At 34.8% G+C, this 72,089-nt stretch overlaps 3 protein-coding genes and 1 long non-coding RNA gene across 6 annotated transcripts; 3 read left to right on the top strand and 1 right to left on the bottom strand.

Moving 5' to 3' along the window:
- Positions 1 to 5,404: 5,404 nt before the first annotated feature.
- LOC140850762 (endochitinase-like) lies at positions 5,405 to 6,764 on the top strand. Its single transcript, XM_010943099.4, has 3 exons — positions 5,405 to 5,882; positions 5,987 to 6,140; positions 6,353 to 6,764. The coding sequence occupies exons 1-3, from the start codon at positions 5,453 to 5,455 to the stop codon at positions 6,747 to 6,749; spliced, it is 981 nt and encodes a 326-aa protein (XP_010941401.1). The 5' UTR covers positions 5,405 to 5,452; the 3' UTR covers positions 6,750 to 6,764.
- Positions 6,765 to 31,056: 24,292 nt separating this feature from the next.
- On the top strand, positions 31,057 to 32,537 carry LOC105059691 (endochitinase). The gene is made up of 3 exons (XM_010943102.4): positions 31,057 to 31,502; positions 31,607 to 31,760; positions 31,980 to 32,537. The coding sequence occupies exons 1-3, from the start codon at positions 31,103 to 31,105 to the stop codon at positions 32,350 to 32,352; spliced, it is 927 nt and encodes a 308-aa protein (XP_010941404.1). The 5' UTR covers positions 31,057 to 31,102; the 3' UTR covers positions 32,353 to 32,537.
- Positions 32,538 to 40,715: 8,178 nt separating this feature from the next.
- LOC140854349 (uncharacterized) lies at positions 40,716 to 42,532 on the top strand. 3 transcript variants are annotated; one of them, XR_012137560.1, is made up of 6 exons: positions 40,716 to 40,963; positions 41,055 to 41,269; positions 41,384 to 41,590; positions 41,672 to 41,762; positions 41,847 to 42,320; positions 42,406 to 42,532. It is a non-coding gene; the product is annotated as an uncharacterized lncRNA (long non-coding RNA). The 3 variants fall into 3 exon arrangements; XR_012137559.1 differs by having other exon boundaries at positions 41,847 to 41,948; positions 42,087 to 42,506; XR_012137558.1 differs by having other exon boundaries at positions 41,847 to 42,507.
- A 10,340-nt stretch (positions 42,533 to 52,872) lies between these two features.
- LOC105059692 (NAC domain-containing protein 22) lies at positions 52,873 to 55,283 on the bottom strand. The gene is made up of 3 exons (XM_010943103.3): positions 55,044 to 55,283; positions 53,625 to 53,893; positions 52,873 to 53,517 (listed from the first exon to the last, which is right to left on the bottom strand). Exons 1-3 carry the CDS (start codon positions 55,207 to 55,209, stop codon positions 53,155 to 53,157), a joined length of 798 nt encoding a protein of 265 aa, XP_010941405.1. The 5' UTR covers positions 55,210 to 55,283; the 3' UTR covers positions 52,873 to 53,154.
- Between the last annotated feature and the right edge of the window lie 16,806 nt (positions 55,284 to 72,089).

A 72,089-nucleotide genomic window follows, 5' to 3' on the forward strand; every position in this document is an offset into this window, starting at 1 on the left:
TATCATCATCATCTCGCTCAGGCATGCTTTGATATGGTTAGATGTTGTTATGATTCCCTCTACCTGCATATACGGATCACTGCCAATGGTTGTCATGAATCTTGAGGCCACAATTTGGAAGCACTCTATTTACACTATTCATTTTTAATGAGAATACAACTAAATTGTTCTAGATCTTGCTTGATAGAGAATCAAAACCAGAACATTCATGCACGAGCTAAAGAGTGAAAAGATTATATTAGCCATCAATCCCCCGTTTCATCCTGACCACATCCAGCTATGAGGCCCCTAGCATATCTGATGAGATAAATGTTTGTAAATATGTTGGGTCTTTTGGTGGCTCATCATCATGAACAATGCATATTGGAGTGAAAATGAACTGAATAATATCTGTTAGGATTACTTTTTATATCTCAATCTATTTGTAGTTGGATGCAAATCTTAGCATCTAGAGTAATCTATATCTATATTTATATTTTAAAAAAATAGATATAAATATAGGTAAACAACTTTCTTGATTATATCCAGGATACTAGATTTTATTTGCAATCTTATTTAGTTTTATATAGATCTCATAATTCAATGGACAACATTAGCACATCTGAATTTAAATTGCCTTCCTCATAATGACCATAAAATAATTTCTTTGATTTGGCAGCTCATTAAGACTGAAATTGAATCAGATATAGATCGAATATTAATATATTCATATCCATATTTATTTTGTTTGATGAGTATGGATACAAATATAAATCAAATAAAAAAATTATATTCATATTTGTTTTAAATAGATACAGATATAAATCGGATACTAGAAGCATGAATATAACTAAATATGGATATAAATCAGATAATTAAACTTTATAATCATAGAATCAAAGATATTACTAAGTGGATGGTAAACTAAACTGATAATATATTATTTATATTTCTATAAAAAATTTATTAGTAATATATAAAATTAAATATGATTACAAGTAGAATTGGATATTTAGATATAAATTGGGTGGTTGTATATCGATATCAATATCTATTTTTCTTTGATGGATATGATATAGATACAGATATATATATATTAATCAAGTGCATTAATCAAGTGCTCATATTTCTATCCATATCTGAATAAATTGAAATATAAAAATAGATTCGGATAGATAATATCCTATCTATTGGAAGAAATCTTAAATAGAAAACTCAATTTTTTTTTTAAATTCAAAATTTTCCTCAACCCTTATTGAGATTCTTTAGTTCCATATTAGAAAAAAAAGAATCTTTATTAAAGCCGTATATATGTGAAATGGTTTGTCTAAAACCATGGGTGTTGAGGTTTTGAATTTTTTTTTAAATATACATATGCGAACCAAACTTTTATTCTTTTATTTTTTTATTTTTTAAATATCTATATTGCTATTAATAGTTTTATTACCGTTTATGAATGTTGGGCTTGTAATTAAAAATTTAATTGGATGGAATGTTGGGTTCTTAATTAAATCCTTAATAGATGAATGTTGGATCTCTAGTTATAGGTTTAATGGGCCTAAACGGTCAGATTCAGATGGTTATAAAAAGACTATATTTAGACCTAATCTATAGGCTCAATTTTTTTTTCAAAAATATTTTTTATTTTTTCTTTCTTAATTAAATCCTTAATAGATGAACGTTGGATCTCTAGTTATAGGTTTAATGGGCCTAAACGGTCAGATTCAGATGGTTATAAAAAGACTATTTTTAGACCTAATCTATAGGCTCAATTCTTTTTTCAAAAATATTCTTTCTTTTTGCTTTCTTTCCAAGTTTCTGCTTTAATTCCTTCTCATTTTGCTAGATGTTGAAAGTATCTCTATCAATCTTTTTCATGATCGTACTTGCATGTAGAGAATCTCGATCATATCTTGAGATAATTTTTTTTGATTTTCTAGCACGAGGGAATGGAATATATCTTAAGATAGTATTGCACATGCTTCTAGATTTGTTAGTTTTATTTTTTAAATATTTATTGTGATCATCAGTATTTCTTCTATAATTTTATAATAAGAGGATTAAAAATATCATTAGTTTTCTTAATCTATATTTGAAATCTTATAAGCATTGTTCGAACCTGATCCACTTTCATCCATTCAGCTCATGAATTTAATGATTCCAATTATATCTATATGGGCATAATGATTCTATTTATATCTATATGGGCAATGTTATCATTGTATTATCTAGTTTGCATCGACATACAAGTTATTCACTTAATATCTGTATTTAAATTTATATTTATGGATTAAAAGTTGAATGTGGATATATTGATACCCAATTGATCCACATTGATACCCAATTGAGTTTCCGGTGCATTTTTAGATTATTAAGTTCACAACAATCTCTTTTATTATATATATATATATATATATATATATATATATATATATATATATATATTGGTCAAAACACTTTAAAAGTTATATTTTCAACCAATGGAACGAACGTGTGAAACAAGAACGAGAGAGAAACTGAGTCAAGAGAGCAATCCAAAGAAAATCCCACGCGGCGAGTACTGACGTGCCGCGTTGCTCACGTTACCTTGCGGCAGGCCAACACGGTGCCACACGACTGAAATGCCACGGTTTCCTCCAATCCGTTTTCTGCTCTCTGGTACAAGTCCAGGATAAAACCAAAGAATACGGAATCGACTTGATGCCAAGTCGTCCGTTCTCCTGTAGCTTTCCGCAGTAATTACGGAAGGAAAGAGCCTGTAGAAAAAGAAAGAAAAGAAGCGGTACTTAAAAAGTACGGTAGATATAATACATGCTTTGCAGATGTCCATAAAAAAAATAAAAAATAAAAAATAATCATACATATTTTAATCTAACAGTTTTGATAAATATCATATAATTATTTTTTTATAGATATCTCAATATATATATAATATTTTATAATATTTTTTGAGTATCGTAAAAATTTTATTTTTAAAAAAATTAATAATTATGAAAAAAAATTTATAAAAAAAAAAATTTGAAAAGAACCAACTGCAATTGCCGACGTTCAAGGAGAAAGAGATAGGAAGATGACTGAAGGCGGCACAGAAGTCTTCGTAAAACGACTGGAAACGACACGGAGAAAAAACTACGAAAACAAATGGATGTGAGTCTTTTTTTTTTTTTAATTATTGATTAGATCAAATTTACAAGATGGGTGCTTATGTCGGCCGATACAGGTGCATAGAGAGAGTGGTGCTAAGATTTTTTTTTTCTTTTATTATAAATCTTATCTTAAACTATTAAAATTTTATAAAAATAATTTAGACATATATTACGATGGAGGTAAACATATATTACACCATCCATCATGTCAAAAAATTATAAATTAATTTTTGAAAGCATATGGAAAATATAAACGTAAATAGTAAACAAGATTAATTATGAGCTCATACAAAGTAAAATTATTAAACCATATCTGCTAAAACATGAATGATAAATTAACAATGCCTATATCCTCACGTCCACAAATTTTTCTTTTTTTTTTTTGAAAAAAAAAGACCTAACAGACAAATTAAAAATCTAAAAGTTCAAAATCAAGAAAATATAAAAAAAAAAATACGAGGACCTGCGAGACAGTGGTGCAACTAGCAGTCGCAAATGATCAGTCTAGAATGAAGAGGTATTGTGGTTTACCTAATCTCAATCACTAAGTAAAATTTCGTGGCAGGATTGGAGCCTCAATGGCATCCAACCAGCATGAGCAGAGGACAAGGATGAAGAAGACCAATGGTGACATAGAGACAAAAATTTTGATAGGAGAAAGCAAACTAAAAAATAAAAATTTTGGTAAGGGAAGGAAATTGAAATTGGGCATCATTCATTGATGCTGTGGTGGACTCCAATTTTAGGTTTCCAAACTCCGTACTCCATGTAATTTGCTTAGGATTTTTTTTTTTTTTGCTTTTGAAATGGAAAAGCTGATGCATTACTCTAAGAGGATGTTTGGTTCGCAATCGAAATCAAAATGAGAATGGGAATCGGAATGACTTGGAATCGGAGGGATATTTGATTGGAAAAAGTGAGAGTTTGAAATCGAAATCAAAATGGGTGACTTTCATTCCAACCATTTGGTTGGGAGGAGTTCCATTCCGATTCTGATTCCAAGATGAAATGGGAATGGTTCAATCTATATAGAACTCGGGGGGCGTTTGGTTCGTAACCAGAATCAGAATGGAAATGAAAATCAAAATGGCTTGGAATCGAAATTGGAATGGCCAAATCTCCCGAAGTGTTTGGTTCATGATCGGAATCGAAATCGGAATCAAAATTGGAATAAAAAATTGAATCCATAGAAAAGAGTAGGGATTGAGTTCTATATAGATTGGCCCATTTTCATTCCACTCCGGAATCGAAATCGGAATGGAACTCTTCCCAATCAAATGGTTGGAATGTGAGTTACCCATTCTGATTTCGATTCCAGACTCCCACTCTTTTTAACCAAACACCTCCTCAATCTCTACTCTCATCTATGGATTCAAATTTTCATTCCAATTTCGATTTCGATTCCGATTTCGGTTATGAACCAAATGATTTGAAGGATTTGACCATTCCGATTTCGATTTCGATTCCGATTCCAAACCATTTCTATTTTCATTTTCATTTTAATTTCGGTTACAAATCAAACACCCCCCAAAATCGGAATGGCCAAATCTCCCGGAGCATTTGGTTCATGACTGAAATCGAAATCGAAATCGAAATTGGAATGAAAAATTGAATCTATAGAGGAGAGTAGGGATTGTGTTTTATATAAATTGAGCCATTCCCATTCTACTATGGAATTGGAATCGGAATGGGATTCCTCTCAACCAAATGGTTGGAATATGAGTTACTCGTTCCGATTTCGATTTCAAACCTCCACTCCTCCCAATCAAATATTCTCTAAATATAGTTTATGTAAATGTCAATTATTTAAAAAGATTAGAAGGAAGCAAGTCGGCAAGATTCTTAAAGATTCTTAAAGTTGGCAAGTTGGCGTACCCATCCAGTCGGGATGATTTTGCTATCCCTATATAGACGAGTCATTCACAGTTATAAGGGTGGCAGCTAGCATTGCATCGCCGCCCGTATTGCTTGTGATGTAGCCTCTTTGGTGCGAAATAAATGATAAAATTGCAACAATAAATCGGAACATGTACCACCAACCCACCTTGCCATGGTGACCACGAAATCCACGTCAAGAGCTCACGACGCTGCGTCCCATTGACTAGTCATCAGCAAAGAAATTTCAATAAAAGCTTCAAAGCAATCCATCTCGATGTCTTCATTTCTTGACCAAAACCAAGATGAGAGATATTAAAGATAAGGTTTAGTTACTCTTCCATTCTCTATACAAGCACTCCCTCCCTTCCCACCCGCCCCTCAAAAAACCAAAAATTCCCTCCTCCCCCTCAAAAAACCAAAAATAAGTGAGTTTAAAGAATATTATAGAAATGAAGCTCTGGTTCTTGGCAATACTTAGCTTGGCCTCCATACTTGGCAGCCTCGCACAGCAGTGCGGTAGCCAAGCCGGGGGAAAGACATGCCCCAATGGGTTATGCTGCAGCCAATTTGGCTCCTGTGGTTCCACCTCGGCTTACTGCGGCAATGGCTGCCAGAGCCAGTGCAGCGGCGGTGGTGGTTCAACTCCCAGCCCAACACCTAGTGGTGGCTCGGGGGTCGCCTCTCTCATCAGCTCATCACTGTTCGACCAAATGCTCAAGCACCGCAACGACGCGGACTGCCCGGCTAAAGGATTCTACACCTACAACGCTTTCATTTATGCGGCGAATTCCTTCAGTGGCTTTGGGACAACTGGGGACGATACCACTCGCAAGAGGGAGATCGCTGCTTTCTTGGCACAGACGTCCCATGAAACAACTGGTAATTAGTTCTACTTCGCTGTAAAATTAATTCTGGACTTCCTTTGTGTGTGCTCCTCCTTGCATCCTGTCGAGTGATGGTGGTGGTGTTTTGTTTGGTTATAGGTGGGTGGGCGACTGCACCTGATGGCCCTTATGCCTGGGGCTACTGTTTTAAACAGGAGCAAGGCAATCCCCCGGATTATTGCGTCCAAAGTTCACAGTGGCCTTGTGCTCCAGGAAAGAAGTACTACGGCCGAGGACCGATACAAATCTCCTAGTAAGTAGTTTATGACACCTTGGCACATTTCTTTCATTAGATAAAAAACATCCTAGTGTATGTTTATCCTAGCTAGATTGGTATAAGGGACTGGAAATCACATAAGAACTATTTTTTGGATATATATTTAACTAGCTTAGCTTGCAACAAACTAGATTGGATTAAGATATAAAGAATTAATTCTAATTGTGGTTTGAATTGAATTATTGCAGCAACTACAACTATGGACCAGCTGGTGAAGCCATCGGCCTAGATCTGCTCAACAAACCGGACTTGGTCGCCACCGACCCTGTCGTCTCCTTCCAAACGGCGTTATGGTTCTGGATGACCCCACAATCCCCAAAACCTTCATGTCATGATGTCATCACCGGGCGGTGGACGCCATCGGCTGCCGATCGAGCGGCGGGACGTGTTCCGGGATACGGTGTCATCACCAACATCATCAACGGTGGGATCGAGTGTGGCAAGGGGCGGGACAGTAGCGTGGCAGACCGGATTGGGTTCTACAAGAGATACTGTGACATTCTGGGAGTGAGCCATGGGGACAACTTGGACTGCGAGAGTAAACCGAACTTATCCCTGTTTATTTACGTTTCCGTGGTTTCTTGATCAAATTAACCATGATGAGAAATATCTAGCTATCTAAAGTCTTTCTGATCTTAAAATATAATTAGACTACGTTACTACAATAAAATAGATTATTAACGATAAAAATTTTTCATCATAAATTATTTTTTTTCATCGCTAATAACCATTAGCGATGAAATTTTCGTTACTAATATTTGATCATAAATAATCGCATCGTTAAAAATATTTTACGAAGAAAAAAATATTTCACCGCTAATGATAATTATTTGCGACGAATAATTTTCATCGTTAAAAAATTTTATTTTTTCAAAAATAATTTTTGACGAAAAATTTTAGTCGTTAAAAAAAAATATTTGCGACAAAATATAACGTCGCTAATAAATAAAAAAATTAATAGCGATAAAAATATTTTTATCATTATTAATTTAATTAAATTTTTTTTGAAAATAAAATTTTTAAAAATTTTTAGCGACGAAAAATTTTCGTCGCAAATAACTTTTTTGCAATGAAAATATTTTCGTCACTATTAATTAAAATATTCATGATGAAAATTTTTTCGTCGCAAATAGGATTATTAGCTACGAAAATATTTTCGTCACTATTAATTTAATAATAATTTTTTTAAAAATTAAATTTAAATAATATTAGCGACGTAAAGCTTACGTCGTAAATACAATAATTTCTGATAAAAATTTTCATCGTTAATAATTTCATTGCTATTAGTTTTATATAAAATTTTAATAATTTTAAATTTATTAAAAATTTTATTTACGATCAATTTTTTATCGTACTAAAATATTTTTGGTGACCAATATTTCGTCAGAAATAATTCCGTCACTAATAATTTACACATATTTTTTTAAAAAAATAATTTATGAATATATATTTTTAATTTATATTTATAATATTTTTATAAATTAAAAATAAAAAATAAAAATAAAAAGTTCACACAATAAATTTAAATAAATTTTATTTATCATATTAAATTAAAATTACAAGAGATTTGAAATAAAAATAAAAAACTACATGAAGAGACCGTCAAGTGTCGGCATCTGGAGAACAAGTTGGGGAAGGAGAGCGCTTGAAAGAGCTCAGACCAGTCTGCTATTACCTCATCAGCTATATCATCTACTCCATCTGTGCCATCTGCTCCATCATCTGGATCTGAAGCTGTTGATACTAGTCGATTTGTGCAGCCAACTTATGAGCTTGCTGTTCAGTCTGCTGTCGATCCTCGGTAGCCTGTCTCTACATCTTCATCAGTTGAGTCTCGCAGGCAGAATAGATGTCAGCCCTAAATGAGCGTGAGGATGAGGGAGCAGTGATCCCATACCTTAGACCCCTAACATAACATGATCTCGTACCAAGCATCTGATCAAAGATCTCATCATCTGTGGGTGCGGTCGAGCCCTCAGGAGTAGGTTGGGATCTCATATCTGTTATACGGTCCTAAAAATTAAAATTATAGCTATTTTAATTTTGTAATAAAAATCAGACTGTGAATGAAAAAATAATTAAAAAAACTTACAAAAAGCTTCTAGCTCCCCGTCGTCCACTCCCCTGACCATCGCTGGTGGGTCCACTGGTAGATATCGATCCTATCAGGAAGCTTGCCACTCTCAGCATCTCTCTGTAATTTGAGAATAATTAATTAAATTTTTTTTAAATAACTAGAGAATTATATGCTAATTAAAAATTAAAAATTACTTACCATCTGCTCCATATGACGAGCGAACGATCTCGAACCCCCACAATACAGTATGGTCTATCTCGTCTGATTCGTGGTATTCTGGACACATCTTCACAGTACAGTTACCAGTCAAATTAGTAAATAATAAATTTAATTTAAGAATAAATGATTCAATCATTAAATTCTAAAAAAAAAGAAGTTTGGATGTGTAATCTGATATGTCGGATCCTCGTAATGTCGGCATATGACAGTCCCATCATCTATAGTGATGCTGTCATAGGGTTGCTACCACGCTACCTCCTCCCCATAATCCTGCACCACTGATACCAATACTGATGCATGTGATGACGATAATCCTGAAAATGCAAAGACAAATGAGTGTCCACGGCTCGTCGCACGCGATCCTCCTCAAAATCAATGATGTTGAATACACTCTGCCAATAACAAATATTAAAAAAATATCATGTAAATTAAATATTCATAATATAATTTATTTTACTTATAAGTGGGTGTAGAAAACCTCTCTCTGAGCCGATAGAACGTGACGCCAATCGAAAAATGTCATAGGGGCATAGCTGTGGCATATGATGCCCAGCTCGATTTGCCACGGCTCGCACCATCTCTAAATGGGCCTGGTGTAGTTGGGTGGTATCTCGATACAGAGACGCTGTCCCAAGTGCTCCATCTCCAATATTCTAGAGCAAGGTTCTTCGATGGACCTCGTCCTCGCCTCACTATCGATGAAGACTAGCCTGAAATAACAATAAATAAATCATTAGTATGATAGCTATTCAAATAAAAAAATTAAATTTTATTATATAAAAAGTATAATAATACCACTCGAATCTGTCTCACTCGAACCTGCCTCACTGGGACCTGCCAGTGCAGGACCCTCTGGCAATGGAGCCAGTGCGTCAATGGAGATCGGTGAAAGTGCCTCAGCCTCTGGGGTAGACTGTGAATGCGAACGTCATTGTCTGTCTTCTGATGCCATATCTATAATTTTTGACATATAAATGAATATAATATTGAATAATAATAATAATAAATAAATTATTTTTTAATGAATAAAATTATATCGCATACTATTATTGCAAGAGAAGATTGAATAAAGAATATAGATCTACTCATTAATATTCGTATCTACCTCGATGTATAGATCTTCCTCCGAATCACAATAATTGATATATGTGTCGTCTTCTATCTCATCATTATTTATGAACTGATCGTCGCCCTCCGACTCATCAAGATTAAATACAAAATCTGCTTCAACATTATTGGATGGTAGATCAGCCCTATTCAAAGGTGTCGTTGCAAGTTCTTCATCAACAAAAAGCTTGACTAATATTTATTCTTCCTGCTGAAAAGTTTTCTCTTCATGTAATCCAAATTTTCATCCATCTCTAATCGGGTTGGTATGTCATATATGCCTTTAGATGTTATTTTTTGTATGACATGCCAATTACCTCGATACTTTAGAGCCTTCAAATATATTACTTGTTTCGCTTGAGTTGCTAATATATACGGCTCATTCTGATACCATGTTCATGCAAAATTTATACTGATAAAGTATGGATCGATATGAATATCGATCTTTTTATTACTAATATCCCATCATTCACATTGAAACAAGAATACAGAATTATTGGATCCATACTTCAATTCTATGATATCTACTAGTACATCATAATATTTAATCTCTTCTTCTCGTTCATATCCTATTGTAGCAATCCCACTATTCTGGGTTCGTCATTGCATTTCAAGCTTTCTTGTGTGAAATCTCATTCTTTTAATGATACAGGATGCATAGTGATTAACCCTCCGATCAGGACCACATGCTAAATCGTATAACTCATCGGTCACACCCACTTCTTTATTGAAATACTTATGTTTCATCTACACCATAACATAAAAAATTATGTTGGTTCAAATAATATTATTTATAATTAAATAAATAACGTATTACTAATGCAACTTACAAGATCATCAAATTATTTTATAAATTCTCTCTTATATCGATCATCAGCATCCGTATTATTCTTTCTACATAGTATACTCTTGTGCTCACTGTAATAAGTTATGATTTTTAATTTTATATCGATATAAAAAAATTACTTAGAACATTAAACAGTATGTTAAGATGGTACTCACTCAATAAAATTTTTAATTTTTTCATAATTATTTAGAACGTAAAAGTGTGCCTTGGATAGCTCATTCACATCCATAAATTCATATATCTTTGCACCAATAGGTCGAACTGTTTGTTTAAATATAGATAATATCGGTTCATTGTCACTCTATTCACAGTCTGCATTACGATCTGTACGATTGAATCTTGTTTCGATATCATTAAGATATATCAAGCAGAATATAACACACTGTGTAGCTACATATGCTTCCGTTATAGACCCTTCAGACCATACTTTATTGCACACATACTTTTTTAAGGTACACAAGAATCTGTAAATAAAAATAAATTTAAATTTTATAAATAAATTTATATTTTATAATTGATATGATAAAGTATGTATAATTTTTTTATCTTTCAATAGGATACATCGATCGATAATGTATCGATCCAGTCAAAAGAGCTTCTTTTGAAAAATGAACAGCCAAATGCACTATAATATCAAAAAATGATAGTGAAATTTTTTTTTTTAATTTACAAAGAATGAGTATGATATCCTTCTCAAATCTCTCAAGTAAATTAATTTTTAATTTTTAGCAATATAGTTCTCGAAAGAATGCTTTCAATTCAATCAACGTAGTTTGAACATCACTACCCAAATAGCCACGCATGACCACAGAAAGCAAATGTTGCATCATCACATGGGAGTCATGACTTTTCATACCAGAAATATTATCATTGTTGTTTCCAACATACCGCGATACGTTTGAAGCATATGCATCATAAAACTTTATGATTTTGAATCATCCACAAAATTTTTTTTTCTCACCAAATAGCGAATAATATACAGGTGGCATAAAAAATCTATCATCTCGACGAACTAAATACAACTCCTACTAGATTTTCATTTTCTATAAATCAAGATGAGCTTTTGTACCATCTTTTATTTTTTCTAAAATGTTCAGTACAGTACCGATGATATTATCATAAATATTCTTCTCAATGTGCATTACATCCAGATTATGATGAAGTAGTAGCTGCTTTCAATATGGTAGTTCGAAAAAGATGCTTCGCTTCGTCCAATTCAACTCAGCTTCAGTGCGCTTCCGCTTGCGAGTATCCGATATTTTTTCAAATTGAACATTTTCAATGACTTCAAGTTGTTCTAAAATTTTTGCTCCACTTAACTCCTTAGGTGGCAGACACCAGTCGGACTTACCATCAAAATATTGGTTATAACGGATCCTCCAAGAATGATTACCAGGGAGAAACCGTCGATGACCCATGAAGCATATTTTTCATCCATACTTTAAATGTAAGGAGAATGCATTCTTATTGTATATTGGACATGCCAGATATCCTTTGGTGCTCTATCCAGTTAAGTTTCCATATGTAGAAAAATTATTTATGATCCATAGAATCGAAGCATGTAACTTAAAATTACTTCGACTCACAAGATCACATGTCTATACCCCATTTTCCCATAGCTCTTTTAGATCATCAATTAAAGGTCATAGATATACATCATTTTCATTACCTGATACTTTCGGATCTGGAATCAAAAGTGACGTAAAAATAAATGATTCTTTCATGCACTTCCAAAGTGACATATTATATACAACTAGCATCACAGACCACATGCTGTAAGAGGTACTCAGATTGCCAAAGAGATTAAATCTATCTGTTGCTAGACCAAGCAGGATATTGCGCGGGTCACGCACAATGTGGATGCTTTGCATCAAAGTCTTTTCACACTAAAGAGTCGGCGGGGTGGCTAAGTATATTCTCCTCTAGAACCCGCTACTTATAATGCCATTTTATTTCTTCAGCTGTCTTTATGGACATATACAACTTTTGAATTCTTGAAATCAATGAAAAAATATCTCAAAATCTTTTAAGGTATCTTCTTTGCTTTTCTATTATCGATTTTGTATCTAGGCTCACCGTATTTTGGACATTCAGTTGCTTGTTCGTTATCCTTATAAAATAATATACAGTCATTTTTGCAGGCATGTATAGGAATATAGCTAAGTCATAATTTTTTCATATATATTTTTACTTCAGAATATGATTTTGGAAGTCTCTCTCTATTGAGAAGAGCTGCTTTAATCAATATCAAATTTTGATCAAATGACTTCTGCTCCATCAGTTCACGATTTTAATATGAAGCAATTTTATCAAAAACTCTAACTTGGAGAATTTTGCATAATTTGGATAGAGTGGCTCTCGTGCATTCCTTACAAGTTTTGCAAATTATTCAGAAGTTTCTTCTACCTCAAGTCGGATATTGTGTTTATGATCAGAATTGCTTTCAGATGCAGTAGTACTCATGCGTACATTTGAACAAGCATCCTGATGTAAATTATCTAATAGTTCTCCTATACCACTATGTTCGACAGGTCCAGCAGCATCACTATTATCTTCAGTATCGTCATCGTCACACACCACTTCATTTAGATCACCCTCCCCATGCCATATCCAACAAGTATACTTATTATCCATACAATAATGTAGCAGATACTCCTCAACAAGTGTTATGTGACGATATACTACATTGACACATCTCTTGCATGGATACTTTATCCGACTAGCACTGTCAGTCTTATGCCATGCAAACTCAATAAATCTTGAACTCTTTTTCGATATTCAGGCAAAAAAAATACCTCTAGTATTCATCCAACTTTTGTTGATATCCATCTAACAATAAATAAAAAATCATTAATAACAAAAAAAAGTTCAGTGGTATTCATCCGAATTGGATCCCGATCCAAATTTTGGATTGAATCGTAATCCAAATTCCGACCAAAATTTTGATTTGGATCCGGACATGGATCATTTTATACAAAACAACACATATTAAAAAACACAGACTGAGCAGTAATACAAAAAATCTCCTTCCACCAATTTAATGAAGCAAAAATACATGATCCTATCTATTTCAAATCATTACTAACAGGTATGGTCCTATCTCTTTCAGAAAAGTAATAATCTTATTATTGTTATTAGTGAATATTTCATCTCATTATTGTGAAAATTTTGACAGCATCTCTCCATAGTTTTTCAAGTATACAATGTGAATATAGTGCCTACGCACCCTATCCACCATATACCTGGAGAACAGTGGACAGATAACTACTGAATACGACATAATAAAATAAAATCTCAACTATTAACAACATAAGATTATTATTTTTTTAAAAAATTTGAATACGGGACATCCAAGAGTTGATCTCAATGAAGATCGACTCTTGAACGAAAATCTATGGCTCAATGCAATTTAACTACCATCTTTAAATATACATTCGAAGATAAATTTCTAATTTATCAAAAAAAATAACTCTGTATTGAAATTTTTTCATCAAAAATTTTAATATAAATTTTTTTAAAATAAAAATACTTTTTATATTTAATTATAATAAATAAAAGTATACAAAATAATACATAAAATAATTAAATTATAATAAGTAACAGTAATATGCATTATGTTAGTGAAATAAAAAATAATTAATCAAATAATTAAATAATTTCAACAGTAATACTAAAAAATTTATGCAACAAATATAATTAATCAAATAGTTAAATAATTTTATTAATCAAATAATTTTTTTCTTTCTTTTTTCTTTTCTTTTTTTCTTTTTCCACCCTCCTTTCTCTCTTCCCTTCCTCCCTCCTCGACCCCGTCTCCATCGGTCGACACCTTCCCAAGCCCCATCTCCCCCGACCGTTGGCTGCCCCCTCTCCGACCCCGTCTCCACTGGCCAACACCCTCTCTGGCCCCGTCTCCCCCGACTGCCGGTCGCCCCTCTCCCCGACCCCATCTTCGCTAGCCGACATCCTCCCCAGCTCCGTCTCTCCCGACCGCCGGCCGCCCCCTCCCCGGCACCATCTCCGCCAGCCGACACCCTCCCCGGCCCCGTCTCCCCCAACCGCCGACCGCCCCCTCCCCAACCCCGTCTCCGCTAGGCCGACACCCTCCCCATCCCCATCCTGTCGCTGCCGGCCGCCCCCTCCCCGGCCCCGTCTTCTCTTTTTTTTTCTTTTTTCTCTTTTTTTTTCTTTATTTTTTTCTTTTTTTTTCCTTTTCTTTTTCCCCCCTCTTTTCTCTCTTCCCTTCCTCTCTCCCCGCCGCTGCTCCCTCCCTGCCGCTGCCCCCTCCTTGGCCCTGTCTCCCCCGACCACCAGCCGCCCCCTCCTCGACCCCATCTCTATCGGCCGACACCCTCCCCAGCCCCATCTCCATTGCCGCCGGCCGCCCCTTCCTCGGCACCATCCCCCACCGGCCACATCCCGCCCCTCACCCCATCCTCCCCATCTCCGGCCCCAGACCCCCTCCTCGTCGGTCCCATCTCCATCACTGCTTGCCCCATCTCCTCTGCCGCCAGCCATCCCCTCTTTGGCCCCTCGGTGGCTCGATGAACACCAAAAAAAAAGGGATGGTTGAAATCCTTACCTCCGACAGACAGCGGACGACGGGCGGTGCGGACAGTAGACGACGATGGTGGAGAGCTGCTCGCCAGTGGGAAGCAATGGAGGAGAGAGAGAGAGATCGGGAAAACAGAGAGGGGGAGGGTAGGGGAAAAAAAGTGAATTTCCCATGAAATGGGAGGGGGGAGAAGAAGGGTTTCACGCAAAGGGACGTGGATGTGACGTGAACTATTAGTGATAAAAATTTTCGTCGCTAATAACGTTATTAGCGACGGAAAATAAATTTTCATCGCTAATAATTTAGAAAAAAAAATTCTTCAATAAAAAATTTTTTCAACAAAAAAATTATTTGCAATGAAAATTTTTTTTATTGTTAATAAAATTATTAACGATGAAAATTATTTTTCATCGCTAATAATTTTTGTCAAAAAAATCCCCATTTTTTTGCTAAAAAAAATTTCACCAAAAAAAATTATTTGCGACAAAAATAGTTTTGTCGTTAATCAAGTTATTAGCGATGTAAAAAAGATTTTCATCACTAATAATTTTCATGACAAAAAAATTACCTCAATTTTTAAAAAATTTACTTTAAAAATAAAAATATTTCATCATTAATTATCTTATTAGCAATGAAAAATAATTTTCATCGCTAATTATTTGTCATGAAAAAAATTTATCATCAATAATACTATTTACAACGAAAACTAAAATTTCATTGCCAATAATTCTACCAAAACAATAAAAAATTTTCGACTAAAAAAATTTTTTTTCTTAAAAAATTTCATAAAAAAAAATTATTTGTGATAAAAATTAAATTTTATTTTAGATTTTTCTTACTAAAAAAATTTTCTATCCAAAAAATTTTACAAAAAAATTGACATTAAAAAAATATTCATGATGAAAAATAAAATATTAATAAAAAAATTATATAAATAGTTAATTTATGATTTTTTAAAAAAAAATTATGTACATAAAAAAATTATATATGTAAAAAAAATTTTAAATCATGTACCATCAGATGAGAATCATTTTTCTGCTGATACATTACAGATGTTAACTAACAATCAAACATAATTTATAATTAAAAAATTCAACTAATTAGATTTACTTTTTTGATGACAACACTGTCATAAGTTGATTGAAAGATTTGAATGGATATCCGAACTCAAATTTAATCTGCGAGCAGCTAAGATTCTTGAGATCCGACGTAAAAAAAGCATAATAGAAAGGATAATACCTGCTTAAGAGTATGTCAATCTTAAGATAAATCTTGAACTGGATAGCAATAATAAGAGTTCAGCTAGTTAGAGAGTATCTGTGACAAACAGTCATTGCATACCAATTAAGACCATGAATGCACTCTTGAAAAATAATACTGAAGGACTCAGTAAAGACCTTTCGCATACAGTTTAGAAGTAAATGACATAATTTAGTCCATCGAACAGTTGATAAAGTTTTGTTCTTTATACAATTAGAAGTTGATATTTTTTCTGAATCAATTTTTTTGCGTTTAATTTTTTAAGATGGTTTGCTCCTGAATTTTATAGATGGTTGATTCAATTATGGATGAAAAATTTTCAAATATTAGCGATGAAAATTTTTTCGTAAATAATTGAGATCCAGTATCATGTTTTAACGTATAAAGATCAAGTACAATGTGAATAACCTTTTTGTGGATCATGTTTTAACATATAAATAACCTAATAATCTATGATTTTTGAATTTTTTATTTTATTTCATATATTAGTAGCGAAAAATTTTCATCATAAATAATTAAGTATTTACGACGAAAATTCATACTCAATTATTTACGATATAATATTTTCATCATAAATAATCTATAATTTTTAAGTTTTTAATTTTTTTAATTTTTTTTAAATATTAGTGATAAAAATTTTTCATCATAAATAGTAGAGTATTGACGATGGAAAGTAGCTTTTCATCACAAATACTCCACTATTTATGACGAAAAATTTTTATCACTAATAATCTACAGTTTTTTAATTTTTAATTTTTTTCATATTTTAGTGACAAAAATTTTTTATCATAAATAATTAAGTATTTATAATGAAAATTTACTTTCCATCGTAAATACTCAATTATTTATGATGTAATATTTTTGTCACAAATAATCGATAATTTTTAAATTTTTTATTTTTTTAAATATTAGTGAGAAAATTTTTTATTATAAATAATGATTATTTGTGATAAAAAATTATTTTTTATCATCAATAATCAAGTACTTATGACATAATATTTTCATCGTAAGTAATCTATAAATTTTAAAATTTTTATTTTTTTCAAGTATAAGCGACAAAAATTTTTCATCATAAATAATGACTATTTATGATGAAAAATTATTTTTCGTTATCAATACTCTAGTATTTATGATGTAATATTTTTGTCGTAAATAATCTATAATTTTTAAATTTTTTATTTTCTTTCAAATATTAGCAATAAAAATTTTTCATCGTAAATACTTGAGTATTGGCGATGAAAAATGACTTTGTGTCGTCAATACTCAAGTATTTAGGATGTAATATTTTCATTGCCAATAATCTATAATTTTTAAATTTTTTATTTTTTTTATTTTTTTCAATTATTAATGATGAAAATTTTTCATCGTAAATGATGTGTATTTGCAATGAAAAATGAGTTTTCATCATAAATACTTATCTTATTTATGATGAAACTATTTTCTTCATAAATATTTAAAAATTTAAAATTAAAATAAATATTTTATTATTTATGATGAAAATAATTGTTGTAAATAATAGGTATTTACGATAAATTTTTTTTCATCATAAATATGAAGCTATTTGTGATAAAAAATATTTTTTATTATAAATATTTTATTATTAGCGACGAATTTAATTTTTCATCGTAAATAGTCGTATTGACGATGAAAATATTTTCATCGTAAATAAATTTATCTCAAAAATATTTTTTTCTTATAGTGTCACAACAAATAACCGATTTTAATTAATATTTTCTGCCATGAATTAATGAGTTGAGATTCTCTTCTGTACATGTTTTTACACCAGAAAAATATTGTATGATGTTGAATAGCTGCCACATCATCCCATCTTGAAGATAGATGGTTGCCACTCATTCTCACGGTGCAAGATTTTTGGCGGCCAACTGATCCTCTTTATTTGAGATTGTGATGGTCTATCTTTAAGATGGATGATATGATGACTATTGAAGCTATACAGTCTTTTGTGCTATAAAGCAGGCACGATAAAGATTATGAATACTAAATTAATTTGTTATGATAAGCCCGCACACATATGTGTAACTTGTTTTTCAATATTTTTTATTTTTTTTCCAAAAAAAATATGGTTAGTTCAAAAATCTCTTATTGCACTTACTCCTAATTTTTTTTTAAAAATTTTTTGTTGCCTCTCAATTATCATAGTCTCCAACTACTTTCAAAAGTAATGAAAAATTCATAAGCTTCACATATTTTTTTTTAGAGAATGATTCAATGATAATTATTAGATGGCTTTCAGTTTCATATTTAATGAAAAATTTAATTGGATGAATGTTGGGTTCTTAATTAAATCCTTAATAGATGAACGTTGGATCTCTAGTTATAGGTTTAATAGGTCTCAACGGTCAGATTCAGATGTCTATATAAAGCCCATTTTTAGACCTAATCTATAGGCTCAATTCTTTTTTCAAATTTTTTTTTCTTTTTGCTTTTTATTTTTCAAGTTTCTGCTTTAATTCTTTTTCATTTTGTTAGATATTGAAAGGATCTCCATCAACCTCCTTCATGATCATACTTGCAAGCATAGAATTCCGATCATATCTTGAGATAATTTTTTTGATTTTTTTGTTTGAGGGAATGGAATATACCTTAAGATAGTATTGCACGTGCTTGTGAATTTATTAATTTATTTTTAAATTATTTATTTTGATCATCATTATTTTTTTTATAATTCTATAATAAGAGGATTAAAAATATTGTTAATTTTTTTCATCTATATTCGAAATCTTATAAGCATTATTGGAACCTGGTCCACTTTCATCCCAGGACAATTTTATCACCGTATTATCTAGTTTGTATCGACATGATAGATGGACAGGCATAAATACATACAAGTTATTCACTTAATATTTATATTTAAATTTATATTTATGGAATAAAAATCTTTAGTAGTTGAATGTGGATACCTTTTGATACCCAATTGAGTTTCCGGTGTATTTTTAAATTATTAAGTTCCCAATCCCTTTTATCTGATTTTTTTTTTGACAAAAAAACTTTAAAAGTTCAATTTTCGACCACCGGAACGAAGGTGAGAAATAAGAACGAGAGAGAGCTGGAGCTCTTTTCCAAAATAATATAAAAAAAACTTAAATACCAAAATATATCAAAATAAAACTTATTTACCAAACTAATGCAAAAGGGAAAAACGCCATTTTGAATGGCGTTTTTTCCCCTTCCACGTCACCCCCCCATTTTCACGGTGGCATCGTCCCAAAAAAAAAAAAAAAAAAAAAGGAAGAAACGCCATTTGGAATGGCGTCTTTAAAAACGCCATTTTGAAATTAATTAATAAATTTGAAATGAGAAAATTGGTTTTTTAAAATTTGAAATTAATTAATAAATTAAAATTGTAATTTTGATTGAAATTAAAAATATAAAGATTTGAATTTGTAATTCATTAAAAAAATTAATTTAAAATTTTTATTAAAAATATTTTTTAAAAGATGTCAAAAAAAATCTTAAGAAATAAAAAGAAAATTATCATAGAAAATAAAAAAAAGAGAAAGAAATATGAAAGAAATAAAAATACGAAATTTAATTGAAAAACATCATTCGAAATACTTGTCCTAAAAATTTTTAAAAAATTTATAAATTTTAAAATTTTTAAAAAATCAAAAAGAAGAATTATAATGTAAAAATTTTTAAAAATAAAATTTTAAAGATTAATTGAAATTAAAATATTATTTCAAATTACTTTCTCAAATTAAAAATAATTAATTTAAAAAAGATTCAAAAAAATTTGAAAAATAGGCTAAAAATTTTTTATAAAAATATAAAGAATTGAAAAAAAATAGAAATTATAATTGTAATTGAATAACAAATTTTATAATTTTTAATTTTAAGAAATAAGAATTATAATTGTAAATGAAATTAAAAATTATATTTTAAATAACTAAATTAATTTAAATATAAATTTTTAAAAAATATTATAAATAAAAGAAAAAAAATACATAATAGAATATCAAAAAGATAAAAATGAAAAAAAACTAAAATTAAAATTTAAAATTATAAAAATTATAAATTAGATTAGAAAAAATATATCATAAAAGAATAAAATTAAATTAAATTAATTACAATTTTTTTTTAGGGTATTTTATAAATGTGACTTAAAAAAATTAAATTTGAATTAAATTTTGATAAAAAAAGAAATACATTAAAAAGTTTAAAAGAATGAGGAAAAGTTAAAAAGTTAAAAAGTGAAAATTTTTAAAAAGTCACAAAAAATAAGGATTATAAATTAAAAATTGAAAAAAAATTTAAAGTTTAATTGAAATAAAAATATTTTTTAAATATAATTTATAAAATTAAAATTTATTTAATTAAAAAAATTTTCAAATAAAATTTAAAAATATCTTAAAAAATTTCATAAAAAGATAAAGAATTGAAAAAAAAATAGAAATTGTAATTGTAATTGAAGAACAAAGTTTATAATTTTTAATTTTAAGAAATAAGAATTAAAATTGTAATTGAAATTTAAAATAATATTTTAAATAACTAAATTAATTTAAACATTATTATTTAAAAAATATTTTAAATAAAGAAAAAAAATGGGAGGAAAATTTAAAATTTAATTTGAATTAAATTTTGATCAAAAAATAAATACAGTGTAAAGTTAAAAAATGAGAAAAAATATGAAAAAATTTTTTGTAAATTAAACTTTAGAAAAAATAATATTTTTTTAATTAAAGGAAAAGAATACGTAATAGAATGCTAAAAAAAAAAAAGAAAGAAAACTAAAATTATAATTTCAAATGATAACTATTTTAAAATAAATAAAAAAAAGTATCATAAAAAAATAATAAAATAATAATAAAATAGGAATTATAATTATTAATTTTAAAGAAATTTAATTTTAATTTAAATTAAAAATTATCATTTAAATTATTATTTTTTTTATTTAATTTAATTTATTTATTAAAAGATTACAAATACATAATTAAAAAAATTAAAAAAAAAGGAGAAAACGTCATAGAGAATGGCGTTTTCTCCTCCCCAAACCTTTTTCCCCTCTTCTCTCTTCTCCTTCTCCTTCTCCCTTCTCTCTTCTCTCTTCTCCTTCTCCTTCTCTCTTCTCCCTTCTCCGGCGTCTCTCCGGCGGCACGGCGGCACGGCGGCGAGGTCTCGGCGGCGGTGAGCTCTTCCCCCTCTCTCTCCCTCTTCCTCTTTCTCTCTCCCTCTTCCCCTCTCTCTCTTTTTCTCATGCCGGCGGCGGGCCGCGCGTCCCGGCGGCGGGCTGCGCGTCCCGGCGGCGGGTCCCGCGTCCCGACGGTGGCCCCCGGCCCCCTCGTCTCTCTCTTCCTCTCTCTCTCTCTCTTCCTCTCTCTCTCCCTTCTCCGTGGCCGCCGGCCACAGACCGCCGGCGGCGGGCCGCGCGCCCCGGTAGTGGGTCCCGCATCCCGACGGTGGTCCCCGACCCCCTCCTCTCTCTTCCTCTCTCTCTCTTCCTCTCTCTCTCTCTCTCCCTTCTTCTTGGCCGCCGGCCACAGACTGCCGGCGGCGGGCCGCGCGTCCCGGCGGCGGGTCCCGCATCCCGGCGGCGGGTCCCGCGTCCCGGCGGTGGCCCCCGACCCCCGGCCCCCTCCTCTCTCTCTCTCTCTTTCTCTCTCTCTCTCCCTTCTCCTTGGCCGCCGGCCACAGACAGGCGGCGGCGGGCCGCGCGTCCCGGCGGCGGGTCCCGCATCCCGGCGGTGGGTCCCGCATCCCGGCGGTGGCCCCCGGCCCCCTCCTCTCTCTCTTCCTCTCTCTCTCTCTCCCTTCTCCTTGGCCGCCGGCCACAGACGGCCGGCGGCAGGCCGCGCGTCCCGACGGCGGGTCCCGCGTCCTGGCGGCGGGTCCCGCATCCCGGCGGTGGCCCCCGGCCCCCTCCTCTCTCTCTCTCTTCTCCTTGGCCGCCGCCCACAGTCGGCCGGCGGCGGGCCGCGCGTCCCGACGGCGGGCCGCGCGTCCCGGCGGCGGGCCGCGCGTCTCGGCGGTGGCCCCCGGCCCCCTCCTCTCTCTCTCTTCCTCTCTCCCTCTCTTCTCCTTGGCCGCCGGCCGTCTGGGCCGCGCGTCCCGGCGGTGGCCCCCAGTCCCCATTTCTCTCTCTTCCTCTCTCTCTCCCTTCTCCTTGGCCGCCGGCCGTCTGTGGCCGGCGGCGGGCCGCGCGTCCCGGCGGTAGGCCGCGGCCCCCTCCTCTCTCTCTTCCTCTCTCTCTCTCTTCCTCTCTCTCTCCCTTCTCCTTGGCCGCCGGCCACAGACTGCCGGCGACGGGCCGCGCGCCCCGACGGCGGGTCCCGCATCCCATCCTTGGCCCCCGGCCCCCTCCTCTCTCTCTTCCTCTCTCTCTCTCTTCCTCTCTCTCCCTTCTCCTTGGCCACCGGCCGTCTATGGCCGGCGGCGGGCCGCGCGTCCCGGCGGCGGGCCGAGGCCCCCTCCTCTCTCTCTTCCTCTCTCTCTCCCTTCTCCTTGGCCGCCGGCCACAGACGGTGATATCTTTTTTTTTTAATACATCTGTGATAATATTGCTTGAGACAGCGTATTATGGCTTACGATCCACGATATCCCGGTCCCCGAGACAGCAGCATTCTTACATTGCAGGAGCACCATCGATCACAGACTATTTTAGATGACGGCGTAAGCATTACAATCTTATTTACTTTTTAAATTTTTATTTTAAAAATCATGTACGTTATTTAATTATTATATTTTATTGCAGGAGTCCAGACATCTTCGTCTACGACGATCCGATGCAGATTTCTAGAGGACAGAGGACATCCCAGATAGAGTGTTAGATTATTTACGATATCTGGGATTTTATGGAGTATATCGGATCGGTCGTATACAGATGGACGTTGGTCTTATTACTGCTTTGCTTGAGAGATGACATCCAGAGACACACACATTTCATCTTCCATTTGGTGAGGCGACCATCAGTTTACAGGATGTCAGCATCCTTATTGGACTACCAGTTAATGGAGATCCAGTTACCGGAGTTGATCCCACACTTACCATTCCGGAGTGGCAGGCTTTGTGCTTGCGATTGTTAGGGTTTGAGCCCGACGCACATTTTTTTGATCATTCACGACTCAGGATTGAGTGTTTGGATGATCGTTATCGTCATTTTCATATTGCGAATGATGCACCAGAGGAGATGGTGCAGCAGTATGTTAGGGGTCAGGTGCTGCGATTGTTAGGTGGTGTCCTGTTACCTGATACTTCATCGAATAAGATGAAGTTGATGTTTTTGCCATTATTAGAGGATTTAGACTTCGCTCGTCGACTCAGTTGGGGCAGTGCAGTACTAGCTTGTCTATATCGAGCTATGTGTCGGGGTTCCTATGCTTATCAGAGCGAGATTGGCGGTTATCTTGTATTATTACAGGTACGTAAATTAAAATTTTTAATTTTTAATATTTAATTATATTTTACATTCGATATATCATTTATTTAATTTTTAAATTTTGCAGATTTGGGTATGGGAGCGTATGCCGACTATCAGTCCATTACGACAACAGTTGCTCGAGATGCCATCAGAGCAGCAGGATCCTGATGTTCCATTCAGACTAGACGGACCATTAGGATACAGGTATCGAAATATTTTTTTTTTATTTAAATTTTATTATTTTAAATTTATTTAATATTAGTACATTGTGAAACAGATGGAATGTTGCATTCAACGTTCATCACGTATCGACAAGAGTGGCACGGGTTTATAGATACCAGTTGGATACATTAGTTGATACATCTAGACGGGTAAATTTTAAATTTTTTACAAATATCAATTTACAGTATTCATAATCTATTATAATTTTATATTAATTTTTTTTATTTTAACTATATTATATCAGTTTTTGTGGGAGCCATATACAGATGGGATATTGGCTATACTGCCGCAGATGTGTACAGTTGGACACGACATATGGACTGCTAGGGTGCCACTTATTTGTTTTGATGTGGTAGAGTGGCATCTTCCCGATCGTGTCCTGCGGCAGTTTGGTCAGACTCAGGGCATTCCAGAGCAGTTTGATACCAGCCAGGGACTTCATCGTATTGATCGACGAGGGAGAGCTCGTATCGACTGGCGTATCAGACATGCACAGTACATCAAAATTTGGGATGCACGTCGAGATCACATTGTTCATGGTGATCCTATTTTGAGAGTCCGTTCATATACTGATGACTACATGGCTTGATTTTTTAGCATTACGGTGCGAGTCATTGGACAGTCTCAGTATGCAGTTTCTGGATACGAGGGCGAGAGTTCTACTGTACGTCTTTTGGTAAGATTACGAAAATTACTTCATGTTATTTGTGTTATATTTTTATTTTATATTGTACACTATACTGATTGTTTTATACTAACTGTTCTATTTTTATTTTATAGACTGATTCTGTGTCGGATCTTGTGTTGGACACTCGTCGTGCTTTATCTACGACTGATGAGGACGAGCGGATTCAGATACTGCGGGAGATGGAGAGAACAGGTTCCGGAACATTGGTGGCGATTGGTGTTGATCCATATACCTGTGCGCCTTGGTATGGAGCAGTTCGGGCACCAGATATGAGTTATACGCCGTCACCATATGCTTCACATATGCCATCACCGCATATTCCGTATATGTCATCATTTGATGCTGCACAGATGCCACCGTCTTTTCATTCACAGATGGCAGCATCTTCTTCTTCCTACATCCCCCAGATGCCATCACCGGGTACCAGTTGGTCACATGAGTATGATACTTTTTTTTCAGGTCCATCCGTGTATCCAGATGAGAGAGTTGAACGGGTCTCTCAGTCCGTAGATGATCCGACAGCATCAGTTATTCCTGAGCAGCATGATCAGCAGATCTCCTCCACTGATATAGGAGAGGAGCCATCACAGCAGGAGCAGCCGGCGAGGACCTTTCTGAGAAGGTCCAAGCGACCACGGGCGCCGCGACGTCCTTGTGGGACTTAGTCTTTGTTGTATTTGTATTTAGTATTTTTATATTTTTGTTGTACTATTTTTTTTTGTAACATTTTTATTCTATTGAATAATATTAAATGTTGATTTCATTTTATATTATTTAATTTTAAATGATTGGATATTATGATCGGTGCATATGGATACACATACTCGAACGTGTCTCAGAACATTAGGAGAGAAAATATTATGCTGAAAGGACTATAAAAATTATAATGTAAATAATAATATATCAAATATTGCTTTTTGAATTGAACTTTAGAAAAAATAAATATTTTTTTAAATAAAGGAAAGGAATACATAATAGAATGCTAAAAAGATAAAAATGGAAGAAAACTGAAATTATAATTTTAAATGATAAAATTTTTAAAATAAATTTAAAAAAATATCATAAAAAAATAATAATAAAATAAGAATTATAATTATAAATTTTAAAAAAATTTAATTTTAATTTAAATTAAAAATTATCATTTAAATTATTATTTTTATTATTTAATTAAATTTATTTATTAAAAAATTATAAATAGATAAGTAAAGAAATTAAAAAAATAAAAAATAAAAAGAGAAAACGCCATTCTCTCCCCTCTCCAAACCCCTTTTTCCCTCCTTCTCCCTTCTCCCTTCTCCCTTCTCGATCTTCTCCTTCTTCCTTTACAAATTTAAGTAAAGAAAAAGAATACGTAATATATCATAAAAATAGAAGAAAACTAAAATTATATTTTTAAATTATAAAAATTATAAATTAAATTAAAAAAATATATCATAAAAATAGTAAATAAAAGAGAAAAAATGGTAATAAAATAGAAATTATAATTTAAAACAAAAAATTAATTTTAATTTAAATTAAAAATTATCATTCAAATTACTATCCTCATTAAAAAATTTAATAAATTAAAAAAAAAATTAAACAAATTATGAAAAAAATTTAAAAAAATTTAAAAAAAAGAAAAAGAATAAAAAAATACCGAAGGGAACGGCATTTTCTCCTTTCCTCCCTTCTTCTCTCCTTCTCCCTCTTCTCCTTTCTCCCTCTTCTCCCTTCTCCGGCGTCTCTCCTACAGCACGGCGGTGAGCTGTCTCCTCTCTCTCCCTCTTCTTCTCTTCCTCTTTTTAAAAAATTTAAAAAATAAAAATTATCAGAAAGAAAGTCAAGGGGTCGACGCACAGAGTGTGGCAGCCAAAAATTTTGCGTGCCGTTAAACTCTTTTAGCCATGAGTCGATTCATGGGGTCGACTAAAAAATATAAATCTATTTTTCTTAGAAAATACACTTCCAAAAATATTGAAATTGCCTCTAATAGATTACATATCTTTTGTTCTTGCTTTTGAGACTTCAGAATCATATCTGATAAAATTATGATTTTTTTTCTTCATTTTTTAACTTTTTAATGTATTTATTTTTTGATCAAAATTTAATTCAAATTAAAATTTTTTAAGTCACATTTATAAAATACCCGAAAAAACAAATTGTAATTAATTTAATTACATTTTATTCTTTTATGAAATATTTTTTTTATAATTTTTATAATTTTAATTTTAATTTTTAATTTTCTTCCACTTTTATTTTTTTGACATTCTATTACGTATTTTTTTTCTTTATTTAAAATATTTTTTAAATATTAATATTTAAATTAATTTAGTTATTTAAAATATTATTTTTAATTTCAATTATAATTTTAATTCTTATTTCTTAAAATTAAAAATTATAAACTTTGTTCTTCAATTACAATTAAAATTTTTATTTTTTTTCAATTCTTTATCTTTTTATGAAATTTTTTTAGGCAATTTTTATATTTTATTTAATTTTTTTTTAATTAAATTAATTTTAATTTGAGAAATTAATTTTAAAAAATATTTTTATTTCACTTAATCTTTAAAATTTTATTTTTTAAAAAATTTAAATTTAGAATTCTTATTTTTTATGACTTTTTAAAAATTTTAACTTTTTAACTTTTCATCATTTTTTAACTTATTAATGTATTTTTTTTTAATCAAAATTTAATTCAAATTTAATTTTTTTAAGTCACATTTATAAAATACCCTAAAAAAGAAATTATAATTAATTTAATTTAATTTTATTCTTTTATGATATATTTTTTCTAATCTAATTTATAATTTTTATAAATTTAAATTTAAATTTTAGTTTTTTTTCATTTTTATCTTTTTGATATTCTATTACGTATTTTTTTTCTTTTATTTATAATATTTTTTAAAAATTTATATTTAAATTAATTTAGTTATTTAAAATATAATTTTTAATTTCATTTACATTTATAATTCTTATTTCTTAAAATTAAAAATTATAAAATTTGTTATTCAATTATAATTATAATTTCTATTTTTTTTCAATTCTTTATATTTTTATAAAATTTTTTTAGTCTATTTTTCAAATTTTTTTGAATCTTTTTTAAATTAATTATTTTTAATTTGAGAAAGTAATTTGAAATAATATTTTAATTTCAATTAATCTTTAAAATTTTTTTTTAATTTTTACATTATAATTTTTTTTTTATTTTAAAATTTATAATTTTTTTAAAAATTTTTAGGATAAGTATTTCGAACGATGTTTTTCAATTAAATTTTAAATTTTTATTTCTTTCAAATTTCTTTCTCTTCTTTTTTTTTGACATCTTTTAAAAAATATTTTAAATAAAAAATCTAAAATAATTTTTTTAATAAATTAAAAATTTAAATCTTTATATTTTAAATTTCAATCAAAATTATAATTTTAATTTATTCATTATTTTCAAATTTTAAAAAACTAATTTTGCCATTATTTCACGATTTTTTTCTTTTTTTTTTTGGGAGAAAATTTGAAAACGTCATTGTGAATGGCGTTTTTAAAGACGCCATTCAAAATGACGTTTTTAAATACGCCAATCAAAATGGCGTTTTTAAAGACGCCATTCCAAATGGCGTTTCTTTTTTTTTTTTTTTTGGAATGATGACACCGTGGAAAAGGTGGGTGACGTGGAAGGGAAAAAAATGCGATTCAAAATGATATTTTTTCTTTTTGTATTAGTTTGATAAATAAATTTAATTTTAATATATTTTGATATTTAAGTTTTTTTTTTGAATTATTTTGGAAAAGAACTCGAGAGAGCTGAGTCAAGGGAACAATCCAAAGAAAATCCCACGCGCCGGGTACTGACGTAACGTGCCCCGTTGCTCACGTTACCTCGCGGCAGGCCAACACGACTGAAATGCCACGGCTTCCCTCCGTCTGCCCCTATCCGTTTTCTGCCCTCTGGTACAAGTCCAGGATAAAAATTAAACCAAATTAAGAATACGGAATCGACTTGATGCCTAGTCGTCAGTCTCTTCTATAGTTTTCTGCCGGTAATTACGGAAGGAAGGAGTCTGTCAAAAAAGGAAAAAAAAAAAAAAAACGGAAGGAGTCATCTGCAATTGCCGGCATTCAAGCAGAAAGAGATAAGAAGATGACTGAAGGCGGCACAGAAGTCTTCGCAAAATCGACTCAAAACGACGAGGGGAAAAAACTAAGAAAACAAATGGAAGCGAGTTTTTTTTTTTTTTTTAAATTATTGATTGGAGCGAATTTACCAACTCAGAACAATGAAGCGACGAGTATATATATATATATATTATTTTTTTTTCTTTTATTATGAATCTTATCTTAAAATATTAAAATTTTATAAAAATAATTTAGACATATATTACAATGGAGTTAAACATATATTACACCATCCATCATGTCCAAAAATTATAAATTAATTTTTGAAAGTATATTAAAAATATAAACGTAAATAGTAAATGAGATTAATTATGAGCTGATACAAAGTAAAATTATTAAATCATATCTGCTAAAACATGAATGACAAATTAACAATGCCTATATCCTTACGTCCACAAATTTTTCTTTTTTTTTTTTTAAGAAAAAGGACCTAACAAAGATTTTTAAGACAAATTAAAAATCTAAAAGTTCAAAATCAAGAAAATATTAAAAAAGAAATATGAGGACCTACAAGAGAGTGGTGCAACTAGCAGTCGCAAATGATCAGTCTAGAATGAAGAGGTATTGTGGTTTACCTAATCTCAATCACTAAGTAAAATTTGGTGGCAGGATTGGAGCCTCAATGGCATCCAACCAGCATGAGCAGAGGACAAGGATGAAGAAGACCAATGGTGACATAGAGAAACAAAAATGTTGATAGGAGAAAGCAAACTAAGAAATAAAAAGTACGGTAAGGGAAGGAAATCGAAATTGGGCATCATCCATTGATGCTGTGGTGGACTCCAACAAAATTGGGTTTCCAAACTCCGTACTCCATGTGATTTGCTTGGGATTCTTTTTTCCTTTTTGAAATGGATAAGCTAATGTAAGGTGTTTATAGAAGGCATTAGTCTAGACATAGTTTATGCAAATATCAATTATTTAAAAAGATTAGAAGGAAGCAAGTTGGCAAGATTCTTAGAGTGGGATTAATTGGGGGATCTCTCAATTCATGCAACCTAATTAGACTCAGAGAGGATAAACAACTATGTAGCTCCACCACTGAAGATGATCATAGATGGGGAGACGTTTTCCTTAAATGAGAGATTGTGATTTTATATATATATATATATATTTTAATAAAAGAGAGGTTGACAGGCCACCCGAGTTTATTACTGAACTTGTAAATTGTTAGTTTTTATTTAAATTATAACTATAACATCCAATTGACAGCAGTTTAACGAAAATAGCAGCATCCAATATTGCTATCTCGATCACATGGAGCCTTACTAGGACATTAATTTTCAGAGAGTAAACAAGATGTGAAACAAGAACGATTAACTTGGGAAATTGGAACATGGCAAGAAAAAGCTTACTAAATAGTCTATGTATCCTCTCCATAAACAGTGTTTTATAATGGAGAGGTTGATGATATCTTAGGGAACAGATATAATAATCATCTTTTTTTGTTTTGTACATTGGATCCACTCAATGATCTCATCATTTGCCACATCAAATTATAGTTTGACAACTTAGAATGCCACCTATACATGGAGAAATTTTTGGATAGAACTGGTCTACAATGAATTGATGATGTGGATGAAAAAAATATTTTGAGGGAATAAAGTAGAAAAAATTATTGGTTAGATTTATGTTACCATTCGAATTTTGGAGCATCCACAAAACTTTAAAATCTCCTGTTTGGCTGAAAAGTATGAATGAAAATAAAATACATAGTTAATCATATTTAGTTATTTCGAATCTAATTTTTGCTGAATTTTTTTAAATCTTATTGAATGATGTGGCGATGTTTTATTGAATGGCCTAAAACCTATGTGGTTAAACAGTTCTGATCAATAATTTTAGGTAAAGCATATATATGCATTGCGATGATACTGTAGCGGCTATAGCATTTTTTCATCGGTTTAGTCATACCATATTTATTGTGGACTTAGTGTCCATCTCATGCTTTCAAGCCAAGGTTGTGATTCCGAATGCTCCGTCTCCATCACTACGAGATGAAGGCAAAGCTAGTGACGACTCCGAACAAATATCGTGCATTGGATGCCATTCAATGCGTATGGACCAAGTCATTCACAGTTACAAGGGTGGCGGCTAGCCTTGCACCGCCGCCCGTCTTGCTTGTGATGTAGCCTCCTTGGTGTGAAATAAATGATAAAATTGCAACAATAAATCGGTACATGTACCACCAACCCACCTTGCCATAGTGAACACGAAATCCATATCAAGAGCTCATGACGCTGCGTCCCATTGACTAGTCATCAGCAAAGAAATTCCAATAGAAGCTTCAAAGCAATCCATCTCGATCTCTTCATTTCTTGACCAAAACCAAGATGAGAGAGATATTAAAGATAAGGTTTAGTTACTCTTCCATTCTCTATATAAGCACTCCCTCCCCCCCTCAAAAAACAAGAATAAGAGAGTTTAAAGAATATTAAAGAAATGAAGCTCTGGTTCTTGGCAATACTTAGCTTGGCCTCCATACTTGGCAGCCTCGCACAGCAATGCGGTAGCCAAGCCGGGGGAAAGACATGCCCCAATGGGCTATGCTGCAGCCAATTTGGCTACTGTGGTTCCACCTCGGCTTACTGCGGCAATGGCTGCCAGAGCCAGTGCAGCGGCGTTGGTGGCTCCGGTGTTGCCTCTCTCATCAGCTCATCACTGTTCGACCAAATGCTCAAGCACCGCAACGACGCGGCCTGCCCGGCTAAAGGATTCTACACCTACAACGCTTTCATTTCTGCGGCGAATTCCTTCAGTGGCTTTGGGACAACTGGGGACGATACCACTCGCAAGAGGGAGATCGCTGCTTTCTTGGCACAGACCTCCCATGAAACAACTGGTGATTAGTTCTACTTCGCTGTAAAATTAATTCTGGACTTCCTTCGTGTGTGCTCCTCCTTGCATCCTGTCGAGTGATGGTGGTGGTGTTTTGTTTGGTTATAGGTGGGTGGGCGACTGCACCTGATGGCCCTTATGCCTGGGGCTACTGTTTTAAACAGGAGCAAGGCAATCCCCCGGATTATTGCGTCCAAAGTTCACAGTGGCCTTGTGCTCCAGGAAAGAAGTACTACGGCCGAGGACCGATACAAATCTCCTAGTAAGTAGTTTATAACACCTTGGCACATTTCTTTCATTATTAGATAAAAAGCATCCTAGTGTATGTTAATTTATCCTCGCTAGATTGGTATAAGGGACTGGAAATCACATAAGAACTATTTTTTGGATATATATTTAACTAGCTTAGCTTGCAACAAACTAGATTGGATTAAGATATAAAGAACTAATTCTAATTTTGATTTGAATTTAATTATTGCAGCAACTACAACTATGGACCGGCTGGTAAAGCCATTGGCCAAGACCTGCTCAACAATCCGGACTTGGTCGCCACCGACCCTGTCGTCTCCTTCCAAACGGCGTTATGGTTCTGGATGACCCCACAATCCCCAAAACCTTCATGTCATGATGTCATCACCGGGCGGTGGACGCCATCGGCTGCCGATCGAGCGGCGGGACGTGTTCCGGGATATGGTGTCATCACCAACATCATCAACGGTGGGATCGAGTGTGGCAAGGGGCAGGACAGTAGTGTGGCAGACCGGATTGGGTTCTACAAGAGATACTGTGACCTTCTGGGAGTGAGCTATGGAGACAACTTGGACTGCTACAACCAGAGGCCTTTTAATCAATAAGTTCTATAACAAATGCCTGTAATAATAAAGCTGTAAGACTACTTCGTAGTACTAAATAAATCAGCTTTCTTTGAGATCTGAAATAGTGTGGATCTTATATATCTTGTAGCCGTTATAATGGAAGTCTAATGGTAATCAAATGAAGTTGACAATAAAAGCAAAAGAATAAAAGAAAGTTTGCTCAATTGTTTAAGGTGAGACTTCCATATTTTTTATCTTTCCAGAACAAAGACTTATCCATATCTTTGCTTCATTGTGGTGATGATTGTGATGCCTGAATTATTACATTGACAAGTATCAAAGAAACATTCTCTCTATGGTCTAAAGTTAAGTCTCTTACCAATGAAAACCTTTTATAGCTCCATCCAACTATTACTCGTATCAAGACCAAAGAGGTCCAATATTTGAAATTCCACCATCGAAATAGTTTTTTAGAGGCATTTTAGGGGAGGAGGCTGCTAAGTTTTTTAAAGATATTTTACTTTCTAAAGTTGTGAGGATATATTCACACGGATAATTTATTTTAATAATAATAAAAAAAAAATTGATGCTGAGAAAGTCAATGCACTGAAAACATAAGTTAGGCAGCGGTGCATCATTTTGGACCATCCGTGTAATAGTTGGATGGCACGACTAACATACGATAGAGTGCCCCAAAGTCCTGGGCAGATAGATTAGTGGGTTTTCCCCATGATGACAACTCGTACATTGTTTGAAGGGGGAAAAAAAAAAAATCTCAACATAAGTCCGTAAGAGTGGGTCGCGCACTTGAATCATTTAACAAGTATATGATTGTGCAAAAGAGGACTCTAAATGATCAGGCTGGTTCAAGAAGCCTAGGCAAGCTCAAAAGTATCCAGAATGAGGTCTGGTACCTCAGGCTAGTTTTCCATGACAGGGTTATAGTTTTGGATTTCTATTCTAAGCTAAATTTCAACATAAAAAATGTTTTAGTAATTAATTAACTTAAGAAATTATCTAAGGGGTTCGCTCCGCTGGTACGCATTCTCATTGCTTTCTATTTTTTGGCAATTTGTGCCATGAAAAGAATCAAAGTGAATGGTGCAAAATAAAAAAGATTGTAATATAAACTACATAGCTAACAACACATATATTTGCCACAGCGAAAAAGATAAAAGAAGACTGACATTCAAGAATTATATATCTTTCCATGAAACTTAATACTTCAGAGCGTTCCGAATTGAAAATACGCAAATCCAACAGTGAATATAAAGCTGCCAGAATCTCCTGGAGTTGAATAAAAAAAGTATAGAGTTCTCTGATCAGAAGAACGACTAAAGAAGTAGTAGCATTGGCCAGCTTTAATTATAGTCGAGAACAGTAGCAAGTCTTGCACTTCCAATTATACTAGAAGGTAATGAGATCAGAGTCATGCTGGGTACAACCATAGGCAACTCCCCAATAGGCATAAGATAATATCCACTAAAAAATCAAGCCTAAACATCTGCAGAAAAACAACAAAGTTAAATAATCAACTGTACCCCTCTGCAAGTATTTTCGATGCTGAACACATTATTACAGAAAGGGCCTATAGCAGTACTTACTATGACAGTGGTTCGAAAATCACTGTTATAGACTCTACGATAGTGGTTATATATAATCACTGTCATAGTTTTGACCTATAGCAACGGTTACTTATAACTGCTGCCATAGGGTACATATAACAGTAGTTATTGAATAACCACTGCCATAGGTCTAACCTATGGTAGCGGTTACATATAACCACTGCCATACGTTTGACATATAGCAACGGTTAATCAACCACTGCCATATATTGATTTGTAGCAGCAGTTACGTATAACCGCTGCCATAGGTTTGAGATATGGCAGTGGTTATGTATAACTGCTGCTATAGATTAACCTATTGCAGCAGTTACTCGTAACCGCTACTATAGATCAAAACTATGGCAGCGCTTATTTATAACCGCTACCATTTTTTAAACATATGGTTGTGGTTATATGTAACTGCTGTGATACAATAGACCTATAGCAGCGGCTTTATTTAACTACTGTTATATCGATAGAATATAAATTTTTTATATATTTATTTAAATATAATATAAATTTAAAGTTTATCTTCGTCACTTATTATCTAAATAATTATTATTAGAGTATCGTGATAAAAGACTGCCTCGATTCGATAGCCCTAGCTATGTCGATTAATATAATTTAATTTTGACGGTCTCGAACGACTGCATAATGATCTGATAGATAGAGAATACTGATGAATTCAAAAATTTATAATGATAATCTTGATAATATTTGTAGCACACTGTCAAAATTTTACTTCAATCGAACATCATTATCATGATCAATTTAGCACGCGATGATTTCGACCATTAAAGAAAAATGAGCGATCAAATTAAAGGCCAACTATATCCAATTAAAGCAATTTTTGAGATAAATGATCTTTGCTATCACTTTAATCATTTGAATAGTGGTGATCATAAAATTTAAATCACATGTATATGAACCATCGAAGAATGAATACTGAAGTTATAAGAGAAGAAGAGCTAGCTCGTATTTATTTCGATCGAGGAACGAATATTGAAATTGCAAGAGAAGATGAACTCATATGTGAAGGATAAGATTTGTTTGATTCTTAACTAATAATTAAAGTGGCACCTTTTAAATTCTGATTGATATTTTGTGCAACTTCAGTATCCGTTCCACGATCAAAATAAATACTTTCTCCTTTCGTAACTTTAGTATCCGTTCTTCGATGGTTCATATACATGTGGTTTGAATTTTATAGTTATCATCACTCAAATGATTAAAGTGGTAGCAAAGATCATTTATCTAAAAAATTATCTTAATCAAACATAGTTTGATATTTTGATAACTCATTTTTCATTTAACGGTCGAAATCATCGCGTGCTAAATTGACCATGATAATGATGTTCGATTGAAATAAAATTCTGATAGTGTGCTACAAATATCATCAAAATTATCATATTATTATGCGATCATTCGTAGTCATGAAAATTAAATTTTATTGATCGATATAGCTAGGGCTATCGGATCGAGGTGGTCTTTTGTCACGATACTCTAATGATAATTATTTAAATAATGAACGATGAAAATAGATTTTAAATTTATAACATATTTAGAAAAAAATTTATATTTAGTCTCTATAGCAGCGACTGAGAGATAATCGCTGCTATGTATCTATAGCAGCGGTTCTAAAGACCGCTACTATAGATCTATCGTAGCAGTTGCCTCAATCATTGCTAAATGTCTGTTGCGGCGGTAGATAACCGCTGCCATTGACCTATGGCAACAGTTTAAAAATCACTACTATATGTTTGAAAATTTTTTAGGCCCATACCTTCTTTTCTTCATTTCGTGCTTAGCTCTCTCTCTCTCTCTTACTTTCTGTCGACCCGCCCCTTCCCTCTAGCACCGCTGCCAGCTAGACCCCCTCGGCCCTGCCTCCCTCTTCTCCACCATCAATCCTCTCCATCGTCATTATCACCGCCGCCGCTGCTGTAAGGTAACTCTTTTTTTTTGTGGCTCTATGGGGAAGGGAGGAGCGAGGGGGGGGGAAGGGAGGAGCGAGGGGGGTAGACTAAGAGGTGGGGTGAAGGACGAAGGGGGGTGGGGGATGGAGGGGCACCGCAGGGTGGGGTGGTGCGGGGGGTGGGGCGGAGGACAGAGGGTGGGGTGAGGGCCGCAGGGGATAGGGGGTGCGAGTGGAGGGGCGATGCAAGGTGGGGTGGTGTGGGGGGTGGGGTAGAGGATGGGGGCCACAGGGGGTGGGGGAGCGAGTGGAGGGGCGATACGTGGGATGGGGCAGAGGATGGGGGCTGCAGGGTATGGGGGCAGCAGGGGGTGGGGCACGAGCGAAGGGGTGGCGTGGCACAGGGTGGGGTGGGGCAGAGGACGGGGGCCATAGGGGGTGAGGGGCGTAAGTGGAGGGACGGTGCGGCACTGGATGGAGTGGCACAGCGGGTGGGGCGGAGGACAAGGAGGGTGGGCACGAGGTGGGGTGGCACGGGGGGTGGGGGCAGTGGTGACAGGCTGGGGGGCAGTGGTTGGAGAGGTGGGGTGTTGTAATAAAATAAAATTTATTATATTATTATTAAATAATAATTATAATAAAAATAATAATAATTAAGATCCAGATTGGGATCTGATCCGAATCGACTCAGATTTGGTCTGGGATCTAGGTCGGGATCCAAGGATTCGGGTCAGATTCAGATCGAAATCTGAATCAGGATTTGCATCGGATTCGAGTACATCTCTCTATTTCCATAGAGAGATGCATGGTAATGATTTAATGCATGCATTGATGTAACGTTAGACTTTCATTCAAGAGTCGATCATAGGATCTCCAAAACGGACTCTATGAATAGCTCTTGAATGCTCCATTTAGATAGTTAAAAAATGCATCAATTTTTTATTGTTATCATAGCATTCTTTGTTCTATTGTGAAAAATTCCACCGCAGTTATCTCATTTGTTCTTCGGGTACATATTAGATGTGGTTAAAATATAATCCATCTATATCATGTATTTGGAGAATTGTAGGAAGATGCTGCCAGATTTTTTCTGGATATGAAACAAAGAACAAAGCTATGGCAATAATAAAAGCGATATATTTTTGAAAGGGATAGGACCACATCTATTAGGAAGGAGTTGGTGGAGTTAGGATTCATTAAGTATTATTTTATTTGCCTATGTAATGATGTTATGAACTCTAAAAATTGGTATGCGTGCATAAATTATGAGTAATTACTACCAAATTATCTTACTGTTATTATGTTGTGTCTCATTTCCATACATGATTTAATTGTAGTATTACCATTTTAACCATAGATAAGGGGTGGATAAAATTGAGTAGGCTCTCGTCAGAATATAAGGTCAGACTTTAAAAGTTTCTTGATTTTGCTATAGAAAAATTTGGAGATCATGGACTAATCCAATATCCTTGTAAGAAGTGCATGGATGTGCCTTGGCTACCTCGTTAAAATGTAAATGATCACCTCACTATTTATGGCTTTAAACCTGGCTATAAAATTTGTTGGGATCAACATGGTGAGGGTAGACCGCAAGGAGAAGATCAACATAATGGGGAAATGGAATAAATGGTTCATGATATCTTTCTGTTTGTTGGCCACAATAACAGTGCATCAACATCCATGTCTGATTCTGTGGTTGGTGGAATGATAAATAGTGAGGATGTGAAGAAGGTCTGCAAGTTAATGGAGGATGCTAATGTTCGTTGTATCCCAGGTATCAAAAGATGGCGAAGCTTGAGTTCTTAATCCGATTGTATCATGCGAAATGCTCCAATAAGTTCAGTAATAATGGAGTAAACTGTATACTAGAGCTTTTGAGGGAACATTCTTCCGGACAATACATAAATCCCGAAGAATAATTATGAGACATCAAAGATTATTGAATAGTTGGACTTTACTTATAACAAGATACATGCATATTCTAATGATTGCATGCTCTATTGGGAGGGGGATGCCATCCGAAACGAGTGCTCAAGGTATGGTGTATCAAGATAAAAATAGCATAAAAACGACATATTGATCCGTATTCCTCAAAAATTGATGCGGCACTTTTTTTTGATATCGAGACTATATAAGTTATTTATGTCAGCAAGGACATTGAAGGGATGGTATGAAGAGAAGTGAATAAAAGATGATGCGTTAAGGCATCCAATTGATGGAGAGGCATGGTAAAAGTTTAACGAAATATATCCCGATTTCGCACAAAAGATATGCAATGTGAGGTTGGGCTTGTCATGCGATGATTTCAATCCGTTCAAGTACATGCATACCAATCACAGTGTATGGCCAATGTTTGCTCATGTTTACAACCTCCCATCATGGATGTATATGAAAAAATCCTTCGCTTTCATGATAGTGCTCATCTCTGTACCGATCGAGGTAGAAAATGACATTGATGTCTATTTGCAGTCTTTTATTACTGAGCTGAAATAGGTGTGGGTTCAAGATGTTCCAACTTTTAAAACTTTGATGAATGAGTCATTTTCTATACGCATGGCACTTATGTGGACAATAAATGACTTTCCAGCTTATGTCCTAATGTAAAGTTGGAGCACGAAAGGTGAGTTAGCATGCCCGATTTATAGAAAACACATTCAGTTTAGAAGGTTGACACATCAAAGGAGCTTTAGCTTTATGGCGCATCGACACTTCCTCCATCAAAACCATCCATACACAAGGGATGCATGCTTCTTCGGTGACACTGTTGAAGAAGATGAGGCACCTAATCGGATGTCTAGAAATGAGGTGTTGAGAGAGTTGGATGGTCTTAGTGTTGAATTTGAAACAGATGATCCGATTGGTGGTAAGAAGAGGAAGCATCGAGCAAAGGCAGATGACACACACTTTAATTGAAGAAAAAAAAAATATTCTTTAACTTGCCATACTGGGAGACAAACTTATTGTGCCACTATTTAGATGTCATGCATATTGAAAAGAACGTATGCGAGCTCCTATTGACAATGATCTTGAACATAAAGGATAAGATCAAGGATGATTTAAATTCTTGATTTGACTTATAAGAATGAGGTATTAGGAGATCACTCCATCCGTAGCCAGTAGGGAGAGAACAGTGGAGGCTCCCTCATGCATGCTATGTTATGAATATCTCTGGATGATCCATATTTTTTTATATGTTGGAGAACATAAAGGTTTCATATCGGTACTCAAGCAACATATCAAAGTGTGTGAATAGTAAAGATGTGAGACTTGATGGATTGAAGACTCATGATTATCATGTATTGATGTAGGAGTTGATCACAATAGCTGTGATCCATATGTTACCAAAAAATATGAGAATAGCTGTTATTCGTCTTTACAATTTTTATAGAAATATTTGTGCAAAGAAGTTACTTAAGAAAGACGTGAAAAAAATGAAGGCAAGAGTGGTGACTATATTATGTGATCTGAAAAAGATATTTTCACCATCATTTTTCATAGTTATAATACATCTCACCGTACATCTTGCAAAAAAAGTTGTACTTAGAGGTCTAGTGTTCTGTTGATAGACGTACCCCATCGAGAGAAATATTCAAATATTGAAATCTTATGTAAAGAATATGAATCACCCAGATGGATCCATAGCAGAAGATTATTTAGATCAAGAGTATATAAATTTTTGTACTATATACTTAAACAAGCTCGAGACATGTCGTAACCGATCAATGAGGAATCAGGATGATCAGTATGAGCTGATTGAGCCTGCATTTGAGTCCATTCCACAGTCAAGTGGACTTTCCACTTCATACCACCTCACTGATTTGAGTCTTAAAGAAAGAGATAAGGCGCATCACTACGTGCTGTTCAATTATGATATCATTGAGCCATACATAAAGTTACTCAGTCTTATTTATTTCTCATTACTTAGAAAATTTTTTTTATTACACTAGTAACTCTAAATTTGTTTCTTATGTAGCAAATACAAAGAGGTCATAAGAGTAAAATATGGTACTCTAAGCATGTGGAAAAAGAAGAAAATGTATAACAAAAAATTTTTTGAGTAGTTCAAAGATCATGTAAGCGAGTACATATTCCTTTCTTGTACACCCTTTTTAAATATGTTTACAAATTAGGTGTCATCTACTTCGATGTGGAGATTACCATCCGATGATGTGAGCCATAAAGTACAAGCTCTTTCAATGGGACTTAATCGTACTGTGTGTGAGTACAAGCAACTCATCATCAATGGCTACAGGTTCAATATTAACAGTCGAGCCATAAACATGGCAACACAAAATAGTGACGTGATGTTGAGCACCACCACTGGGTGTTACGCTAGCTCGAGGGATTCATAGCCTCGTATGGATGATCTAAACTATTATAAGGTTGTGGAGAAGATAGTCATCTTGGACTACTATTAGAAGATTGCATTGATGAAATATGATTGGCTTGACACCTTGTCTCAATTAGGGATGAAGATTGACGAGTGCGGTTTTACTCTTATCAACATGCAATACCATTTCCGTACTGAAAAATCGTATATACTTGCTTCCCAAGCTAGTCAAGTCTTCTACGTTAGTGATCCTTTGGAGCCTCAATGGGATGTTATAGTGAGGATGGTGCCTAGGCATATCTTCAATGATACTAAAGTTGATGATGATGTTGGATCATGCATACAAAGTATTCCTCTAGGATAAAATTTATCTGATGTTGTCGAGGTCTCAGATACTTTTGTTAGGAGCGACAGTGATGTCCATATTGTAGATGCTAGTAGGCAATGAGTTCAACATCCTGATATAAATATTAGTATTTTTTATTTATGCTCTACTAATATTATTATTCAACAACATGTTATATTTGTGAATGTTCATTAACTTTGCAGGTCATGATGGCACCGAAATGCCATCTAGCTTTTACCCCCACCCCTCGATGGGCTACGTGGAGCTCCGCCTCTGCATCCATCTCTGCATTCGCATCGACTTCAGAGGCACATACTCCTCCCACCGCATCAACCTCGCTTCGCAGGCACATCTTCCTCACACTGATACATCTGAACCTCCATCGATAGTCACATCTTCGACACATACTTTACCCATCGATCTAGCTCCATTGACATCCACGTCGCACGATCCCAGTGAGAGTAGATTTTTATTATGTCAAATATTTATTTATTTTTATATAGTTATTATATACTTTTATATATTTGTAATATATTTTTATTACAGATGCATCATCTAGTAGGACATTTCGCAGTCCTACAGGCATGCTGTATGTGTGAAACCGTCAGCATCAGGTCATGGAGTATGATCAGGAAAGGAGGCCAGTAGGAGCAACCGCGTGAGAGATGCATTCTTTTTTTGGAGTGCTTGTGAGGCGGTCTGACATCATTCTCGTAGTGCTCATAAACTGACGATTGATGGACTCCGATGTCAAAGACTGGGTATAGGAGGAGATTTGGATAAGTGTATCTGAATTATATATATGCATATGATATGTTTGCACTATGTTTGATTAGAATAATTTCGTAACTGACTTTTGATAACTTTGTACAAAGGAGGTATGACTTCTCAGATCATGAGAGGGCTTGAGATGCCTGACTGTAGAAGATTGGAGAGTTATACTGGAACACAAGATCAAGCTCTGCAGAGGGTGGCTAGAGCATCATAGGGATACTGAGGAGGAGCTTATTTTTTGGATCCAGGACTGTCCCCCGAGTCAGTGGAAGGGAATGGTTAGGCATTGGAGAAGCTAGGACTTTCAGGTTTAATTTATAACTTATGAATTTTTTATTATATTGATAATTATATTTGATTTTAATTTATATGATTTGGATACTTTTTAGGCTGTATCTTATTAGAATCGGAAGAATCGGACTGCTCAGGAGTACACACACTCTTGGTTGTGAGTCTATGGCCAATCCTATGCATAGAGAGGTAATGAATTCCGATCCTTTAGTTTATAAATTATTGAGTTATTATTTTTTTATATGTTTCTAATAAGTTGATTGATTATTATAGCTGATGAGAGAGGGGATGATGCCTGTCCATAGTACCATCTTTCGATCGAGTCGTACGGATAAGAAAGGCATACCGATGAATGTTGCGATCGAAAAGATTTTTGTAAGTAATAACTGGAGTATGATTAGTATTATAGTATTTCTTATAATATTTTATTTGAATTTATAATTATATAAGTAGTTAGACGTGCTTGTGAGCGAGGGTCCGGACACTTTTGGCCCCCATGACCATCTGTCTCAGGTCTTGGGACTTGAGCATTCTGGAAGGATTCGTTGCAGATCCGGACATACACTGACGAGCTATTGATTTGAGGTGAGTATTTTCTCACACGCTTTTGGGGCCGTTAGTCAGGAGCAGCTTGACTAGGCCTTGACGCAGACAACACAGGCTTAGAAGCATGCATCTTAGACTCAGGAGTGCGTATCTCAAGCTGAGGAGCATGCATCTCAGCTACAGAGCATCATGTCCCCTATGGTGAGTCAGCTCTCCATTCATTTTGAAGCTGATTTATCAAGCATTCAGGATATGTTGACTAGTATTTCAACTTTAACCCCTCCAGCTCCTGCTCCAGTCCCTCCTGGTGATGACGAGATATTTGAAGAGGAGGATTTTGATTTAGAAGATTTTTGATGTATTTTATTTTTATTTGAAAAATATTGTAACACAATTTGATCAGTAATATAATTGAGTATCTGAGATATATTTCTACATTATTATTGAGTTTTATGTAAAATTTTTTATTTTTGTAAGTTTTAGTTTGAGTAATTATATATTGAATTGTGTCTATCAAGTAAAAAATGATAAATTTAAGCGATTGAAAAGTTACTACTATAAAAAAAATACGATGGCAGCTATTGTGAACCACTGCCATAGGCTAAAAAATAGCTGTCATAGCCTACGATAGCGATTGCACAATCACTTCTGTACCCATACCAACTATTACTGTTGGTTCGTGCCATTCTCTGCCATAATTTATGGCAGCGGTTGGACAATCGCTACCGTAATCTATGACAGTGGTTCCATAACCGCTACTATATAATTTAACGCAGCGGTTATACAACAGTTGCTATGCACTCTATAGCAATGGTTAGCAATTAAATAACTACTGCTATAGAAATGGTATACCAGCGGTTGTACAACCACTGCTATAGATTCTATAGCAGTGGTTAACTAACCGCTGCAATAGCTTCTATAGCAGCGATTGATATAACCACTACCGTATATTGAGTATAGCAGTGGTTATTCAATCGCTGCTATATTGCAAGCTATAGTAGTAGTTGAATAACCACTGCTATACCCAATATATGGCAGTGGTTATATGAACTACTGCAACAACTGCCATCATAAATCTACGACGATGGCGATAGTGGCAATGATTGTGGAACCACTACTATAAGCTATGGCAATGATTTTTTTGGCTATGATAGTGGTTGTTGACTGCTGCCGTAGTCCTTTCCTGTAGTAGTGACAGGCCACCCCTAGAACCATAAATCTCCTTACAATTATGAATCTGTAAGCAGGGTATAAAGCAACTGCAACCTGAAAATCTTGTGATAATTAAAATTTGCCTCTGAATATGGACCTGAAGGAAGACATGGAGAAAATATAAATATATTGAAACTCAGAGCTTATGTAAATAAAAGCCCCCCAGTTATAAAATAGACACCAAGGTAAGCAAGCTGAGGTAATAGCAACATCAAAAGCCACTGAAACACCCAGCCAAATTAAACAGCCAACAAAAATCAAAATACAGTCTAAAAATAGTGGACACCCAATCATCCTAAGGAGAAAGAAGGAATACATGGTCCACGGCATTGGCATCATCATCGTTCACAGGCACCCCCCCAAGAATCAGCTTGAAGGATCAATTTAAATTCCATAGAAAAGGGGCCAAAATTTTGCAAATCAAAATCCGATTGAATAGCTACCTTAGCAAGAAAATCAGCCACCTAATTATCCTCACGAAAAATATGAAAAAATCAAATGGTTTGAAAATAATTTTTTCAATTATGCAAATCTCTCAACAAAAGCTCTGAATAATGGGGCCCCGAAGTATTCAGCCACTAAATGACTATAGAAAAATCTCCTTCAACCCAAAGCTCATTCACATGCAAATCATTTAAAACCACAGCTACCCCAATCTACACCACCACCAACTCTGCATAGTGCATAGGCCAACTAAGTAATTCCCCCCCCCCAACTCTCAAAACATTGCCATGAATATCTCTAATAATAAATGCTGCTCCAGCCCCTTGGGATGTAATAGAGGCATCAAAGTTTAATTTCAACACACCCATGGGAGGAGGGAGCCAATGAACTAGTTTGATATTTTTAACTGTCAAAATAACTGACATAGAAGCTCCCTAGCACCATGGGTTAATTTGAAAACATACAGAATTCATCCCCCACAGTGCATTAGGCAACGAATACAAAGCTCGGCACAAAACCTGAATGGGAGACAAATTAGCATGCTAAAATATTTTTTCATTTCTGGCTGACCATATAGCCCAAGCAAGACAAGCAGCAAGAAGCCTAAACTTTCTCTCTACCAAAAAAGTTTGAGTGAAGTGCTCTAACTCCGACAAAGAGAAGTAATGAAAATCGACTCCCAAAGCTCTCTCAGTAGCCGACGAGCATGCCTTAGCCACAAGGCAAATAATTAACACATGGTTAATGTCCTTCAAAGTATTAGGACACAGGTCACAAAATTGCTGTGCAACAGAAGAATACTTCTCCGAGTCAACAAATCTTTACAAGGCAATCTGTACCATAGCACCTTCCACCATAAAGTGTTAATTCTCATAGAAACCTCAAGGTCCCATATGTTAGTAAATAAACCATTGTAATAATCCAATGCATTATGAACACCCAATCTACTACTGCCCTACTTTAACTGATCTGACTAGGGGTGCTTAGGCAAAGGAATAGATAGAACCCTTTCTTTAATCTCACTTAAAAACAAAGTAGATAATATATTACCATTCCACTTTCTATTAGTTGAAATCAGATCCCTAACATGCCATTCCTAATAATCAATATTCATATTTATAAAAGTTGGCCTCAAAGCAATAGGTATTGAACTGATCCAGGGGTCCCTTAATAAGTTTGTATGATCTCCCTCCCCAATAGCCCACTGAAATTTAAATTGAACCTAAAGCCCATAAATAACAATGTTTGACTAAATAGCCGAACATTTAACTGACTTTTTATACAAGATCCAGGAACCACCAAATTTATACTTAGCCAATACTAATTGAGGCCATAAGGAATGAGGCCTGAGCATCAATTGCATCACTAATTTACAAAGAAATTGAGTCCTCTTTTCTGTAAGAGATGCAATCCCAAGCCCCCCACACTATTTAGGAGAACATATCTTTGGTCAAAAAATTAAATGCAGACCTTTCCTGTCAGAAGAGTGACCCCAAAGAAACGACTTATACTCATCAATCTTAGAAAGCATAGTAACAGGGACACTAACAGTAGCCATGGTATACAAAGGTAATGAGATTAATACTGACAGAATAAGAGTGGAGCGGCCTGTAAATGAGAGCAGCTCCAAGCCCAACTATCAATCCTATTCATCACTGCCTCTTTTATATAACTTAGCTCATTGGCTCTCAATCTATTTCCAGAAAGAGAAACCCCCAAATATTTTCAATTCCCTCTTTTTTCTGCCATACCCATAATATGACAAATAGATCCCTTAACAGCATGAGATAAGGATGGGCTGAAAGAAGTATAAGATTTAGATTGATTCACTTTCTGATCAGAAATAGAACAGTAAGCATCCAACACAGATTTAATACAAATAGAGTCCCTAACCATGGCCCTAGCAATCAATAAAACATCATTCGCATAAAACACATGAGATATTTTAGGGCCTCCTCGACCCAGATTATAAGCCCTTAACCATTGATGGCTCACCACAAATTTAAACATTTGAAAGAGAAATTCAACACACAAAATATAAATATATGGGGAAAAAAAGACAGTCTTGTTTCAGCCCTGAAGTAGGAGAAAATCAATCAATTGCAGAACCATTAACCAACAAAGCAAAATTAGCCTCCATCAAAGATGTTTTAATTCAACCGATAAATCGGTCATGAAACCCAAAGTAAGTTAATATCTGAAATATAAATGGCCAATGCAACCAATCATACGTCTTCTTCATATCAATTTTAACAGCCATAAGCCCATGAGTCCGAGGAGCCCTCAACAAGGAGTGCATGACCTCTTGGCCAATTAGAATATTTTTCACAATGCTCCGACCAGATAAAAAGGCTCCTTGCTCCACAGATACCAATCTTGGAAGAACATATTTCAATCTTCTAACAAGAATACATGCTATAATCTTATAAATAGCATTGCATGAACTTATAGGTCTATAGTCTTCAACCCCCCGCGGACTAGATTTTTTAGGAAGAAGAACTATAAAAGTTCTTTTCCAACACCTTGACATAGTAGTTGTGAGGAAGACAAACTTGACAACATCAATAACATTCTCCTGAATAATATGCCAGAAATATTGGAAAAAGAAAGCTTAAAAACTACCAGGGCCCTTGTCTCCATGCATCTGTCAGACAACATCCTCTACCTCCTCAACTGTAACAGTTCTGATGAGGCCCTCATTTTTCTCCATGGACATCAGATCCAGAGCCTGAGATAACTATGCCTCATCAATACCTTGCTGAGCCTGCCATCTCAACTGAAATTGAGACAGAAGATAATCTCTAATAAGATGCTCCTCCACAATACATTTTTTTTGTTGATCCATAATCAGAGTAATACAATTCTACCTACTCCTCGTCATGGTGGCTCTGCGAAAAAATTTAGTATTAGCACACCATCTTTTAACCATACTAGTCTAGATTTTTGTTTCTAAAAGATCTCCTGAAGATGAAGATTTCTATGATATAGCCTTAATAACTGTAGCAACGACTGATGTTCCTCCCCCGAGAGAACATCCTACTGTTCTTCTTTCTACTAAAGGAGAAAAATTTTATCATTCAACTCTTGATCCTCCTTAAATATATTACTGATGAACTCTTTCCACCTATAAAACACCTGTCTAATTTATTGTAATTGCTTAGTCAACTTCATCCTTGGAGAATGATTACCTTGACACCTCCAGGCTTGACGGACTTTCTCCTATACCCCTTCACAAAACAACCAAATTTTCTCAAATCAGAATAGCAACTGCCCTCTTGCACAACTATTCAACACAATAAGAAGTAAATGCCAATGGTTCGAAGTAAATCTAGTTAAATGATGAAGTTTAGATTCAGGATAAAGATCCAACCAGCCTTTAGAAGCAAAAGCCCTATCCAACCTTTTCCAAACTCGGGCAGATCCCAACCGATTGTTATACCATGTAAAATAAGGACCTAAGTACCCAATGTCAACAAGTCCAGATTGCCTCACAAAATTATGGTACTCCTAAATTTTTCAATTAAGATGAAATCCCTTCCCACCCTTCTTCTCATCAACATGAAGAATACAACTAAAATCCCTAATAATTCTCAAGGATAATTGTAGGGACTTAACAGCTAGAATTTGATCCTACAACTGTCTATGCTTCACCCCACATATACTAGCGTATACAGCACCCATTATCCATTGAGATTCAATATTAGAAGTAACCACCCCAAAAGCCACTTGCCGATTTGAATGAATAAAATCAACAAAACTAGGGGCCTTTTAATTAGTAAGTTTCATAATAAAGCTTGTAGGAATACAACAGTGATAGTGTAATACTTTATTATCCAAAATATTTGGGACAGCAACAAGGTGTCTATACCATTAAGAAGTGGAGATTATCTTATTGCAGTGGTAGTGAAAATCTAGTAATAATCTAAGATAATAGCCAACAAAACAAAAGAATCTAAGGAAATATGTTTATGGTATAAGATGAGTCTTCAAATATTATTAGTTACACATATTCATATCCTTGCTTTTCTTTCTTTGATGATTGATCTACAGATGATGCCCATGCCTAATTTTTTTTTCTTTATTCTTCCTTTTGAGGATAGTCATCACCAAATTATTGATTGACTTAACCTTATCCATGTTGGTAAACTAAGAGCATTGGAGCCTTTTGGTCTTTTCTTCCCACTCCATTAATTGACATCACTCTGGAGGATAGTGAAGCATTGATATCTTACCATTTGTTACTTCATGAGATCTGCTACTGTTGATGAGGACCAACCTAGCTCGAACTAATGAGATGGAACCGATAAAGGAGAGATGATGGTGGCAACCCAGATTACCGAGAAGCTGGTCAGAAATCTTGATGAAGTTGATAATGATGGGCTCTACCTTCGAGAGCATCTTGAAACATTATAAGTCGAAGAAGTTCATTTGTTGAAAGTTTTCTGATGGGAGATTCTCTTATGCCTGAGTTCATCATTCTTGGTGGAAAGGAGGTTCTTAATGAAAATAAGCTGCGAGAGAGTAAGTCGGAGAAGTTAGAGTTTGTGAAGAGAGTTTGAGTAGTGGCAAGGGAGAAAATAAGAAGAGATAAGTCCCATTAGGACTATGTTTAGTCTAAAATTGTGAAAGACACAACTTTGGATCTCCTTTAAGCATATGAGTAAGACTTACTAACTCAATTGGACTCTATGAGGCTCCTTAGAACTTAGTTCAACTTATCTGGAGGGTCTTCAAGAAAAAATTTATATATGCAAGGTCAGAACTTATCATGATTTGTATCTTGAAATGTGGAGAAAGTTTATCGGAGATAACCGCTTGCACGTTTAGGAGAGATGCAATTTAATGAGATATAGATCTCATAGTTAGTAAAGCTGTTCTATTGTTGTGGCTAGCAGTTAACGGACATAGAGAAATTTGGATATCTCCGTACACTTTCAAAATAGCCATATGGTGAGAACTGATTAACCGAGGTAAAAGATTATGCAACTGATTCATATTAGGCTCGATTAGTTGATAGTGCCATTAGACTGGTCATATTTGAGATATATCAGGATCCAATTATAATTTATCCAGAACTTATATAATATAGTTAGTGAGTTTATATAAATATATATATTTTTTAAAAAAACTAATAAAAAATATCTAATTAAGTTTAAATTTAAAAATAACCATCCACTTAAGTTTTCAATAAAAGATTCTACCTATTGAAACATAACTTAAAAGCAACTATCCTGGAGTACACTCGTACTAGAGTCGTATGATCACCCGTTTGTATCAAAAAAAAATCATCCAAATAAGATAAAATGGTCTAATTGTCCTTGTAGTTATAAAGCAACACTATACTATTATAAAGTAATACTATACTATTATAAAATAATATTACACTATAATAAAAGAAATACTACACTATTATAAAGTAATATTACACTATTATAAAGTTATACTATACTTTTATAAAGCAATATTGCATTGTTGTAAAGTAATAATATAATAAAAAAATAATATACTATAATAATATAATACTACCTTATTATAAAAAAATATTATACTAATATAATATAATATTATTTTATTATAAAAAATATTATACTAATATAATATATTAAAATAATACTATATTATTATAAAAATACTATACTCATATAATATAATACTATCTTATTATAAAAAAATACTATACTATAATAATATAATACTGTAATATTTTAAAGAATATAAGGATATAAAGATAATTTCAATCAAAATTGATAGTTACTTTTAACTTATATTTAAAATAGGTAGGTACTTTTACATAAAACTTATTTGGAGAGCTATATTTAAGTTGAAAGTAGAACTGGAGATTTATCTCTAGTTCTCTATATTTTTTTTTATTGAAAATAATTATGTCAAATCAATTTGTACAAGAGCATGATTTGATACTCTTAAATTATTCTCAAAATAATATTTGTGCATCACAGGGCTCATGAAGTAGGCTGTCCCAAGTGGCCAAAAAATGAGACTCGGAGGAAGGTTCCCCGATCTCGATCTACAATTCTATCATAGAGAAATTCTTTGTGCACTACAGACGGTGTAGAAAATCTAACATAGAGCGCGCTATTTTATCTTATTGGTCTACATAGCCACCACTTTCCAATATGCATTTACTGCCTGCAATTTTATCTTTTTGTTTGAAATTTTGAATGATGAAAATATCCTTACTCTTTAAAAAAAATTATGATATTTTATATCTATATTATGATATCGTGCATGTAGAAAGTCATAATTTAACGCACAAGATATCATAATTTGATGCAAGATATCATAATATGCTATAGGATGTCATATTTTTTTTTAAAGAATAGAGATATTTTTGTCATTTAAAATTTTCAAACGAAAAAATAGAACTGCAAGTATTAAATGCGTATTGAAAAGTGATTGGACAAAAATATCCCTCTCATTTTATGATATTCTGGGCTATATTAACATCCTACGTGCAGAAAATCATAATTTAATACAGAATGTCATAATATAGTCTAGAAAATTATGACATAATATGCTAGGATATCATAATATTCTAGGATATCATAATTTTTTAGACTATATTATAATATTATATGTGCAAAAAGTCATAATTTGATGCAGGTATCATAATATGCCATAGGATATCATAAGTTTTTGCAAAGAGGAGGGGTATTCTCGTTATTCAAAATTTCAAATGAAAAAATAGAACTACAGATGTTAAATGCGCATTGGAAAGCGGTGGCTATAAAAAAATAAAATAACTTTTTATTATCTCAATTGAAGTAAGAAGCCTCTCAATATGGGAGACTCATTACTTCAACTAGTCCCCGTGTTCTTCGAATGGATCTCTTAGTTGTTGAGAGGGTTGCCCCAAAAGCGGTATAAGGCATACCCAATAAAGCTTACAAGTAAACCGGATATGGAGATGGCGACTAGGGTTGAGACATAATTGATTGCATTGATCTCGATAGCTACGCCACCCATTGAATTTAAAGAACCTAAAGGAGCATGAGTGTCTTGGGTCTCATGTCAATTGTGAAATATCTCGTTTGTTGAAATGATTCTTAAAAAAAATAAAAAAAAAGATTTCCATTGTACTAAGCTAAGGACGTAAAGGAAGAAAATAAGCAGATCTAATAATTATTCGTCCTCAAAACAGTCCTTCCTTTCCCGGGGAGTAATCGAAAAAGATAGTGCACTCCATGACGGATTTTCTATACAGCCCGCGGTGCACAAAGAATTTACATTCTATCGTAAATGAATTGGGCCACTTTCCTGGACTGGGCACGAGAATTTTTCTGGGCTAAACAATGCGTTGGTCCAAAAAGATGTTCACGATGGCCTATGATGGATTCAAACACACAACATCATGCAACAAGAAAAATGTTTCATCCATCAGTAGTAATATTAAAATATCATTTTTGAGCATAATGTTACAGCTAATATCACAAACATATTTGCACACGACGTGCCTTTTCTAGTGTGCAAACTATGCCCTATTCATCGTACCGCTGTCCCAACACAATGGAATGAATCCATATTATGTATACACATACATAATACATACACACATATATATTGACATTGGAAATGATAGCATTTTCCTTATCTTCTATATTTCATATGGAGAGGGTACACATACTATGTATGTATGTATGTATACATTTATGTATATGTGTATAGATATATGTATATATTTACATATGTATGTATCGTTATCAATATAGACATCAGGAATGGTTATATATATATATAATCATATATGGGTAGGGTCGAAGGATGATTGTGGGCGAGTTTGACCTGTGGATTACCAGTGGCTTACCACTCCAATGAAGTAACCTACATGTCCACCAAGCCAGTCCTAGTCATGACGAGTTCCACTTTTTTGTGTGTGTGTGTGTGTGTGTGCATTCACACGAGATCCCACCGCTGGATTCGGCAAAGTCATGGTCGACTTATCCTTCAACAGGGAATTATGTAATGTAGGGTCAGTGACCTTTCCTTTTTGAATTTTGGATTTAGGTACATTAACAGGCGCAAAACAATACCCGGTACTATTTGTAAGCCCCCAACAATGCTGAAAATATTATTTGAGAAATATAAGAAGCCACGCTGCCTTGTTGTGCAACATAAAATAAATTATTTAAGAAATCCAAACCACCAGCATGAAAAAAAGAATATAGACAGCCACTGCAGGGATGTAAGTGTGTTAGGAATATATTTTATTGTAACGAAAGAATCTTTCATTTGGTTAAAGAAATTATTTTTACAAAGAATTTTATTAAATTTCAAAGCTGCCCATTACAATATATTATGCATATATTTATAAGGCATGATATCTTAACCATAATTGGATATTATACCCAATTTAGAATCATATTTAAAATAGTACTCGACCCTAAAAAAATATATTAAAATTATTCTATGACAAATATCAAAACTTGATTTAATTTGTTACTATCCTTAATGAAAAAATTATAAGTAAATCTGCTGATATTTGGCACAGTCTAGCCGAATATACTATCTATTGGCTGCATCACGTACTACTATATCAGTAGATATCTCTTATACACAAAAATCATGTAAATTACAATGTACCAGCTTATGTATAAAATAGTTATTTTTTTCATATTTTTGAATTATCTAAATTTTGATTACTTGATGCCTAGACTAGAGGACAACAAATCATATGATCTTTTACATAAATAGCTTCAAAATAGAAGATCATATCCAATGACTCTAATCATTAAAATAAGCCTCCCATCATTCAATTCAAAAATTTGTAACTTCATATATATGTATTAGGGCACACACTAGCACCATATTAAGTTCATCCTACCAACCTCAAGTAATTAAATCCATAAAGCCTGGGTACTTAGTATTTCTTTTTTGGCAATACTTCAACACTTTAAAGATCTTACTCAATGCTCTATAATCCGGCTATTATCCTTTCGACTGTATAAAAACTGCCGCTTATTTAGCTTTTTGAAACTTAAGCTTTAAGGATCTGATAAGAGTCAAAGTGGCAGTACTAAATACACCAACCTTCGAGCATATGAACATACCTTTTCACCAAGGAAATTAGGACCATAATATATATTCCTCTTCATTTGATAAATACTTATAACATTACACTTGCAAGTTGAGCCGGTACAGCTACAATAAATATTGCAAGCTAACTTAATACTATACGCTTCTATACACAAATTTAACATTAACAATGTCAAACCTTCCTTTCACCTCCCCTCCTTTGCATGCCAGACCATCCCTTTGGCTCACACACACTATGAGTCAAATTGATCGGCAAAAGTTAGCAAATTGAAACCATGCATAATATTTATTGTACAAAATTTCTTGCCATATATCTATATTTAGAAGTTCAAAAATTAAGCATGCTGCCATAGAATGGAGACAATGGAACCATCCATGGACTCCTAAGCTGAGTCAAGAAAGAATCCTGCATCCATTCTAAATCATTGTATGTCGGAACCTCGAGCTTAGGTAGATTCACTGACCAAGTCGACTTGGCCACCACCCCAGCCTCTTCCTTTTTCTCCACCTCATTTTCCTTAGCTTCTTTGACACCTCCATCATCATCCATAGCCATCAATTTTTGCGAGATCTCCTGATCCGATGATGACTCCATTGTCAACCCAGAATTTGGCGATGCCATTGCCGCTTTTTGCTCTAGCTCCTTCAATGATGTTGCTTTCCGATAGACCTTGCATAATACTATGTCCTCCTAAAAATTTTTAATAGTGCATTTACAATTTTGTTAGCTAATGGATCAAAAAGAAAAGTAGGGGCATGATGAGCCATTTGATGATGATCCAATGATGGACATGATACCTTGGGAGGGGTTGTTAGGTCGGGGAGGCGATACTCATTCATGATCCAGTCAGTCTTAGAGCCACGTGGAGCTCGACCGTGATAGTAGACTAGGGTTTTCTTGAGGCCAATAAGCCGCTTTGGGTCGGCAGCACTACGGATTGGCCGATCTGAACCAGTGGCCTTCCAAAACCCATGCTCCGTCGTTCGATTTGGCCGCCCACCATTAGACTGCTTCCGATCCCTCGGTACAAAGAAATACCATTCTCTTTCTCCTATTTTTGCAAGCCCTGCCTCAATAATATTAATACATTAATATATACACGATAAAATATTTCTCTTTATTCAAATTTGAAAAGAAAGAAGATGACGGTGGATTTGATATCCTATTAGGTGATTCTTAGAAATTTGCAAACACCAAAATAATACAGGCAGATTAAAAAAAAAAAGGCATTTCAAGTGGTGTGACTTCATGCGGTATAGAAGTTGGTCGAAAATGCCGTTTTTTTATAGATATATGCATGTGGAATTTCCGATTTATGCATCACATAGGCCATGGAGTGGTTCCAATAGCTCCATGGAGGTAAATTCTCTGGACTGAAGCTTCCTTCTCAATTTTTAATGTAGCAATTAACAAGCGCTAACGCAGCTTAATCTCATGTTATATTCACCTAATCCTCGTGAATCGCACCAATCCATGATTGAGCTGCGATCCAATAGCAGTACTTCCCGAGAATTGTTCTACATGTGATCAATACATTCTTTTTTCCCTTTTTTTTTTTTTTAAGTAGAGTATCAATACATTCAATTCATGAGAAGTTGGAAGGTTTCCATGGCCGTACTTTTGCTTTGATATGATATATCGAAAATTTCAGCTCCTATTATTTCAACCAATATAAATTTGCAAATTTTGATATATTAACTAAAAAATATAAACATATCAGCCAATATTTTTTTCATTCATTCCTTTATTTTCTAAACTTTCTTTAAAATAAAAAATCGCACTTTTAAAAATAGCTGCTAATCTCAGCTTTACCATGTTGGTGCGATTTTCTCTTTGAACTCTTTGCAAGCCCCTGACAAGTTGAGGCTACTAACAGGCTGTGACAACCCAATTTAGGGATTTTGGGTGGGGGTGGGGGAGGGAGAGATAGATAGATAGAGAGACAAATAGATAGAGAGAGAGAGAGGCTACTTCTTCACCACAAAGACCGACCAGTCTTACTTGATATCTTCCTTCTACTCTATGTTAAGTATTGTTTCCATCTCTTCTACCAAAAAAGTATTGTTTTCATCTTGTATGCTTCTGCTGCATGCTATCTGAACTCTTAGTTTCTGTACATATTCTATCTTATAATAAAATTTGGGTGGTTGATTTAGCCTCCCTCAATTGTCAAAAAAATAGATAGATAGATAGATAAAGAGAGAAAGAGAGCATACCAGGTAGTTCCCAAGGGTCATGGCGGTAGAGATTGAGAGTGCCAATGATGTCAACCTGGAGCTTCTTCCCCTGGACTGCTCTTTTAAGATAGAAGTCCAGAAGCTCCTCCTCTGTAGGATGGAACCTGAACCCCGGAAGTTCCAGCCCTCCTCCACTTTGTTCCATGCTACTCCTCTCTCTTCCTTCTATGATTATAGAGAAGTTGGCAGATTTATTAGCTCAGTCCTAGAGCTCCTCTTTGGATCCCTCTCCTGTGGCCAATATAAAGGAAGGCATGGACGCTTTTATAGCCCGGTCTTTGGAAAATCCGGCGGGGCGAGGAGCGCGGAAGCAGCGGGTGGGCCCACAACACCAGAGGCTTGACTTTTACCAGCTGAGAGAATGCCAAGCGGACTGAGTTTTTGGATTATTAGTGCCAATTAATCATGGGTTATTATCCCAGAGTTTCTTAAACTAATTTTTTATGTGAAGCTCGCATTCCAGGGTTTACCAGGTTAACGGTCATCTCCTCGATATTGGTGCACGGCTACGGGATTATATTGGCTCGGGTCTTTAGGACTTGTCCCTGTGGAATTTAAATGATATAAAAAATTGTTCAGGGAACACCGAACGGATAGACTTAATGTTGTCACATTGTGCTCTAAAAAGGAACATAGAAGGAACCTTCAGAATATATTTAACTGCACTGTAAACTAACTTTAATGTTAGCACTTTTTGGATCATCTTAAGCATGCTTATCAAGCGCACCAAGTTTACGAACTGTTAGAATTATCAATTTGAGCCCAAAAAATATTTTTCGCAAGCATAAATATACTCACTATATGATTTTTTAGGTACCATAAAATTATCAAATGCCTTTCTTATCAATCCACTTCAAATTATTGGTTTATTTTTAAAAAGATAATATCAATTAAAAAAAATATAGTGAGGATGATATCACTAGAGTGGAAAGCAGGATATTTTTTGAATAAACGAGATGCCGTCCGGCTGAGTTAAAGCAGGCAGGCAATACCATCTAGGTTTGATCTTGAGATTGCCAACAAGTCAAGTCATGCTGATAAATTACCATTTAATCTACAAGTCCTTCTCAAGATCCCCATTAATCAAATACCTAAGCTTAATTTTCAGCTGATAACCACCCCTTAAATATTAAAACTGATGATTGAGATCAAAGTTTGGTGAAAATGTAGTAGTCATATTTTAATAAGGTGAAAATATAGCCTTGGATCCTTGACAAAAGTGATGTGTTGACTCAAGACCTGGAAAGAAAGAAATAATTGAACGAATAGGACAGCATAAGCTGAACTAGAGCAAATTTATGCAAATTATAAGCGGATATTTCGGACAAGCAAGCGTAAGAGAATTATTCATTCATTTAAAGTGCCGTCCGGATTACCAAGTCAAGATGACCATATTTCCACAAAGCTCCTACCTATGGTGCTGTGTTTGTCTTCCACTTCTTTATAAGATCTGCATGACTAATCCTTTCGTAATTAGCAGTGCAGCTACTGGTCATAAGCTTTGGCCGTAATATGGTCCCCATCTGTGTGCTTACTAACCCCGTTTTAGAGCTACTGATTTTAGATGGCACTTTACTTCTAGTGCATCCAAATGGCCCAAATAAATTTATTCGACTCTCTAATTAATCTGTCGTTAAGAATTTAAAGCTCTTAAAATCGTCACCAACAAAGAAGTTTGTCGCTTAGCAGGGTGATTATTTCTCAAGAATTCCACGGCTTTGTTTTCAGCTACATCAATATTTTCTACTCATCTAGAATGCATAAGGAAAGAAACAACAACATAAAGAGCTTGTCTACAAGAAGTGAAACTAGAGAAAGGAAAGAAAGTTCATAACTAGAAGAACGGGAAGCATGACTCCGTGTAACATGGTTTGGCTTGACCAAGGTAAAACTAGCTCTAAGATAAAAGTTAATTACTGCGGTAGAAAAGTGCAGGCTGCGATCCGATATGCATTTAGTCGTATACCATCACATCATGTGATCCGAACCGGACTATGGTATTCACTTGAAGACCAGAACGGAGAAGTATTATGGTAAGCAGTTGTCCCAAGCTCAATTGTTTCAGCAAAACAGAGCAATATATTAAGCCACCAGCATTTTAATTAGTTTAGCTGGTTGGGGAGTATTAGCAGCAACCAGAATTTTGGTCGTCCAATGCTGCATGAATCATATATTGCATGTTGAGATACATGGGATGCATAGCCTAATGCCATGACATACATTGCAAGCATCTCAAAAGCTATAGATTGGCATGACAGGTATCCCTTGTGAGCTATCATTTATTTTATTTTCTGATGCTCACAGATGTATTTATTCTAGATTGATTTAATGTATCCATGTTTATCATAAAAACAGAAAAAAAAAAAAAAACATGAGTAGAAATGTTGGTTAATCTGCTTCCCAAGTGTCAATAATTTTAATTTTGTAGGTGTTTGGTCTACTGTTAGTCTGGCTGAGGTGCTGGGTCTATTGTTAGTCTAGCTGACTGACCACTATTTAGACACCTCCGCTCGTTGGACTGATTCAACTATTCTACCCAAGACTCCATAGATGATTTCCGCTGGTGGCTGTGGTGGTCCTTCGAGCTGTTCGGTCAAAGTCTTCTTAGTCTTGGTCCACCTAAGGAGAGGTCCATCCACTACGGTCAAAAATCCACCAAACCTAGGGATTCCAGGCATTATTGGTTTGGTCTTCCTGGTACCTTCAATTTTTCTTTGATTTCCATCATTGTTATGGTAAATGTTTCTTTCTTTTCCTTTTGATTCCATAATGGATGCTTGAGTCAGGGGGAACTGGAACAGTGGAGTCAACTCCAGAGACTAGACTCGATATTTAAGGATAGTGCTTCTAGTGGAAGACAAGAATTGCTGGGTTTTCCAGTGACAAAGGTGTAGCTTTCACACGAAAGAAAGATTCACCTTCCTTAGTATGAATCCAACATTGGATCATCGGTCGCTTGCTTTGACATTTGTGCCGATCGATGAATGAGGAAGTTCGGAATGCTTTGATGTCTGTGCGGTGGGTGACCGATGATGGTTTCGTATGAAAGAAATCCTTTTTTTTCACAAGAATGATGCAATCAGGTTCCCAGTTTCTAACTAGTTTACATTTTAGGGAGCTAAATGTCTCGAGTAAAAGTTTTGGTGCATCACCATCCCAGCTGAATTATGACCTCTAGATTTTGAGTTATGAGATCTTGTACCAATTGTTTTCTCGTCTACCATCTATTTTCTCTTCTATGCTGTTTTTCTCTCTGTGCAATCCTCCTGTCACGTAGATAGCTACATTTTTGTTAATAAATAGGGAGAAGCTTCCTGCGCCCTCCAGCTTTCCAAAAGAAAAAAAAAAGAAAAGAAGAAACTCAAGTAAAAGAGTAAAGAATCTTTTTATATCAATATATACTTTAATATACATTAGAAAGCAAAAAAACATTAATTACAGTGATCATGCATAAAATGTTGGTTTTTTCTAGTTATAAAAGCTGACAATGATCATCACAAAGCAACATTAATTTTTCAATTTTCAAAAAAAAAAATCTTGGAACGTGATCACCTCTCATTCACGCATGGACTACGAGTGGTGCACAGATCCAACCAGTGGACCAAAATCTAATTGACCAACATCAACAAAATACCGTAAAAACTAAGAAAACTAATTTATAAGTGATAACCATCCAAATATCCAATTAAATGTTATAACGGCTTTTAATATGTAGTCTCAAACTTTCAACCCATATCTCCAGCCAATCTTCTTTTGTAAAGCATTCATTCTTCTCGACGAAGGATTCAGCCCATGAGCAAGCTTGGTTTATGTGTTGCTAAAATTTACATAACACTGGCTTGTTTCATCCCTTTTTTTTTTTTTTGGGTACATACAGATAGTTATATCATTTTGATGTGAGAATAATCTAGAAAATTAAAATATAAAAGATCTCGCAGGACTGGTAGGCAGCTCTCATCTTGTTGCGAAGTTCAATTTTTGAAGTGCTCTGCTATAAATGATGTGACCTAATCTATCATATTGTTTATCTCCCAATAAAATGCCACACCACCACCGGAGCAGAGAAGTGAAGGATAGTCAGTGGATGGGCTTATTTCATCCCTTCACACAAGCTTCTTCCTGTTGACAGCTTTGCCTACCTTATCTTTCCATCCATGGCCTTTTCCTATTTAGGTAATAGCCATGAATGATTCTTTGTTTAGAGGATAACCAAGAATAGGTTATCACCTTCCTTTGAAGAGAATAAAAATTCTTGTATAAAGTGGGGAGGACCCCTAATGCTGTAATACGAAGAAAAAGAAAGAAAAATAAAGATTTCCTCCTTTCTCTGGAATCCCATCTTCTTCTCTTCTTTCATCTTCTCCCATCTCTAGTTTTCAACATGATATCAGAGCACTCAGTTTCTAACCCATGAGTCTTTTCTCTCCTCTTCCTAATCTCTCTCCTCTTCCTATTCCTTTTCTGATCCATGATTTTTTCTCCAAATTCTTCTTTTCTCCCTTTGCTGATTGTCCTCAAAGTTTTTTGAAACTGCATCCATCTCACCGCAGCCATCTTCTCCTCTTCTTTTTCTTCTTCTTTCCTCCCAATCCCTCACCTCATCTCGCCACCTTCTCTGTACACACCGCCGCCACCACCCCGAGCGCCTCCGCACACGCCCTCCATGCACACAGTGACCACAGCCACCCCATCACCACTCGCCCCTCTTCCCTTCTGCTCGGCAGATAGGCCACCACCACAGAATGCCGCCCATCACCATCGCAGAATGCCGCCGTAGATCGCCGTCCCTCTGCGCACACCGTCGCCTCCATCACCGGCCTCATCTCTTTGCAGAACGTCACCCATCGCCATCCATCACCCATCGTCGCTCATCTCCGCCCTCTGCCGCTACCATCTTGTCAGCGTGATCTCTCACCACTGTCCGTGCCGACGTACGTGCTGTCGTCCGCTGCCATCCGCCCTCTGCCGTCCCTTCTCTCACCCCATACTCGTGAAACAGGGAAAGGTCAGCCCTTTCCTCTTTAGTTAATTTCTTTTTTTTTCTCTTTTTCAAAAAAAAAAGAAGAAGATGAAGATGAAAATCATCCAGTAATTTTTTGAGCATATTTGGAAGTGCCAGACAGTTTTATTGAAGAAGAGTTTGAGCAAACAATTGATGAGGTGGTCCACACCTCTGACTCTTGGTTTGTGATGGACAATCCTTCTCTCTTGATTAGCTCTATCCGACTTGACAGACCTCTCACCTATCTTATGTGGTCTCGGAATATGCGGATATATATATATCAAAACTTACAGATTTGAAGAATTTCTCACTGAAACTATTGTTAGGCTGCAATTTGGAGATACAGAAATTTTGAAATGGGAATCAGAGAATTCACTGGTAATGGCTTAGCTTCTCAACTCTATTGTGCCTTCTGTTGCTCAAGGTATGTTATTTTTTGAAACCGCCTGAGAAATTTGGGAGGCTGCTATCCAAACTTATTCACAACAAGGTAATACTGCTCAAGCTTTTGAGCTCAAACGCAAAGTACGTGCTCTTCAACAAGGAGATTACTCTATCACTGCTTATATGGCAGAACTCCAGCATATATAGTCCGAGCTGAATTTTTATCACCCCTTCAAAGCCTGTTGTTCTGAAGATGCTATTATGTTCAAGAAATTCACTGACGAAGAGCGAATCTTTGATTTTCTTGCTGGACTCAATGACGAATTTGATCCAATCAGGATTCAGATTCTGGGTTGGAGTATAGATCTACCTCTCCTTGAGAAGTCCTCTCTGATTCTGAGTGAAGAGACTTGCCGTCATATGATGGTTGCTCCAGATACTATCCATTCTGCAATGGTTTCCAGCCCCATTCACAATCTCAACAATCTCGTGGACATGATAGTCGAGATATGCAGATATGCTCCTATTGCAATAAAATGGGGCATGTTCATGACACCTGTTGGCAGCTACATGGCCATCCCTCTGGTTATGGTAGAGGTAGTCATCGAGGAAGAGGATGTTCTGGTGCAGCTATTGATCATCATCAGGCTAATCTTTCTGAGCACACAGAGAAAGGTGTTTCATCTATAAAGGCATCAACTCCTCCTCCTCCTTCACCTATTAATACTGAGAGTTCATTATCTACTGATGAGATGCTCCATCGAATTATGGACAGACTTAATATTCCTTCTGGCAGTGCTTCTTCTACTAATGGTTTGCCTAGCAAATCCTCTAGTTCTCCTTCAATTTTCTACTCTCGTTTTGCACAATTCAATCTCTCTCATATTAAGTCTAGTGCATTAACCCTTGATATTTTTACCTCTTCCATTAATACTGATAAGATGTGGGTCATAGACTCTGGTGTCACTATGCATATGACTGGTAATTCTGATAAATTTATGTCTTACTCATTCTATTCTGAAAAAGTTCGTATAGCTGATGGCTCTTTTCGACCTGTGTCTAGAAAGGGATCCACCACCTATACACCAACCATAAAACTATCTTTTGCTTTGCATATCCCTAGTTTTTCCACTAATCTATTGTCTATCCATTCCATTACAAATGATCTAAATTATAAAGTTATATTCTTTCCTACTTATTATGTTTTTCAGAAGCTGACAATGGAGGAGACGATTGGGCATGATAAAATGCACAATGGGCTCTACTACCTGGATGATGGGAAGCTACAAAACTATCAGAAAGCTGGTATGGTTGTTTCATCATCTACTGATGTCATGAATGAACTTCGATTATAGCACCATAGACTTGGACATATTTCTTTTTTTATGTTATCAAGACTATTTTCCAGTTTATATAATTCTTGTGCTAAAGAACAGTTACTTTGTGATGCTTGTGAATATGCTAAGCACACTTGAAATAATTATCCGACTTCAGAAACTCGTAGTAATAAACCATTTGAAGTTGTTCACTCTGATGTGTAGGAACTCTGTGGTACTGTCTCTACTTCTGAACATCTCTATTTTATGACTTTTATTGACTGTTACAGTAGAGTAACTTGGGTATATCTTCTAAAGGCTAAAGATGAGGTTATATGCTATTTCAAAAAATTTCATAAATTAATTGATACCCAGTTTAGTGAAAAAATTAAAATGTTAAGATCTGATAATGGCATAAAATATATGCATAAAAAGTTTCATGAGTATCTAACTACTTATGAAATTATTCATCAAACTACGTGTGTTGACACCTCAGTCCAGAATGGTGTTGCTGAACGGAAGAATTGACATCTTTTGAAAGTTTCTAGATCCTTGTTTTTTGCTATGCAGATTTCAAAAATTTTATGGAGCGAGGCAATTCTCACTGCAGCTTATCTAATTAACCGGATGCCTCTTCAAACTTTGGAGTACAAGGCACCACTTGAATACCTACAGGAGGAGTCTTCTTTCATTGTTTTTCCTCAGATATTCAGGTGTGTATGCTTTATCCGAGATCATCGTCCTACAGTCGGCAAGCTTGATCCAAAAGCTCTGAAGTATATATTTTCAGGCTATCCTGCTACTCAAAAGGATTATAAATGCTATTATCCTCCTGAAAGGTGGGTATTTGTCAGCATGGATGTGACTTTTTGAGAGACTGAAGCCTTCTTTGATAGTGTTTCAATAATTCAGTTAGCTACTCAACTATCTTTAGCCTAACAGTTTATTTACTCTCCTAGTATCCCTTCTAGAGCTACTAGTCGAGTGGGGGAAATTATAGTAACTGAGAAAACTGAGCAGGAGTAAGAGCAAATTGATGAACAGCTGGACAGTGACTCTAATCGATAGGATGAGTCTTCGACTGAGCCCATTGTGCATTCTATCGCCACCCAACAGTCTTCCTCTGACCTAGCTCCAACATCCTCATTTGACAATGGTGATATTCCTCCTTCTGATCCTATCTTGAATCTACCTATTGTTCATAAAAAAGCTTCTCATTCTCATATTATTCCTTCTCGATATCATTATGATATTGCTTATTTTATTTTCTACAAGTCTATATCACCTACATATAGGTCATTTATTGCATCGTTAGAGGCTATCTCTATACCAACGCACTAGAAGGATACTATGGTAAATCCAAAGTGGAGGAAAGCAATGCTTGAAGAAATGCAAGCCTTGAAAAAAAATCAAACTTGGGAATTGATCCCATTACCTGCTGGAAAACAATCAGTGGGGTGCAAATGGGTCTATACTGTGAAACAAACTCCTGAGGATAAAGTTGATCGCTACATTAGCTCGTTTAGTTGCCAAAGGATATACATAGACATACGGCATTGATTATGATGAGACTTTCGCCCCTATAGCCAAGATCAACACGGTTCGGACCGTCATTTCTTGTGCGGCGAATCTCAGCTAGAGTTATTCCAACTAGATATGAAAAATACTTTTTTACATGATGAGCTTCAAGAGGAGGTGTATATGGAGATTCCTTCTGGATTTACTAGTACAGAAACTACTGGCAAGGTTTGCCGACTGCATCGGTCACTCTATGGACTAAAGCAGTCACCCAGAGCATGGTTTGATTGCTTCCGTCGTGCTATACTTGAAATTGAGTATCACCAGAGTGATGCAGATCATACTATGTTCTTTTGTCATAATAAAGGCAAGGTTGCTATCCTAATTGTTTATGTTGATGACATTATTCTTACTGGTGATGATCTCCAAGAATTGGTCTATTTGAAGACTCAATTGGCATAATTTTTTAAAGTCAAAGATCTGGATAATTTGCAGTACTTTCTTGAGATTGAAGTAGCTAGATCATCTCATGGCATCTTTCTTTCTCAACAAAAATACATCCTGGATTTATTAACTGAGACAGGAATATTGGAATGTCGACCAGCTATCACACCTATCGAGCAGAATCATCATCTTACTGCTGATAGTGGTGAGCCAGTTGACCGTGAGCGATATCAACATCTTGTTGGCAGACTGATCTATCTATCTCACCAAGACCTGACATAGCCTTTGCAGTTGTGAGTCAGTACATGATGATCCCCATGAACGCCATCAAAAAACTGTATATAGAGTTCTTCGATATCTTAAGGGTTGCCCAGGGCGTGGTCTTCTTTTCTCTCATCATAAACATCTCAAAGTTGAAGTCTATTCTGATGCTGATTGGGCAGGCTTTATAGATGATCGTCAATCCACCTCAGGCTATTGTACTTTTGTGAGTGGTAATCTTGTGACTTGGCGCAGTAAGAAATAAGATGTTGTTGCTCGATCTAGTGCGGAGGCTGAGTATCGAGCTATGGCTCAAGGCATTTGTGAGGTCTTATGGTTGAAATGACTGCTTATTGAGTTACGTCTTTTTCAGTCCTCTTCTCTATTTCTGTTCTGTGATAATAAGGCAGCCATTAACATTGCCAATAATCCTATTCAATATGATAGAACTAAGCATATAGAAATTGATCGCCATTTCATCAAGGAGAAGCTGGATCAAAGAAATTATCTGTTTAGCATTTATTAAATCTTCAAAACAATTGACAGACATTCTAACGAAGGGTCTCAGTGGTTATATATTTTTTTCGATTTGCAGTAAGATGAGACTTCATGATATTTTCGTCTCATCTTGAGGGAGAGTGTTGACAGCTTTGTCTATCCTGTCTTTCCATCCATGGCCTTTTCCTATTTAGGTAATAGCCATGAATGATTCTTTATTTAGAGGATAACCAAGAATAGATTATCATCTTTCATCGAAGAGAATAAAAATTTTTGTATAAAATGGAGAAGACTCCTAATACTATAATATGAAGAAAAAAAAAAATTTTTTCTCCTTTCTTTGAAATCCCATCTTCCTCTCATCTTCCGTCTTCTCCCGTCTCTAGTTTTCAACACTTGCATTCCCTCAGGTCAATGATATGAGGGCGCTAAAAAGCATTGATGTCGTAATGCCATTAGAAATCTCATCTTTTGAGAGGTCCCAATGTGAAATATTGCGTACGCTGTTACACCGAAAACTGCGGCTTCTCCTCTCTGGAAAGGAGTCATTTCTCCGAACTTTCTAACTTGTGTATTTATGTGGCCCAAAAGTCTAAGGATATGTAGAGGCGCTAAATAGAATTGTATATGATATTTGAAACTAAAAATTTTTGGTTCACAAACAGAAAGATATGACCACTAAGATAAACCATAAATCACGTAAATATTTAATATTTTGTACTAACATTCTATTTTTTTTTTTTATATATATGCCTAATAGCAAAGTTAGAATCTGATTTTTCTTCACAATTGTTAGATATTTTAGTTTTTATTTTTATGATTATATTTATTTTAGACTGATTTTGTAAACTTCGGTTTATCAAAAGAAAAAGGGTGATAAATTTCAGCATAAGCTGATACAATCGTCCAGTGGTTTGAGTTTCAACCAATAGAGATGCAACACGTAAAGCAAGAACCTTCTAGACGAGTTAGTTGAGGGACCCGTTTAGTGGCACATAGTCAAGGCAATGGACTATGGCTTCATGAGATTTATGACGCTTTTGTTTTTTTGATACAATTATGACGCATTTTTTTAAAAAAGTGAAGATTCTAGTGGCCACCAGGATCAACACCTTGAGATAGTTCAAAATGAGACTAGGGGTCAGGTGGTTCACACCAGAGTAACATAGGTCAGGCTTGGATAAAAAATCTTAACCCTATTGAAACATGGTGGATTTGATCATTGAAACTCAATACTAACCTAAACTGCCCTTGAACAAATTTGATGTGTTCTTCATCCAAGTTTTTTTTTTTTAGTAATAAATTTATAAAAATGCCAACTATATTATTTGATAAGGCTGGTGGTTCTAGGGAAATTATATCTCGCACCACATATATCATATGACTGTGCACCAAATCAATCATCAAGATAGACTCCTCTGAGTTCCATTTATCATTCACTCATCTCATTGATTAGTCCACAAGAATGCATCATAGAGATTGGCATGGTGCACATGATCGTGTTGATGCACGTGGTGTAGGATATATTTTTCTTAAATCTAGGTGTCGGCATCACTAATTACTTGGGTTTAAATTTGACCCCATGCAATTTTGACTAGACATCGATCCATCTTAGTTAATGTATATAAACCCTTTTTTGCTCCACAAATTAATGATAATGTCTAAATATCATTAAAAATATTAATATTTTTTTACATGTTAAAATTTTTTGAGAGAATTTAATGTGATTAGCTTATATTACAAATAAGCAATCCGATCTAAATATCTATTTCTTGGGATCTATGACTTCTTATTGCTAATTTGATTCGGTCCAAAAATTTTGATAGATGAATAAAATAATGGATAAAATATAGAAACACCTCCTCAACTTTAGTCCAATTTTACTTTTATCTCATTGATTTTAAAAAATATCTAATTTTTGAGATATTCCGATGTGGTTCTGCTGTTCACTTATCAACAAATGCTATTAGCTTTTCATTTTAATGAATAAGAATATCTTTGCTCATATAGGAGGAATCACTAACAAGAAAGAGAAGTGGAGAGAGTCGCCATAGAGGGAGAGAACAAGATCGTCGAGGTCAGCATGGAGTGAGAGGACGGCGTGCGTCAAAGACCTCATAGGCTGGATTGGAGGAAGAAAAGAAGTGGTTAAGAGGAATGAGAGGGAGAAGGAGGGATCATCGGCGAAGAAGAAACAAAGGTGATGGGAGAGTGCCCATGGATGGGCTTTAAGGAAGAGAAAGACGAGGAGGAGAAGTAAGTGAGAAGAGAGGAGAGGAGGAAAAAAGTGAGGCTGCCAGCAAGAAAAAGAGGAGATGGAGGGAGCCGCTATGGAGGAGGGATCATGGATAGGTTTAGAAGAAGAGGAAGAGAAGTGAGTGAAGAGAAAAGGAAGGAGGAGGAAGGAGAGGTTGTGGGACGGCTTGAAGGAAGAGGATGATGAGGGGGATGTTGCTCCTTGAATTGATTTTGATGATTACAAAATATTTGAGGAGATTACTAATGATTTTAGCTTGAAAAAAGATTTATTGTATTTCAGAGGTAAAATCGTAATTTTATCAAGTTCTGATTCGAAAGCCTCAAGAACAAGAACAGAAGATTTGTGGTCTATTGGAGGTAATTTCATATTTTTTAGAAGGATATATTGAGAGAAATTCAAGTTTAAAGAATTGGATCGACCCCCTAGGTCAACTCCTGTCAAAAGGGGCTGAACGGCACGTCATTTCTGACTGGCACATCCAAAGGAAACGATCCCATGAGTCGATCTCTGTTGCTGTACCAGCCAAAATTGCAGAACAGTCAGTTTCTGTTCTGTACCAAAGAGGTCGATCCCATGAATCGACCCTCTGTGACGAAAATTTTCATAACGGCTAGTTTTCAGCTCTTTTTGACAGCATTTAATGCTCTTTTAATGATCTCCAACAGCTCTATTTTTAGTCCAAATTTATCTCTAGCATCCATTGAAGATAAAAAGGCACTAAAAGGAGGAAAAAAGAAAGATTTTTCAAGCATTCATTTCAGCCCTAAGCAAAAAGACCTCTTCAAGCAAAAGAAGCTTTCAATTCAAGTTCACCAACCCTTCAAGAGCTCATTCAAGTCTTCAACCACTTTAAGAAAAATCAGAAAAGCTTCCTTTGTGTTGTGTAAAGTATATTTAAAATTTTATTTACTTATTAAAGGAGTTAAATTTATATTTTTGTGTGATTAACTTATATACTCTGTTTTGTCTTATTTTTTTAATTTTGGAAGGATTTCAAAACTTGAAAAGATTGATCCAAATCTTGAATCGGATTGTATTGGGTTGGCTTGTATCCGAAAATAAGTGTTCTAGTTTGAGATAGCTAGAGTCGGAGGTACCGACATTGTATTCTTGTTGAATACGATTTAGTGGATTTAAATTCTTAAGTAGGAGCTTGAGGAGTGGATGTAGGTACAAGGTTGACACCAAACCACTATAAATCTTGATTGTTTATGGCGTGCTTATTTGCTCTCTTCCTAAATTTATTTATCTTCTTGCATTCTTGCATCTTATTGCTACACCTTGCTTAAATCACTCACTACATATATCTTGCTTAGTATTACTTAATCCTTGTGATTTTAAATTAACTTTAAAATTTTAAAAATCCAATTCATCCCCCCTCTTGGGTTGCATAGCTGGACAACAAGTGGTATCAGAGCTCGGTGCTCTAGCTCTTTTTTGATTTAACCATCAAAAAGCTAAAGATCTATGACAACTCAAGTTGGTGCTTCACTAGCCGAGGGGCAGTCCACAAACTGACCTCCACTTTTCAATAGGTCAAACTACACTTATTGGAAAGCTTGGATGAAAATTTTTATCCAAGTATTTGACTATGATATGTGGAGTATCATAGTTAATGGATCACATACCCATTAAGATAATTGATGGTGTAGAATCAACCAAATCTAAAAGAGAATGGGATGAGGTTGACAAGAAAATGGCTCAACTCAATGTCAAACCATGAATGTTTTATATTATGCTTTAGATGCTAATAAATTTAATCGCATTTCAACATGCATGTCGGCTAAAAAAATATGGGATAGATTAGAAGTAACGCATGCAAGCACTAATCAAGTTAAAGAATCAAAAATTAACATGCTTGTACACAAATATGAACTCTTTAAAATGGAGCATGATGAGTCAATAACTGAAATATTTACTCATTTTACAGATATTATTAATAATCTAAAAAGTCTTGGTAAGTCTTATTCTAACAGCGATCTTGTGAGAAAGATTCTTAGATTTTTACCAAGGACTTGGGAGGCCAAAGTGACCGCAATCCAAGAAGCCAAAGATCTGAATGTTTTACCCTTGGAGGAGCTTCTAGGATCGCTAATGACACACGAGCTAAGCATGAAACAACATCAAGAAGAAGATGTCAAGAAAAAGAAGACAATCGCCCTCAAGTCCACTACTCAACTCGATAAGAAATTCGAAGAAACAGAAAATGAAGAGAAAGATGAAAAAATGGCCCTCATCACTAGAAAGTTTAAAAGATTTTTGAAGAAAAAAAAATAAGGGATAAGGAAGAGGCCACCTACAAAAGGAGAGCATAGCAAGGAGAAGGATAAGGAGCAACCCCTTATTTGTTATGAATGTAAGAAGTCGGGGTACTTTAGATCCGAATGTCCACAACTTAAGAAAAACCTCAAGAAGTACAAGAAAAAGATCATGGTGGCTACATAGAGTGATTGTGATGAGTCAAGCTCCGAAGAAGAAGAGTCTCATAAACAAGCCAACTTGTGTCTTATGGCAAATGAAAATGAGATAAATGCTGAAACTTCTAATGACTTTACTTTTGAAGAACTTCAAGAAGCATTTTATGATCTAGTTGATGATCTAAAGAAGTTAGGAGTAAAGAACAAAGAACTGAAATCAAAGAATTAACCTTTACTAAAAGAAAAAGAGATTATTTCAAATGAAAAATCTGTCTTGACATAAGAAAATTGAAACTTAAAAAATAAAATTGCTAAGTTAAAACTTATAGTAGAAAAGTTCACTCTAAGTTCAAATAAACTTTAAATGATACTTGATAATCAAAAGACCGTTTATGATAAAGCCGGTCTTGGCTACAACCCTTTAAAGAAATAAAAATTTCTAAAAAATATCTATGTAAACTCATCAAGCAATAAGTTTTCAAATATTACTTGCTTTAAATGTGGTAAAGAAGGACATAAATCTTATACATGTTTCTCTAGCAAATCTGAAAATTCTAATGTGAAGAAAATATGGGTTCCAAAAGAAATCATTGTGACTAACCAAAAAGGATCCAAAAAAACTTGCATACCTAAAGTGAAAACTTGATTTTTGTATGCAGGTGTGTCTTGCATCCCAAGAAATAAATCAAAAATGGTATCTTGATAGCGGGTACTCAAGACATATGACCAGTGATGAATCTCAATTCATCACACTTGATGCAAAAAATGGAGGGATGGTTACCTTTGGAGACAATGATAAAGAAAAGATCATCGATATAGGTAACATTGATATCACTCCCTCCAAATATATTGAAAATATTTTATTAGTAGATGGTTTGAAACATAATCTATGAAGCATTAGTCAATTTTATGACAAAAGGTACTAAGTTATTTTTGAATCTTCATTATGCATAGCAACTAGTCCCAATGATGAAGATATTAAATTTGTTGGGCATAGACATGGTAATGTTTATATGGTAGATTTGAATGATCTTTCCAAGATAAACATGCAATGTCTAGTAGCCTTGAATGCCAAAATTAATGAGACTAGTTGGTTTTGGCATCGTAGACTTGCACATATTAGCATGCATTTACTTTCAAAACTTATTAAAAAAAATTGGTAACCGATTTACCTAAATTGAATTTTGAAAAGGATAGAATTTGTGATGCATGCCAATTGGATAAACAAATAAAAATCTCATTCAAATCTAAAAATATTGTTTCAACTTCTAAGCCATTAGAATTATTGCACATGGATTTATTTGAACCCACTAGAACTACTAGTTTAGGTGAAAAATATTATGGCTTTGTAATTATTGATGATTTCTCTCATTTTATATGGATTTTTTTTTTTGGCACATAAGGATGAAACTTTTCATGTGTTCTCAAAATTTTATCGAAGAGTTACTAATGAAAATGGTTTCTCAATTCAAAATATTCGAAGTGATCATGGAACTGAATTTGAAATTCAAGATTTTGAAAAATTTTGTGATAAAAAAGATATTGACCATAACTTTTCAGCACCTAGGACATCCCAACAAAATGGAAGAGTAGAAAAAAAAATAGAACCCTTGAAGAAATAGCCCGTATCATGTTATGTGAAAGCCACCTCCCAAGATACTTTTGGGCGGAAGCAATTAACACGGCATACTACATTTTAAACCATGCTTTAATTAGATGAATTTTAAAGAAAATGCCCTATGAGCTTTGGAAAGGAAGAAAATCAAACATTATATTTTTTCATATTTTTTGTTGTCGATATTTTATTTTGAACAATGATAAAGAGAGATTAAAAAAATTTGATACAAAATTCGATGAAGCTATTTTTCTAAATTACTCCTCTTCTAGCAAAGCTTTTAGAGTTTTCAACAAAAGAACTTTAGTAGTAGAGGAGTCAATACATGTTATTTTTTATGAGACTAATGATCTTCCTTCAAGAAAGTATAAAGTTATTGATGATACAGATCCTCTTATAGAAAGGATGAAGGAGCTCACCCCAAAAGACTCAACGATTCAAAATGAAAAAGAACATGAAAACAAACAAGATGATGAAGGTAAAGAACAATAAGAACAACCTCAAGATATAAATGATCTACCCAAAGAATGGAGGTATGATCACAATCACCCCAAAGAATTAATCATTGGTGATCCTACACATAGAGTAAGAACTCGTTCTTCACTTAGAGATGCATATAATCATTTTGTATTTGTTTTTCAGTTTGAACCTAAAACTATAGATGAAGCTGAAAAAGATTATAATTGGATAAATGCAATGCAAGAAAAACTTAATCAATTCAAAAGAAATAATGTGTGGACTTTAGTATCGAGACCTAACAATTATTCTGTAATTGGCACAAAATGGGTATATAGGTATAAATTAGATGAATATGAAAATGTGATTAAGAATAAAGCAAGATTAGTTGCAAAGGGTTATAATCAAGAAGAGAAAATTGATTTTGATGAGACCTTTGCACCTATTGCTAGATTAGAAGCAATTAGAATTTTACTTGCATATGCATGCTTTATGAACTTTAAGTTATTCCAAATGAATGTCAAAAGTACTTTTCTAAATGGTTATATTACTGAAGAAGTATATGTAGAACAATATTTCGATTTTGAAAATCATGCTTCTCCTAATCATATTTTTAAATTAAACAAATATTGTATGGTTTAAAACAAGCACCTAGGGCTTGGTATGAAAGGTTAGGTAAATTCTTACTTAATAATAATTTTTCAAGAGAAAATACAGATACAATCCTTTTCATTAAAAAAAATTATGATGATATCTTACTTGTACAAATATACGTTGACGACATTATATTTGGGTCTACTAATGAAACTCTTTGTCAAAATTTTTTTAAGCTCATGCAGGGGGAGTTCGAGATG

This window comes from Elaeis guineensis, chromosome 16 (genome assembly GCF_000442705.2).
Source record: "Elaeis guineensis isolate ETL-2024a chromosome 16, EG11, whole genome shotgun sequence".
NCBI classification, from domain to species: Eukaryota; Viridiplantae; Streptophyta; class Magnoliopsida; order Arecales; family Arecaceae; genus Elaeis; species Elaeis guineensis.

Bases quoted from the DNA above. Each gene is read 5' to 3' on its own strand.
- LOC140850762 (XM_010943099.4), top strand. From the start codon at position 5,453: ATGAAGCTCTGGTTCTTGGCAATACTTAGCTTGGCCTCCATACTTGGC. The intron at 5,883-5,986 runs GTAATTAGTTCT...GTTTGGTTATAG, and splicing joins GACGTCCCATGAAACAACTG to GTGGGTGGGCGACTGCACCT. The intron at 6,141-6,352 runs GTAAGTAGTTTA...GAATTATTGCAG, and splicing joins GGACCGATACAAATCTCCTA to CAACTACAACTATGGACCAG.
- LOC105059691 (XM_010943102.4), top strand. From the start codon at position 31,103: ATGAAGCTCTGGTTCTTGGCAATACTTAGCTTGGCCTCCATACTTGGC. The intron at 31,503-31,606 runs GTGATTAGTTCT...GTTTGGTTATAG, and splicing joins GACCTCCCATGAAACAACTG to GTGGGTGGGCGACTGCACCT. The intron at 31,761-31,979 runs GTAAGTAGTTTA...TAATTATTGCAG, and splicing joins GGACCGATACAAATCTCCTA to CAACTACAACTATGGACCGG.
- LOC105059692 (XM_010943103.3), bottom strand. From the start codon at position 55,209: ATGGAACAAAGTGGAGGAGGGCTGGAACTTCCGGGGTTCAGGTTCCAT. The intron at 53,894-55,043 runs GTATGCTCTCTT...TTATTGAGGCAG, and splicing joins TGACCCTTGGGAACTACCTG to GGCTTGCAAAAATAGGAGAA. The intron at 53,518-53,624 runs GTATCATGTCCA...AAAAATTTTTAG, and splicing joins ACCTAACAACCCCTCCCAAG to GAGGACATAGTATTATGCAA.